Source organism: Pyrus communis, chromosome 1 (assembly GCF_963583255.1).
Source record: "Pyrus communis chromosome 1, drPyrComm1.1, whole genome shotgun sequence".
NCBI lineage: Eukaryota > Viridiplantae > Streptophyta > Magnoliopsida > Rosales > Rosaceae > Pyrus > Pyrus communis.
In genome coordinates this window covers 25,672,404-25,744,492 of record NC_084803.1, presented here as the reverse complement: position 1 = coordinate 25,744,492, position 72,089 = coordinate 25,672,404, and the positions used below count along the sequence as shown (strand labels likewise).

Genomic DNA, 72,089 nt, shown 5'->3' with positions numbered 1-72,089 from the left:
TAGAAATGGAAAAATACCGAGGAGAATGAGAGAAGGAGATGCCGTCCAGCGGAGGAGGGAGGAGGATGCTGTGAGCTGTCTTAATTCCTTCTTTTGTCCGGTTTATTTTACAGATAGAAATAAAATCATGGAATTTTCTGAAAGGCGAATCAGCACGTAGTGCGACTGTGCGAACCCACTTTTGACCTTTCGATTAGCTAAATTTTAATCCAATGGCCGTTGATGAATGTGAAAAGCAAAACCAAGTATGCAAACAAAAATAATCGGATAAAGTACAAAAAACAATCTTAACAACTGGTCTCACGACATTTTCATAGCTCATCCTTTTAAAATAATAATGTCATACCTAATCTTACTTGTACCAATGTCATACTTCTGTCAATTTTTCTGCTAATTTCTCAGTTAAATAATAATATGGCTTGATTCCGGACTCATTTTCTATTAAAAAATTATTAAAAACTAAAAAAAATCATTTAATATTTTTAAAATATTAAAATAATAAAGAAAAGTTTAAAAAAAAAAAAAAAAACCAAACAAAACTTCCCCTCCCCCTTTCTTCTCCCCCATCTTCATCTCCCTCCCTCTTCTTCTTACATTGCTGCAACCTAGAAGAAGGAAAAAAAACAAAAAACTTTGTCCCTTCCCCCCTGGCCCTCTCTCTTCTCCCCCATCTTCATCTCCCTTCCTCTTCTTCTTACATGCTGCAACCCATAAAAAAAAATAAAAAAAATAAAATATTTGTCCCTTCACCCCCCTCCCCCGGCGCCCTCTCTCTTCTCCCCCATCTTCATCTCCTTTCCTCCCTACCTGCTGCAACCCAGGAAAAAGAAAGGAAAAAAAAATACACAAAACTTTGTCCCTTCCACACACCCCCCCCCCCCCGGTGCGCCCTCTCTCTTCTCCCTCATCTTCATCTTTTTTCTTCTTCTTCCCCCTATCTGCTGCAACCCAAAAAAAAAACAAAAAAAAGAAAAAAAAAAAAAAAAAAACCAATTGTCTTCCCTCGTACCCACCCTCCACACCCAACCTCGTACCCACCCTTTTCCCTCCTCTACACAACCCATTCCTTAAATCCACACCCATTCCCCCCATTTTCTCCGCGCCCCGGTTCTCCACCTGCCGAATTGGCCTGGCAAACGGGATCTGGGTTTTTGTTTTTGTTTTTTTTTTTTTTCTTCTTCTTCTTCTTCCTCCTCCTTCTCCTTCTTTCTGGGTTGCAGGGGGTTGGATTTTTTTTTTTGTGTTGGGGGGGGGGGGGGGGGGGGGGGGGGCGGTGGGGTGGGGACGAACTAGGTTAGGGTGTTTTTTTTTCCTTCTTCTTCTTCGGTGGGGTTGGGGGTTGATGGGTTTTCAAATTTTTTTTTTTTTTTTTTTTTTTTGTTCTTTTTGTTCTTCTTCTTCTTCGGTGGGGTGGGGGTTAATGAGTTTTCAAATATTTTTTTTTTGTTTGGTTGAAGATTAAGCAGGGAAGAAGATGAAGATGGGGAGAAAGAGAAGGGGGGGGGAGCCCTGGTGGAAGGGACAAAAGGTTTTGTTTTTTTTTGTATTTTAACTTTTCTTTATTATTTTAATATTTAAAAATATTAAATGATTTTTTTTTAGTTTTTTTAATATTTTATTAATTTTTTAATAGAAAGTAGGGTTTGGATCAAGCCACGTCAACATTTAACTGACAAATTAACGGCAGGCTAACAGAAGGTATAACATTGGCACAAATTCGTAAGATAAGGTATGACATTATCAATTTTTCGGTGGGGTCTTCTTCTTCTTCTTCTTCTTCTTCTTCGGTGGGGTTGGGGGTTGATGGGTTTTCAAATTTATTTATTTATTTTTTTTTTTTGGGTTGAAGATTAAGCAGGGAAGAAGATGAAGATGTGGAGAGAGAGAAGGGGGGAGCCCTGGTGGAAGAGACGAAAAGTTTTGTTTTTTTGTTTTTTAACTTTTCTTTATTATTTTAATATTTAAAAATATTAAATGATTTTTTTTTTTTTAATATTGTATTAATTTTTTAATAGAAAGTGGGGTCTAGATCAAGTCACGTCAGCATTTAACTAACAAATTAACGGCAGGCTAACAGAAGGTATAATATTGGCACAAATTCGTAAGATGAGGTATGACATTGTCAATTTTAAAAGATGAGGTATGAAAGTATTGTGACACCAATAGTTGAGGTGGTTTTTTGTACTTCACCCAAAATAATTAGGCAATTCAATTGGGTTTTCTATTTCACTGCTCAATTCAATTAAAAATACGTGGTTAGTGGCTCTTTATTACGGTGGTAGAGATGCATGGAATCTTTTAATGACAGTGTAGATTTAAATTTCATCAATGTCTATTCTAACATCTAATCTAACAAAATTTGTCATTTGACAAAAAAAATAAAAATACTTGAATTTTTGGATAAGTAGCCAAGTGAAAGAGTATATTCAAACTTCCAAAACAAAATTGTGTTGGGTCGAGTTGAATAATTCGTTTATTTATTTGAGATTGTATTTTTTTTTTTTTTTTTTTTGTGTTCTTTTTTTTTTTTTGTTTTATGTCTTGAATTGGTTGGTTTTGGTGAGGTTTAGGAGATTTGGGACTTCTGGGGTTTGGTCATATGACTTGAACCCGGATCTTCTTTGGATCCTCAAAAATTGAGCTTAAAGATTAAATAATCTGGACCGTTAAAATTTGATCCAACGGCTACAATTACTATAACTTTTAGAGAGATCCTCTGCTTGAAGCCATTGGATCAAATTGGTCTGGATCATTTGATCCCTAAGCTCAATTTTTAGGAATCTAGAGAGGATCCGGGTTGATATGACTCAATGACTCATGGGTGTGCAGCCCCGTACGCAGGTTTTTATCGAAGACAGATTCTCTACCCTCCCACTTCTGGTGCCCTCCTGTTTTGTGTGATCACTGTTAAGCCACGTTAACATTTTATATTATTTTTTTTATAGAGCTAATAAGACAAAAATAAATAGTAATATAAAATGTTGATATAACTTAACCGTGACCACACAAATAAAAAAACACAGAAGGACACCAAAAGTGAGAAGATAGAGAATCTGCCTCCTTTTGTTTGTTTGCTGTGGTTTGGAAGATGAACGGACAGAGCGAGAGAACGCATTGACCAATTATGACACTATCTTAGCGCGTGTTGGGGTTGGGCGGCATCATTGGCGCGAATATTGTGTGCGTCTTATGTACTCATCGTGTGTATATTCACCTTTGGATTTTGCTTCCGTCACCATCAATTAGACTATCAATCACATTTACAGAATTTTCCCATTATTTACGCATCTTAATGATTCGTTATTTATTTTTTTATTTTTTTTAATTTCAACATGCAATACAGATAGCTACATACTTTTGTGGTTAAAACATATTATTGTCACACATTTTTTAACAAAATATATAAAATTCACGTATTATACTTTTTGTAACCTACTATTGAATAAATAAAAATAAATAAATATTAGAATTTTAAAAAAAATGACCAAATTTTTAAAAATATTATTTTAGCAAAGTTGTTAAATAATACACGTACTTAATTTTCACCTATTATATTTGTTCCATATTTTATTAACTATATTAGTAATGTAATCATCTAGAGAAAAACCAAAAGAAAAGTTTTTGGCGCTGATTGCTACCTTTGACTCTGAGGCGGCGCAATCTTCTTGAAAATCATTCTTTGCTTCTTCCCTCTCACTTTCTGTTTACTTTATTTGGTGTTGAATTGTGGCCTTGAAACGTTGTAGTTATCGTGATAGTCATTGTCTTTTGGCACACGCACATAGTTATCATAAGGTTTTTTGGATCCAGTTATCACCTTCGATGTAGGGTTGAAGCAAGAAGCCATGGAAGATGTTGAATTGCGTCGAGTCAAGTTTAGTCAATACAATATCTTGAATTTAGCCAGTGCAGTGATATGACAAGCGGATGTTTAGAGGATGTGGAGTAGCGACATGATTTTATCCTTTTATTTTGTTTCAGTTTAATAATTTCCAGGAATTGTCCTGGAATTTTGTTTGATATCTTCCTGTAGGAGAGTTTGCTAGTTTGATTGCTGTCTATAGGACAGTGCATGGTTTAATTTTCGTTTTGGTCTGCTACCTCTTTTGGATCTATATGTGAAGGGTGGAGCTGTTTAATTTGCTGGATCTACTCCATCTGGTGTTCTAGGACCGTGGTAGTAATTAGGTGATGTGATCGACCCATGGGCATTATACTCCATGTCCTAATTTATGGTTTGAGATTTTGTTCTCACCTGATCTCCCTGTAACACGAAGTTAAATAATTTTATTGATCTGTGCAATCGTGAGGTTCCCGATGAGTTCAGACGTGTGCTTGAAATCTACTTATTGCTTTGCGATAATGGTGCTTTGTTGTAATATTTTTAGATCTAGTTTGCAAGCACCCTTTTGAGACCGAGTTCTTAATGACATATATTTGTAATGCCATTTTATCAATGAACGAAAAATCGTAATCTTCTTTAAAACTATGTTATCAATTAATTTGAATTGCAAATGCAATAAGCTTCGATTTTTTTTCTATACATTATGGCATTTTACCTACATTTGGAAGGGGTCAAATTGGAAGGAAGAGAAGTGGAAATAGAATGAAATGGCATTTTAATATGGATCCAAATTTTAACCACAGTTTTAAATTGAATCCGCTAGTATTACATCTCATAAGTGGGGTCTAGTTAGTCGACACACTTCCACGTCCCATATTTACTTGTCCTTAATTTTAACACAAATTACAGCATGTGCCACCGAATTGTTTTTTAAATTTGTTAGATTGCAGAAATTTGGGGGAGTTTATACAAACCCTATCCACTATTCTAAAAATCTTGCCTAGAGCTGCCTAAGTTGAAAACCACCACCCTAATTAATTCCTAGGCATTTGAAAATTAAGAAAGGGTGTCTGGACTTGTTTAGGTGTTCACTCAGCCCACCTAGACCTGCCTAGGCACCCGCCTAGGTAACGACTCTCACCTAGATACAAAATAGATAAATTTCATTTTTCATGTTATTTTTTTCAATAAATTGTAATAGACTTGTAAATACTCATATGAGCACACATTATATGTTCGTTCCCCATGTTTTCATTATGTTCTAATACTTTATAATCTATATATCATTTTATTTTGCAATTTATGTATCCCATTTAAATTATGTATTTTTTAAGTATAAGCATAACTTATTTATGTGATACTTAATAGATTTACTTAACTCTCTCTAGTCCGCCTAGACTCCCGCCTAAGCTCCACCTAGTCACCTAGGGCCCTAATCCGCACGCATGTCTAGTGCCTAACATCTTTTGAAACCATGACCTTATCCCGTCGATTCAGATGATCTAAAAACAAAAATACAAAATATCTTCCTGATTCTAATGTTTTAGAGATTATAGTTCGAATTATGATACCATGTTGGTTTCTGCAAACAATAAAACCACGTTGCAGCTGATTTGGGTTTTGAATTGGTTTTGTTCATGGTGTACAAGTTGGTTAGTTGATTTTATGTACTTGGTGTTTGGGCTAGATTTGTCCCTCACATAACTCCCCTTATCTTGCCTGTCGGGCAAGGTTTGTTGCTACGTCTTCTACGATATACGTGTATTGTTAGTTTGAATGGTGCCTTTGTAGGGCCTTTATTAGGCCTTGAGGTTCACAATCAAAACTAACATGAATCTCAGCGTGCCACTGTTCCTTTTGCCTAATAGATTGTTTACTTGTTCAGTTAATCGATTTCTTGCGCCACATGTCACTTTAACTTCTTGGATTATTAGGATTGTTCACAGATGGGTTAAGTCTGTATTAAGTTCTTTTCTTGCCTTTTGATCAAGGACTTTCATTTATAGCGTCATTCATTCGTTCACAAAGTTGTTCAAGGTCATTCAAGTTAATTCCTTAATTATTAGCTTAGGCGGATGGCAAGGAAACAAGAGTAATTAGTTTAACAGGGTTTATTATAACTAACACTTGAACGGAATTAGTTAAAAGTGACATAAGCTTTAATTCAAGATATAGAAATAACAGATTTATTCTACGTACATACAAATAAAGAAGATTTGGGCAAGATTACAACCTTGTCGGCCAAGGTTCATCTTCTTGGGCTAGTCTCAATGGTTTTCATCGTCCTTGGGCTAGTCTCAACCTTTTTATTTTCTTTTTTGAAGATAAAACCCACTTATTAGGACCTGCCTAGACTACCAGAGTCCATGCTGCTGTGGAAAGTAACATGCCTGCCAATGAATGGTTCACCCCTTGCCCTTATGAAGCTGAGGAGGGCATTTCTACTGCTAAATGGTCGGGTTTAAAGAAAGGTTTTCCTTTCATGACCGATGTTGCTTGATCAAAATGGGTGGACGAGATGGAACCCATCTGAAAGGAGAAATGGATGGCAAATGGTATGTACGAGCTAATCATGATGTCTAAGGTCACCATTGCCATTAAGCATAAGCTTCTATCAACTGCTCTTCTCTTCTGGAACAATGGGACCAACACTTTTCACTTCAAAATGGGCCAGTGACCTTAACTGTTCTTGACATGGCTTAGATGTTCGAGCTCAGGCCGTTTAACAGGTGCGTGGACATTACTCATGACTGGTCCTTTCCCTCTCAGCCAACTGCTAGAGGCTCTGAAGCCTTGCAGAACATTGTGAGCTTAGAGTATGATTCCACCACTTTCAAAAGTTATGGGACTTCTTTTGCGGGCTTCATCCATTTTGCTAAGAAGAATTTTTGCCCACCATCTCCTTATGCTGACACAGCCCAAGAACACATGTACTTTTTCCTTTATTAGTTGAATAAACATATATTCCCCAACAAAGCCAAGGGAGTAAAGCCGGAGTGGATCCATTTAGTGAAAACCCTGCACTTTTATGACGATGTGGCCACAGGGCTCTTTATCCAAGCCTACCTTTATCATCTGCTTCACGAGATGAAAAAGGGACTGCCCTTCTAGACTAATCTCAATGGAGCAACCTGGATGGTTCAGATTTGGCTCTAGTAGTACTTCCCGAATTTCGGGTTCCAAACCTGGAATTTCCTAAGAAAATAGTTCCTGCCCCAATTTTGGCAAAGGGTTCTGCTACTAGCCACTCAACTTTCTCTTGCCTCTACTTCTTTAAGATCTATAGAACCAGAATCGACTTGGAATGGGGTACCTTCGTACTTATAAGGTATCCTTGGTTCTCACACAATCTTTTCTAAGATTTATTCAGGGCAAATGCCAACAGATTCTGTAAGGAAAAGTTCATTAGCTGCATTTAGCAAAGAGATTTAGCTTAGGCAATGAGGAATGACTGAGCTAGCTATAAACGTGGCCTAGAGGTCTACCACCCTAACTATTGTGGTAGACAATTGGGATTCAAGCAGACTATCTTAGTTCTTTTCTTTGATTCAGTCTAGTGTGGAACCTCTTATCGTCTTCAATCTCTTTCTGAGGCCACGTTTTGGGCAAGCAGGCGTAGCATGGAAGTGATGAGTAAAATTGCCCACAAGCCCACCACCCTCGATTTTGAGTGTATTGCTTTATTTACCACTTGGTAGGAAGCGAAGTGGTCCAACAAATATGGTGGGGACATCAGAGAAGCTCATGACAGGCTTTTCAGGCAAGTTTTCTTCAAGTCTCTCCCAAAAAATGAAGAACTTAAGAGCTGGAAGGAGGTTATCAATGAGAAAAACCAACTCCTGTTAATAGGTAAATTATTTTTCTACTCCCTTCCTTCAATTATATGATCTTTATCAATGCAGATCTTGTTTTCCTCATCCTAGAGCCCAAGGCAACCCTGACGAAATAGTCATCAAGCAAGAGAAAGAAGAGGTTGTTGATGGCCTAGTCTTACAAGAAGCCACCGCTAAAGTTACTAGGTAAGGGGTAGGCCCAAGCCAAGCTTTTAGAGAAGCTAAAACCATCTCTGAGATTTTCAGTGAATCTAAGACAAAGGCTGGACCTAAGGCAGAACCCAGGACATCTCGTCAGGCTAATCCCAAGATGGTTGAGTTATCTGATTCAGAGCCCGATGAAAGGTCCAAGGCTAAGCATGATGCCTCTTCCCTAAGAGCTACTCCAACCAGGAAAAGAACCATGTCCCAGACATCTCAAACCTTTCGATCTTTTACTGCTCTTCTAGTTGAAGCGGGCAAAAAAAATAGCAGTATACCGGTAAACACTTCATCCTTAATTTTCCTATCTACTCACTTCTTATAGATATCAAACTCATTGTTTTTTTCTTATGATTAGGACCTGCTGCTAGTAAGAAACTTGACTCTTCTCCTAAGGATGTGAAGGCTAGCAAGGAAGGGCAACAAAGTGACAAGGAAGTTCTGTCCAAGATTTAGGAGGAACTGAAGGTAAGCTCTTTTGAACGCTCAATATCTATTCTCTTTTCAAATTTTAACCCTTCCACATTAACTCCAATTGGTTCTTGCAAAGCAAGCTTCCAAGGTAGAAAGGATCTCTCAGGAAAAACCCTCTTCACCTCCAGCGAGACCTATGCATGCTTCTCCTTCTAGGGCCGAGCCTTTAGAGGTACATTTTCTTTTTCTCAAAGCTTGTTACTTTTCAAATTCTCAAGATCCAATTTTTGACCTAATTTTTGCTATTTTTAGGCAACGAAAAACATTTTGGCACTTGTAACTCAATAAACACCTACTCTATCCTCTTAAGTTCCTCCAGCCATAGCAGTGACTCCTACCTCTCAATTTAACATTGCAACCGAAGAGTGATTTCATTTTGTAGAAGATGATAGCACCTTTGTAAATTTTCTTCTTTTAGGTACTTTTTCACTTTAAGATATTTTTCTTGATTTGGAACCGATGCTTCAAGCTTTGTCTCTGCTAGTCTTCACCTCTTCCAGAAGCTGCCAAGTCTCCCACACCAGTTGCTAAGGAACAAATAGTGCCTGAGATACCAATTGTCTCAAAGGTGACTAGTTTTAGGGCATCCCTACTCTATCTTCAGCAAACCAGCCATTTCCTCCCAAAGCAGTTGCATCAGAAATCCTTCCTACCATGGCTCAAGGCTCACCTAAGGTATACTTAACTCGACAACTCATCTGTTTCCCATTTCAGCTTAAGGTTAGCCCTCTAACTTATTCATTTTACATCTGATAGGCTTCTGGCGAGGGTTTGAGCAAGCCTTCTCAGCTCGCTATGCGCAAAATGGCCTTTCCTCGACCTCTTTACACAGCTGAAGCTTAAGGGATTCCAATCCCTAGGCCTAGGAAGGAGGCTGCTAGTGGATCCTCTTCTTCTTTTGCTGCTGCTTCTGATGATATTGCCACTAATTCTGGTACTTCAGGTGGTGTTGGCGTTATGCCTCATTTGTTGTCTTATCTTCTAGCCACAGCCTCATTGCTTGAACTAGTTAGGGAGTTCGGGCAAATTAGGACTAAGTTGAAGTCCCCAAGATGCCCTTCTAAGCCTCAGCACATTCAAGATCAGCGTAGGATTTTTAGAGAGTAAATACAGAGGGACTTTTCTGCCTCCTTCAATCTTAAGGCACTTCAAGATGCTAAGAAAGCTCTAACTGAGCTGTATCGGTCCAAGTAAATGACCAAGGTGCAATATGAATCCTTCTTCTCTTTCTTTGAGAATTTGAGGGCCTTGAGGGATCAACACCTTAAGGCTGAGAAGCAGGCCAACCGGGTGAAGTGCTACAAAGACAAGCATGCTCGGACTTCCACTAACCTTCAGCAGCTTGCCATGGAGGATATGATCATGGTGGTGGCTACAGAGATTTAGAAACTGTAGGAACAACTTTCTCCTTTGAAGGCTAAGCAAATGACCCTCTCCAACAAACTTTACAAGAAGATAAAGGAGGTGAAGTAAGTGAACTAGGAGGTGGAAGAATCAGAAGCTCAGCTAGCTAATAACAACATAGTTTTAGAAGAGCCAAGTCGTGTTTTCACCATAATACAAACTTATTACTTTAAGATAGCTGCTCTAGCAAAGGATGTAAATCTGTGAAACATTTTTTAGCTTTTAGCTTCTGTACTTTCACAATTATTAAATAAAAAGATTTTTCATTGTTCTGCTACTTTATTTGCTTATTTACAATTCCTTGTCATTTTACCAAAAAACAACTTCTTTAAATATACAAGGAATTTCCAGATAACCACTCTAAGTATCAAACTTCATCAATATAACAATCTCTAGCATCCCAAAGAGTTTAGTGATACTTCTTTAGGAACTTAGCATTGATTGGATGTTTCTATGAATCTCCTTCTAGATTTGCCAAGTAATATGCCCCTTTATCTGATACTTTGAGGACTGTAAAAAGGTCTTCCTATGTAGGACTCCACTTTCCAAGCCCTCTAACTTGGGCTCCCAAAGGTAGAACTGCATTCCATACTAGCTCTCATTCTTCAAAAAACTTCAATTTTACCTTTTTATTGTAAGCTCGGGCAACAACTATTTTCCCTTCTTAGATTTTACTCAGAGCCTCAATGCGGGTGACATCTAAATCTTCTATCCCTTGACACATGGCCTGCATAAACTCATCAATGTGTAGACCGAATTGGTTCTGTATTCTTAAAGAATTTACATTAATCTCCATAGGAAGCACTGCATCTTCCCCCGAATGTTAATGCATAAAGAGTAGTTCCAGTTCCTACCTTTTTTGAAGTTTTGTAAGCCCAAAAAGTATCTCCTAACTTCTCATGCCATTTTTCTGGGCTGTTTACTACCATTCGCTTGATGATACTGATCAAAATTTTTTTGCTAGCCTCTGCATGACCATTGGACTAGAGGTAAAAGGGACTGGACTGGATCATCCTTATCTTGAAATTTTTTGCAAACTCTTCTACATCTTTTAAAACAAATGATGGCTTTACAATCAGATTTAGAGGTATTAATGGAATGTGTTGCAAAGGATCATGCCTCTGGCATTTTTCACATCCTGTAGCATAAGCCTTATAGTCTTTCTCCATATTAGGCCATAAGTAACCATATATTCTTAGAACCATCTCAATTTTGTTTCTGCTTGGTAAGCTCCATAAATTCCCTCACGCACACCAACCATTACTCTCATTGACTCTTCCAAACCTAAGCATTTCAACAGAAGCCCATCTGGGGTTTTCCTCAACAAGATTTTTTCCCATAGAACAAACTTAGTTGCCTGTTGTCTGGTCATTTTGCAAGTACAGAGAGAAGAATCTTTAAGGTACTGAAGGATATAAGACCTCCAATATTCTATCTCGGGCTCTTCTCTCATTACGTCCAAGTTGAATTCTCTCTCAAAGATAGAATGAAGACTATTTGTCCGTATTTTCACTTTTATCTCATGTGTCTCTCACTAGTCATGTGCTCCAGAAGCTAATTGTGCCATCTCAATTCCCTGAGAATATGATTAATGGTAACCCCACTTCCCCAATATGCTAACAATTGAGTGACAGTCATAAAATATCCCACCATTGTGATATGTCTGCACTTGCATTCTCCATTCAATTGATTAATCACTAACTCTGAATCTCCAAAGATCTCTAATTCTTCTACCTTTAATTCTATCACAATCTCTAAGCCAATGATTAGTGCCTCATATTCCCCTTGGTTGTTGGTGATATTATCGTAATCCAAGAGGAATGAGTAACAATGGTGAATACGCTGTGGGCTATCAATGACTACCCCTGCACCTGCAGCCTGATGTATGTATGATTCATTAAAATATAGCTTCCATAAAGTGATCCATAGATTGGATATCCTTTTTACCTCTTGTTGGATCCACGCTTCCTTACCCGAACTGCCTTTTCTTGGTGGGAAATAGATACTTGCAACTTCCATAGTACCATGAATATTGATCAACTCTTCTTCAGGTTCTTGGTGTTCTGTTAAAAAGACTGCAATTGTTTGCCCATTCATAACACTTTAAGGCACATATTGGAAATTGAACTCTGATAATGCTAGAATCCATTCCCAATTCTTCCAGTCAACGTGGGCTTGGACAACATGTGTTTGATCACATCAGTTTTAGGAATTATGTGTGTATGGCAAGGTAGCATGTAATGCCTCAACTTACTAGCAGTAAAATACAAGGTTAAACATAGCTTCTCAACGAGGGTGTATCTTGTTTCTACCTCAGTAAGGGTTTTACTGAGATAGTACTCGCTTGTTCTTTTCCTTCCTCATTATTTTGAGCTAATAAAATCCCTATGGACTTTTCAGATGCTGAGATGTAGAGCTTTAAATGCTTCCCCCTCTAGGGAGGCATGAATACTAAAGGGGAAGCTAAGTAGGATTTTACTTTATCAAAATCTTCTTGGTGCTGCGGGCCTCACTCAAACTTGTCTTGATTCTTTAACCTCAGCAAAGGAGATAAGGGCTGAATCTTGGTCACCAGGTTGGCAATGAATCTCCTCAAGAGATTGATCTTTCCCAATAATCTTTGCAATTATACTTTGTTGGTTGGTGCAAGTGACTCTGTTATGGCTTTAGATTACTTTTGTCCACCCCCACACCTCTTTGATGGACTAAGAACCCCAAAAAGTTGCCCGATTTAACTCCAAAGGCACATTTTCTAGGATTCATTTTCAATTTGTAGGTTCTCATCCTTAGTAAAGCTTGTCTGACATCTTCTAAGTGTTGTTCCTTAGTTTTCAACTTCATCACAATGTCATCAATGTATACCTTCATTATATGCCCGATAAGGTCATGAAAGATAGCATTCATTTCCCTTTGATATGTAGCACCAGCATTTTTCAATCCAAGGGGCATAATAACATAGTCATAAGCCCTTACTATGACACCTGAATGTTGTCTTATTTATGTCATTTTTAGCCATTTTTATCTGATTATATCCAGCATTTCCATCTATGAAAGGCAACACTTTTTGTTTCGACTGCATTAATGGATAGGTCAACCATGGGCATAGGATATTCGTTTTTAGGCATTGCTTCATTAATGTTTCCATAATTCACACAACATCGAATGACATTGGTTAATACTTTTAATACAGGTACAATGTTTGCCAACCATTCTACATACTTTTCAGGTCTAATAAAGCCTGCTTTCACAAGTTTCTCAGTTTCTTCTTTAACCTTCTCTTCTATCTCTTTTAACATCATTCTTGGGGCTTGTTTCACCAGCTTGTATCCTTTTTTTATAGGCATTCTATATAATGCCATGCAAAATAATCTTTGAACTCATGCAAAAGATCAACTATTTTTGGCTCAATCTGCAGGTTCTAGCAGGCCACTAAGTTGTATTGGCCTTGGATCCTCCTCAGTCCCCAAATTAATGGTTTATAAAAGGTCTTGAACTTCGATGCTGGTTTGTCGGGCTCTGTAGACAAAAACTCCATAATTTTAGGGCTTCGAGCACTTCGTCAGGCCAATCCAGGTCATATATACATTCTGCCATGTGTATAGCAGTTCCTACACCCTCTTCAAAAAACTTTCTTTCTTGACTATCTTTTGTGCCAGATTTTCCTTCTATCCACCCTGCCATTTCTTTGGCTAAGCATTGCTTAATTTCTCTTCTTTCCTTTTCCATACTCTAACAGTCTTTTGATTAAAGACCTGACGGCTACTACTTGGTCTTTCTTTTTTTGGTGTGTCATCATTGGTGGTGGTGGGCTGGGATCAGGGCCGGGCGGCCTAGGGCCCCAAAAAATTTTTATATCCTATAATTAACATATAAATAAAAAAAAGTAAGAAATATCATAATTCATTTGTTAGTGCAGTGGAAATGTTGGCTTCATTTTTCTTTGGGGTGTTGAGTTCAAAACACGAAGGTGCCTTTCAGTCACTAGATTTTTCTTGTTTTTCAAATTTGTTGCCAATCTATCTGTTCAAATGCATATAAAGTTTATAAAACTCAAGTCTTTGCAATCTTTTTTCTTTCAACTTCTCATTCTCTCCATTTCTATCGAATGTTTAAACCAACTTCCCATTCTCTCCATTTCTATTAAATGTTTAAACCAACTATCATATGGTCTTAAAGATTGTACTTTAAGGTAATCAAAACTTTGAATTTCTATTTTTCTTTTCAGTAACTTTTTATTCAATGGATTATTTTAATATTCAATTTGTTAGTGTGATGTTGATTTTAGAATTAAAAAAAAAACACAAGAGAAACAATTGGCGTTGAATTTATTATACTCGTCAATCAAGTTTTATTGTTATTTACTCTCTTGATCATCAAGTTTTATTGTTCTTCACTCCCAATCTTAGACTCTTGACTGCAAACATTTAGTATATTTGTGTCTAAAAACATGAATCGTGTAATGTTTAAGTAATGTTTTTATATTTATCTTCTTTTGATATTAATTTTTAATGATATTTGATGTGAAAATAGAACTTTTTATGCATTTAGCGAATTCTTTTTTATACAAATAAATAGACAAAGAACTAGAGATCATAGAATTTTAGGGCCCTATTTCGAAGGCTCACCTAGGGCCCCCAAATTCTCAGGGCTGGCCCTGGCTGGGATGATGTGAGGTCTGTCATATTCCTTCTTTGTGAGCAACAATCCTAGTTCCAAGAGCTTCTGTACCGTCACCTTGGTAGGGCAGTCGTTCTGATCGGCTCCTGAACATTGTACAATCCCAACTTTGGGGTTGTAGAAGTTGGCCTCGGCAACATTGGCTGTGGGGAAAAATGGTTGTGATTCAGCCTCCATTATCTCCCAGAACCTTGCTCAATAGTAGTTGGCTCATGGTAGACAACAACTTATTGATGCAGGGTTAATGGTATAGAAAAAATTTGGTGTATCCAATCTCTTCCCAGTAAAGCCCTATAAGTGGAATTGCTATCCATTACAAAGAATGCCATCATGATCTTCTTTGACCCCATATCCACCTCCAAAGGCAATATACCATGTGTTTTAGTAATAGCCCCATAACAATTGAACACTGTGAGGTCTGTTGGAATAAGATCTTCTCCACTCCTAGCAAGTCTCTTCATCTACTCAAGTGGTAGCACATTAACTGCTGCCCTTCCATATATCAATATTCTTTTAAAATGAACTCCTTCCAAATGAGTTGTCACATAGATAGGTTTCAAATGGTTTTCCAAGGTCATACTTGGCTTTCTGAACACCATATCATCCATGTAAACCTTCTCATGCATTTTCCCATTGGATCAGGCAAAACTATCACTCTTGATTCTTCTTTGTTATTTTCTTCAAGGATCACAAGGGCCATAATTGGTTCTTGCGATAAATAATCTCCTTGCATCACAATTGGTTGATCGGGCTTAGCACAGAACATGAAGGACAAAACATAGGTCATATTAACATGAAAGTTGCGAGGCCTAGGTCCCTTTTTCTTTTTCTCCCCAATCTAGCACATAAACTGATCCATCCTAGCTTGTCATTCTTCATTTAACATCAACTCTGGTGCCTCATCTCTTTTTCCTACTAGATTTCTATTAAAATAAAGTAGTTGCTCTGGGGTCCCAAAATGAATGCACTCTTGTGGGGGTAGGGGTGCAACCCTTTCAGGAGACATAGTCCCAAAATGAATAGGCACTGGGTTCCACCTTGGTGCGGGTACCATCATCATGCTTTCCTGCATTCTTCTCAATACCTTGTATTTCCCAGGGTGAGGTGTCTAAGAAATATTTTATCCCTCTTCTTCTGCCTTACTATTAGCCCTTTTTATCTCTTTCTTAATTCTCCAGCTTGGCTGCCTCTTACTTCCTTAAACAAACTCTTCCATTTTAATGTTCTCAAAGGCTTCTGATAGTGTAGGAATTTTTAGTGAATTTATATGAACTTTGTGTTGTCTCTGGACCCCTTTTGTCATGGATGCCTCCATCTCTCTCACAAGCCTCCCATCATTCCCTATCACATACCATTTTTGACCCATTCAGGTTGAATTCAGCTTGTTAACTGGTGGTATTGGGCTTATGTTTCTTTCTATTCTTCCTAGTCTAGAGCTACCGTGACCAGTGGACTGAGGCACTCGAACATCCCTCCAATGTGGTAACTTCCCATCCTGATCTTTTACTTTTTCTGAGGCTTCAAAATCCCTGAATACTTTAGACAGATTCTTAGGTTTCGAATCTCCTCCAAGCCTATGAAACACATTCTTAGAGGTATTTTTCTTCAACTTAGATGCTTGGAAAATAACCCTGTGGGCTTCTTATTTCTCCCTTTTTTTTCTTTTAACTAACTCTTGATCAATAATGGCACCTGGTACTGGCACTCCTAACTCACATTCACATTGGTATTTGCTACACACGACAACTGTTTTAACCACAGCAGCTTGAGGCCTATTGGGCAACCTTCTACTTCCTTTAATCAGCCTAGCTGCACCTCTTTTACCTTCTCCTATATTTACAGTAGCCTTTCCCTTCCTCTTCTCAACCCAGTTAAGGTTTATCATATTTATTAGAGCTTCGGGAAAAGGATATGCACCAACCATCATGTTGGTTTAGGGCTTTTCTAGCAACAACTTCCCTTTGACTATCAAGTCTTAGATCCAGTCTCCAAACTGCACATAATTGGTGATAGAGTGATTGAAAGTGTAGTGGATCTTGCAATACTTCTTTGCCATTAATTCTTCATGCTTAAGCATCTTCTTTGTATTGTCGGGCAAGGTTACTCGGGCTCTTACTAGCTCTTCATAAATACCAGCAGCCTTAGTCAAGTCAAAAGTATAAGATTGATACTTTGGTGGCTTGATAGGAACAAATCCCTTATCATTCATTACAATCTTCTGATCCTTCATTGGTTGAACCAAACCTTTCACTGTCATAGGCTTAAAAGGAGTGTTCATCTCTGCAGCACATAATTTTAATCCTTCTCCCAAGCCATCATTACTTTCTCCTTTTTCCAGACCATCAAACTCCAACTGATTTATTTTGGTAAATGGAGGGGTTTTAGATGAATGCTTTGCTTGCTGCTTTTCTGTTAATAACTTCTCATACTTGGTAGCACTACTATGTTTAACTATTAGCGCGACAAACACAAGTTGGTCGCGCAATTGTATTTCTGTCTCACAAATGTCTACACGACGAAAACTTCATCGCGTAGAATTTGTGAAGAAAGACTTTGCGCAATAAACAATAGCATTGGTTGCAAGAAAACAGCGCGATGATTTGGCCTTCGTCACGCAAAATTTTTAGGAACAAATGTATTTGTCGCACAAAATGTCAGGATACATACATGAAACGACTAATATTCGTCTCTACAAACTTTGTGGGATGATAGGTTGTTCTTGCGTGATGAAATCTTGTTAGTCGCAAAAAGAAAAATATTTTTTTTTGTTCTATTTTTAATTTTGTAATAAAATAATAAAATAAAATTGCAATTAAAAATGTAATGAAGAGAAAAATAATTTATTTAAATAAATAAAAAATGTATGTACAAGCAAAATGTTTAAAAAGTAAGGAAGTAATAAACAAAGAAAATAATGAGGAGTAATCTACGGGTTCGTCATTCGCAGGCGGCTGGAAATCTTGGGGCAAAAAGGTCTCAGGGTTGGGGATGGGCTTAGAGGTCGAAAGGGCAGAGTTCTAGGCATGCTCGAGTTGGAGAGGCTCGGACGTCGATAGAGGATGAATATCTAGGAGATGAATGTTGGATTGACTGAGGGCATGTACGATCAGTGACATTTGGCTCTTATAAGAGGTGAGCTCAGTTATAAGGCCAATCACCACTGCTGTCAAAGTTGCCACCTCACCCTTCGACTGCGATGAGGAAGAGGCTCTATGTTCCCGCCGCCAGGCATTCCCCATCCCCTTACAATACGTTCCCGGCCTCCGCCCAAGAGTTTGATCCAAGGTCTTTTTAAGAATCTGAAACCCTGCATCCTTGTGGGGATCCACAGACTTGAGCGGAGGCTCGGGTGGAAGTTGGGAGGCGACTTCTTGAAGAATCAACTACCTCTTCTCCATCATCATCGCCTGTGTAATATAACATGAAATATTAATAATAACAATCAAATAATAGCCATTATACTTGAATGCGTAAGATAGTAATTATAATTGAAGAATACTTACTTGAAGGGACTCGGCCAACTCATCACCGGGTCAAACATAAACGTCTCCAAAGACGTCGATCTCTGGGAATTTTGAACCCCCTGAATAGAACAAGATTAGAAAAATGTTAGTACGAAAAAAAAATTAATATTACTGACATATTAAAAACTGAATATGAAAAGCTTTATTATTACCTGTCGTCGCGCCTCCATCCTATATGAGAAGGGCCTCGAACCGGAATGGTGGGGAAGAGTCTTCTTCCCCCGATTGATCTTGTTAGCTTTCACCTTCTTCTATTATACAAAAAGTAAATGTATTAGTTCTAATTTAAATGAAATATAAAAACACCAATAAACATTAGTAAGAAACATATAATACTTTTAGACTTAATATTAAAAACATACTATATAACCAGGCTCCTAAAAATAACTGCAGAGCCACACCCAATTTTCTTCCCGGTCCTCGAACTCCTTCGGGCAACCCTCTTCAAGAGTGACTTGTAGATCATCAAATGTCTCAAAATATTGGTACAGGTCGCTCTTCCATTGCTTGTACCGTTCAGCGAAAAGCCTGTTGACGTACGCCAACATATCATCATTGATGTCATCGAAATTATAGTTCGTCTACAATGTAACAAATTAATTACATACTTTAAGTAATATAAATATATATAATTTAAAGGAAAAGCAATAAAAAGGCAGGACACTTACGGACAAATATGACCGCATCTTCATCCTTACCTTGTCTGGCATCACCTTCCAAGACTTCCATTGCATAGGGCAATAGGTCTGAACAACTTGACCATTGTCATGGGCCAATGCGCTATGTTGCTCCGCCGTTGGCGCAGCCTGATGCCTGTCATCGTATCCAATCGTGATATGTCCGTTGGTCACCCAAGTGACCTTCACCATCTTCAACTGATGACAAGGTCCTTGGGTATTTTTCTTTGTTGCAAAAAATAAAAAATAGTCAAACAAACACAACAAAGTAAATCAAAATTTCGGCAGAACCTCCCTAAAGTTATAACAATTCCCAAACTCTGACATTGTAATGAATAATATATGATATCCAACAATAATCACAACAATTGAATGCTTCAGTAGTGGATGTCAAGTGAAATATGACATAGTGTATATCTAGTTTGTAACCTATCCAGAATCAAAAGGCAACTAAAAATTTTAATCTCATGAGGAACATTTAACTTCCACATTCTATTTAGCAACTTAGTTTTTAAGTTGTTTGTTGTTACATTATGTTGAATTCAAGTTGCAGGTTTGATAGTAAATCGACCATTGTCATTCAAGCTCTAACAAATAGAATCATTTATATGAAACACTGATAACAGAATACGGAAAATTTTATTAACAATATAAATATTGACAAAATTTAGCATAAGAGATTTATTCGAGCAGTTATTAGAAATAAAATGACAAGCTTTCAGGTTCCAAAGCTTAATTGATCTTCCTGTATGAGATGGAACAATTTATATGGAGAAATCACCAAGGTACTATAGAAAAATTCAGTTCTCAACGTTTATCACATGTTTACCTTGTTGGGACCCCGAGGCATCAATAGTGGATGCCGATGTGTCAAGCGAGGGGGCGGCAGTGACGACGCCTGGCGCTAACATGTAGTGCCACTGAACAGGCTAATGATGTCGGCGCTTGGGAGAGCCTGGGACCAACTGGATAACGTTGGATAAAGTTGGATAAAGTTGATATAAATGTGATGGATGTTCTGATTACAATTCTAGTTCTGAAGCCTCAAGATGAAATTCGTATATAATTGGGAGAGTTCCACCTAACTAGACATACATAATAAACACAAGTGAGAAAGAAGAAAGCTCACTTTATACTTTTTATCTCTTTTTTTTCAAGGCAAAATGTGCATAACACCGTTGGGTGTGACCATATAACAATGCACAGATATAACAAATGATGAGGAATAAAGAAACACAAAACTTTATTAAAGAAAGCAACACAAATATGAACATGTATTTCATCCTTGTGTTCAATCAATTAGTTTTCTTTACCCAGTGTTCAATCAGTTAAACTGAAAATATAACAATGCCCGGATATAACATCTTGTAAAACATGCATTTCATCCTTCTTGATAGGATAGCAAACCTTATTAAGGAAAGCAATTGCAATAAGAATTAGTTCGGAATCATATCAACACAATACAAACACAACATCCTTATCTTTACCCAAATATACCTAAACACTAAAGCAGCCCTCTCTAATTATAGTGCATAATGTAGTGGGACTCCACACATGTTTGTACAATTCATACACAAATGAACAGAATGATTCAATCACTAGTGAAAAAATCATAACCATGGAAGAGCTTTGACCATGCTTAATAGTAGTAGCATCTACTATATTGATTTCACAATTAGTGACAGACTCAAACTTTAACTCTTCCAATCAACATTTACATTCCCAACAACCGGCATCAAGAATTTTAACACAACTTATGCTTATGTACAAGTTCAAAATCAAGCTATAAGTTAGATAGTGCTTGAACCATAAAAGATCATTGAACTGTACAACAAACATCACCCAATGTCCACCTCAAAACAGGCAAGTTGAGCTGTAGCTCAAATATAACAATGTTACCAATGTTATCTTCACCCAATCTCCACTATACTTGATAGACACAAAAATGATTTTATCCCAAAGTACTATTGAGAAGACAAAATTTAAAAGAAAACTGAAATAAACCCATTGAATGCACAGAATTCAAGATGAACCAAGGTGGAAAATAAAAGTGCAGTTAAATAGATTCAATTGTTTTGCAAAAAAACAACTCAACAACAGATTACAGTCAAAGAAAAAATAGTACCCTTCTTAGACCAATTGCTAATGTTGACATGACCAGATTGCAATTAAATAGTTTGTTGAATTGAACTCAAACAACTCAAAAAAAAAAACCTTCTCAGACCAACTTTTAATGTTGACATTTTTGACATGACTAGAAAAGCAATTAAGTATTTCATCATGTTGCTTTCCAATTAATATTTACATGATAAGAGCTTTTGTCACCCTTCTATACAATCATCTCACTATAACTCAATATTGAACCAGATTCCAGAGATGTTCCCTAATTTTCCCTCGACTGTGTGTTCATATATATATGTGGTTTCCTAGGCCATACTAAAGCATGCCATTGATAACTAATTAAATTGTTGCAAGTATTCAATCCATAAACTTGTCACACCCTCTTTTGATAGTAACAGAGCATAGCTCTTCAACAAGCACAACCCATTAATTTAAATTTACAAACAACACAGTGTAGCTCTTTAACAAGCACAACCCATCAATGGCACTGACTTTGTAATACTACCCTCACCCACCTACCACGAATTTGCAGTCGGCAGATTATGTGTATAAACATCAATTATAAAAAAATCAAAGCAATTATCAAAGAAGATTAGAAGCCATATTCAAAGCATTAGATTTCAAGCAACCAGAAATCAATTAATTATAAAAATCAAAGGACATTAGAACCCTAATTCATAAATTTACTAGAGTTAAGTAAATTGAAAATTACCTCAGAGAGAGAGGACTGTCATCGAAGGAAGAGATAAGGTTGTTGGAGGAGGAAGAGAGAGTGCGAGGGAGAGCTAAGGGAGATAGCTGTCAGAGGGAGAGTTTACAGAGAGGAAGAGGTGAGGGGAAAGTGTTTGCGATTTCAGTTTAATCCCGAGGTTCTTGCACGACAAATCGAAGATTTTCGTTGTGCAAAAAATTCAAATTTTCACGAAATTATTTTCGTGCTCTCTAAAAAGTCTAACTTTTCAACTCTTTGCGTGACAAAAGGGAAATTAATTTACCCGGGTCAAATTTTGTTTGAATTTATATTTATTCAAATAACAACAATTTATTTATAACATAAGATAAATAAATTACAAACAAAAATCATTTAATATGTTTTACATAGCAAGTCACAAATAAATTGCATTATTCATCATCCGAACTATAATAACTTTCGTTATTGTCGCTATCGTCACTTTTGGTCTCCCAATCCTCTTCCTCAATAGGTACGTCACCGTCGTCATTCTGGCCCACTACACCATTGTATCGTCGAAGATTACCGAGGTCAATTGTAATTGACTGAATTGGTATTTCTATTGAAGCCACTCCTTGTATCTAAAATGGTTCTTGGATAAGATTTGTATCTCAAAGTGTTTCTGCATCATTTCCATTGCAGATTCTAAACGTTGGTCAGCGACATTGCCAACGTCGTCGTTAGTAGGGTCCTGTTCTGTTATAGCATGCATGTTCCTTTGATCCATCTTCTGAACAACTTTCTACCTCTCCCAGCTTTAGGGTCATCTAGATACACAATTTGTTTTGCCATGTTTGCCAAAATGTAAGGGTCGTCATCGTACCAAGTTCTATTAGTGTTCACAGATAGTAAGCCATGGTCGATTTTAGCATTTCCTTGCTAATTTGGGTTTGTATCAAACCATTGACATTTAAACATGATCACTTGGCATATGTCTTTGTAAAACAATTGCACGACAATTGTTAGTTTGCCATAGAAATCAATGTTCGTACTTTCGCCTCCACCGAAGACATGGACACCACTGTTTTGCTCACACATCTTGTCATCTCATGCACTTTCAATTTATTCACATAAAATTATACAAAAACATACACCTGTTAGTTTGAGAAAATTAAATACTACAATATATATGTCAAATACAAAACACTTATAACTTACATATTCAAGAAACCACCGTGGAAACAATTCTCGGTGTTTCTTGCCATACAAATGTGATGGATGTTCTCGCTTCATCATCTCTTCATGCTCATCTAGGTATGCCATTATCTTGTCCCAATTGTTCAATACGAACCAATGCGATACCTCCATGTCATTTTTGGAAAATGACTCGCCTTGTACAGGACCTCCAAAGGGTTGTGTGCATTAGGCAAAAATAGAAAGTTTCTACTTTCTCACACCCCTGTCATTATTGCGTTGAGGATGATTGAAAGTTATCTCCACATCTTTTAAATACATTCCACAAAATGTAAGTGACTCACATTGAACCCAAGCCTCTATAATTGATCATTTGGGCTTCGCCTTGTTATGTACACTTGTTTTCAATTCCCCGAGAAGCCTGCCAAAATAAAATGATACGATACAAATTAGTAAGCGTGGGTTAATGATGCATAAACCAATGATGAGGATTATATACCTTTCTATTGGATACATCCAACAATAGTTGACAGGACCAGCAAGTAATGCCTCTTTCGGGCAAGTAAACCATCACCTAGAAACCATTGCATATGCAAGAAAATCGTTCATAGTCCACATAACTGCTACCTGCAAAGTGAACATCTTCCCAGTGCACTTATCATACGTGCGCACACAGTTTGTCCATAAATCCTTTAGCTCATCAACCAACGGCCTTAAGTAAACATCGATTGACCTACCAGGATCCTCAGTTATCAAAAGAGTCATCCTCATGTATTCTTTTTTCATGCATTTCCAAGGGGGCAAATTATATGGGAATACAAAAATTGGCCAAGTGTTGTAGTGTTGGTTTAAAACCCTAAACGGATTGAATCCATCAGTGGCAAGCCCCAATCTAACTTTCCAGGGATCAGCAGCAAACTCGGGGAACCTATGATCAAACTCTTTCCATGCCTCCCCATCTGCAAGATGCCTCATCACATCGTCGTCTACCAGTTTTTCCTTATGTCATCTTATGTCGGTGGTAGTATATGTCGACATATACAATCACTGTAACCTAGGTTTCAAAGGCAAATAACGCATGACTTTTTGTGGGATCTTAGTCATTCTATTATGAGTTGTCATTTTGAACCTCGACTTATTGCATACAGGGCATTTATCCAATGCTTTATTCTCTTTGTAGACTAAAATACAATTGTTTTTGCAAGTGTGAATTTTTTCATAACCCAATCCAAAACCATTCAACACCTTTTGGGCATGTCTATGGTCTTTCGACAAACAATTGTCCTTTGGAAGCATTCTCTTGAAAACCCCCAAAAAGTAATCGAAACACTGGTTCGACATATGATACTTTATTTTTTTGTGCATTAGTTCCACAATGGCCGTGAGAATTGAAAAGCTCTCACACCCCAGGTATAACCCTTGGTTGGCATTTTTTAATAGTTTTACATATTGTTCGAACTCTGCACTGTCCATTGGTGTAGGCACGTCATCTTCCCCTTCCTAATTAGTGTTGGTCGATGCAAATGGAAAAGCATCATTTATAATATCCATGACTTGTTCATTAAGATCCATAATAGTTTCAACATTGTCCACTCTTGTGCCTTTTGAAGATGAAGAGTATCTAATTGTTCCTCATGATGGTTCCAAGTATTATAGGTCTCAACCATTCCATTCCTTACTAAATGACATCGAGCATTTTCAATTGTCTCCCTTAACGTGTTGTTACACCTCCTACAAGGACACCGAATTCTAGTTGCACCTGGGTTGTGTGTACGTGCAAAGTCAATAAAATCCTCGATTCCATCGAAGTATTTGTCTGTGCATCTATTTGGGTTATGTATCCACGTCCTGTCCATAATTCCTGCAACCACAATAATATTACAACAATCACAACAACTTCATTCAAATGATAATGTCACCTTATGCCTTCAGTAAGGGTCCTATCCCATTCGGGAATGCATAGTTATGTCACGTAATTTCTGGCTACATCAGATTAGATTTCGACGTGGATGAATTTTGGCAGCATCTCTGTACAGTTCTTTAGATGGACAACGTAGATATGAAATACCTATGTACCACCCCGAAGAATGTACAGAGATGACATCGAAATCTCCACAACCGAAACCTAATCCTTCAACCATAAACTACGTGCCATAACTGTGCATTCCCAAACTGTCTAAATAATGGGACAATTGAAGAATTAATTAGACCGCAATCATACTTTCACATCCATGCACGAAATCCAACTAATCCTCAAACGGGAAACTAAGTTTTACTAAAAAAAAACAAACAAGTACGAAGTTAATTACAATTAACTCCGTACATCACAACACATATTTGTACGTCACGTACAAATTTAACAACATAATATAAACATAATTTCACAACACAATATAAACTTAACAACATAAGTTCAACATAATTTAATTAATTTGATATTTTAAAAAATAAAACAAAGAAAATACCTTCTCAATCGTTCTCCACCAATTGCTAATCACACACAATATCCCTATAGACAACGAAATTCATGGCGTTAGTATGAATTTAGATTAATACTTTTACCCTAACAAAAAAAAAATTGCTAACCAAACACACCGAGATAGCTCGATCAACCTAGAGAAGAAGATGGAGGGAGTATTAGATGATGAAATTGAGAGAAAATGGAAATAACGGATGCCGGATTGAAGAAAAATGAAGGGGAAGAGTGCAGAGGCTAAATCTGCAGTTTTACTGCAATTTGCCTTTGCACAGCTAAATACCCTATACGAAGCAAATACCCTTTGCGTGACTAACAATGATTTCGTCGCGCAAGTTTACATTTTAAAAAAAAAAAAATTTCCTTTACTTTATAATTTATTATTTACACAAATTGTGCGACAAAAACATTTTTCGTCTCGCAAAATGCATATTTTATAAAATTTTTTATGTGTTTCCATTTTCTTTTTACGTAATTAAAATTTTTATTTTAATATAAATTAAAAAATTAAATATAATTAAACATTAAATTAATTAACCAAACTAATTTATTATCCTAAATACAAATACAAACTAATGTAAATATTAATACTCATCCACATAACATAAATTTATTAATTAAAATAAATATAAAGTCCTAAAAATCTTATTATATATATAAAAAAAAATACAATTCAACTTCAATCCTCCTCCTTCAAGGCAACATCACCTCGCTCTGTATCCCGCAGCACATCAAACTTCCACTGCCAGAAACGCTTCCTGAAAGTTCATCTAGATACTTCCAATGCTTCTCATTGGTTTTGTCAACATCCCAATGAACCTAAATTAATACCAATAATAATAAGTTAGTAATTTAAAAAATACTACATTTTAACAAAAATAATTATAAATTATTTAATACAAACTTACCAATATCACTCCCAGCATGGACTTCTTCAACTCTTCAGGCAACTTTTTCCAAGACTCAAACTCGACAGAACATTCCCTCTACACCAAACCACCAATATCAAAAATAAGTTCGGCGTACGCCTTAGCCATACTTTTGCCTTCAAAGTACAACATTTTCTTCCATGGATACCTCTCTGATCGCACTACAACTTTCATTTTGCCAAAACCTTCTCCAGAATCGGCCATTGCTTTTGAAACAAAAGATTTTTGAAAATTAGGGTTCTGAAACTGTGTTTATATAGCACTAGGAACCCTTTGCGCCACGAACCAATTCATCGCGCAAAGACCTCTATTTATCATGCGAACGCGTCATAACAACACAATAAATGGGAGCGTTTGAATGCAATCTGACCATATTCATGCGTGACGATAGTTTCCATTCGTCTCGCATAGTAGTCTTGCATGACGAAACTATTGTCACATAATCTATTTAGTGACAAACGTGATTGATTGTAATTATAAAATTTACGTAAACTTTATAATTACAAACAAATATTCAGTTAAATATTTATTCTAAAAATAATTAATACCTTAATCCATTCAATTATTTTAAAAACCAAACAGGAATTAAAGCCTAATTAAGTCCAAATACATAACTTATACAAAACCTTAAATTTAAATATTGCCCTTAAAAGCATAAATTTGAAGCTACTATTTCGATGGTCCTCCATTTTGCTCGACGTCCTCACACCATCGCTTGTAACCTCCCTTCAACGCCGCCTTCATCAACTTCATCAACTCTTCATTTGTATCATCATCAAGAGTATACTTACACTGTTACACATATATGCAAATAATTAATTCCAACATATAACAAAAAAAAATGTCACAAAATTAATTATGCATCCATCAGCATTATACTTACTAATAATTCATCCATCGCCGCCTTCTTCACATCTACAGGCACATATTTCCAAGAACACCACTCTGTAGTAGGACAATTATTATGCATGGCCACACCTATTGCATGTGCGAACTCCATATATTGCCCCAAATCATACAGGTTGGCAGGCACACTTTGATCCCGAATTTTATCATCCATCTTAGCAAATGCAAAAGAATTGTGAAGAATAAGGAGAGCAGAAGTGCATATTTATAGAGTTGCACAACGAATTCTTTGTCGCGTAAACCTTGCACGACGAAGGTCTTTGTCGCGCAAATATCTGCCATAAATATAGTATTGATTCCTCAGATTCATATGCTCTTAATGGTTTGACTGAAAACTAATAGTAACTTACGCAACGAGCTCTTTGTCGCACAAAGGTCCCCTGCTTCGTCGTTCATGTTTTTCGCACCAAAACAATTATCCCATATTTTTCTTACTGACTTTGTGCGACGACAATAGTTTTTCATCACGCAATTTTTTTTTTCTTTCCTACCTTTTTTGCGCGACGATAGTGTTTTTTCATCATGCAAGTACCTCTTTTGCGACGAAATATGTTTCGTCGAGCAAGCTGTTTTTCCTACTAGTGTAGCCGTAATCACCAACTCTTGGAGTTCATTAAATTGTACATCATAAAACTTCTTTATCAGAGGCAACCTTAAAGCCTTCTATGCAATGGCTATAAGTTGAGTATGATTGATAAGAAACTAGCACCTTATACTAGTTTTCCTGAATCTCATCATAAAGTCCTATGTAGACTCATGTTCATATTGCTTTACCTCTACCAAGTCATTGATGGTCATCTCTGACTTTACTCTATAAAACTACTTGTGAAAAGCCGTTTCTATCTACCCCAAATTAGCAATGGAATTAAGGGGCAACAAAGAATACCACTGGGAAGCCAGCCCTAGCAAGGAGTTTCCAAACATCCTTGACTTGTAGTTGGGGTTTCTTCAAAAGCCACAAAATAGTTTGAAAATTTGAAAAGAGGACACACTACAATGTTCCCCACTAAAAGTTGGAAAAGCGAGCATCTTGAAATTAAGAGGGAAAAGATTATGTTCATCAACATATGCTACGTAAGGCTTCCGGTAGATGATTATGAACATCGGACGGGCTTGAGGGTGAGCATTTTGCATCACCATCGTTCTTAGTTCTGCTAGTTCATTCCTGAACCCTTTTTTTTGTCTTAGAGCCTCCTATTTATAGATTCTTCAAGCTTTGCCTACTAAAGAACCAGGACTTGATTTGTGTCTCAGTTCATGATTTGCGACTTTACTTCATCAATTAATATTTAATTTAAATAAATATAAAAAAAAAATAAATCAATTCATTTAAATTAATTAATTTGTTTAAATTAAAATCAAATAGTCCTTTTTTGCCATATGTTGACACATGTCCCTTTGATGACTCTTCCCATTTTTTGATGAATCACATGCCATGTGTACAATTGTTGAGACACATGGTACGTGCCACGTAAGCCCTTGCATGTCACGCAAGCCCTCACATGCCAAAATTTAATGCGTTCATGAACATTCATTTTCACCGAAATTTGCATGTCTACAAAAATCAATTATGAAAATGTGCCTTGTAATTTTCGTAATTGGTTGATTTTCAAATATCATTTCATCATAAAATCAAACATCATTTCATCATACATACATTCTGCATGATTGTGTTAATATCCTGCAAAGTTCAAGAAAAAGGTGACTGACGATTGCGTTTTTGTCATGCCACTTTTACTTAGATTGAAGAGAGATCAAGTAGCAAAGCATGGAGACAAAACTGCCTACTAGTATGTGTGTCTAGTTGATGAGTTTTATATCTCTTTATGTACTCATTTCTCTTAGTGTTTGTCCTAACTCGGGAGCCCGAGGATTTTCCCAGTGGTCGGCTTTACCTCGTTAAATACTACATCCTGTGTGCACATTTTAATTATCTTTTTTATTGCATATGTGTAGGATAATTTGATATTTGTTGTGGATATGAAAATTAAACTGAACACTAAATTTGAATTAAAATTTTAAGTTGAAACCTATTCACCATTTTCCTGGTTAAATCCATCCTAGGACTTTCATGACTATAAAAGAATCCATTAGTGCAAAAACATGTTTGCGCGACACATTTGCGCAACTCTAAACACAAAATGTCGTGCAAACTGCCTTTGTGCGACGACACTTTGCACGGCGGCACATATGTCGCGCAAAACAGCATTGCGTGACGCAAGCCTTCGTCGCACAAAGGCAATTTGAGCGACGTTTTGTGCGTCGTTCAAGATTTTGACGCCAAACCAAGAATGTTTTACCATTTTTTTCCTAACTTTGCACAACGTAGGTGGCGTCACGCAAAGTCAACGACTTTTTTTTCTAAAATAACCACACAAGGCCTTTTTCTTCACACTCAACCTCTCTCTTTCACTCTTTTTCAGACTCTCCATCTCTCTCAACCCTCACCATCTTCATCTTCAGGTATTGTATTTATTTGATTAATTAATTAACTATTTATTGATTACATTTATGTTTGGATTTTTTTTATTTTTGTGTATTTATGTTTTTCCTTAATTATTTTCTGGAATTTGGACTTCTGAGTTTTGCATTCAAGCAACTTAATGTTGTATCTTTGTCAAACATACAGCTCCGATGGAGACCTTGTAGACCTGACCCCATACACAAAAAGCACCATACTTTTAAGGCTTTTTGTTTGATTTTCTCACAAATCCAGAAAATAAAAATGGTAAAAACAATCATATATATATATATGTATATGTATATGTATATGTATGTATGTGTATATGTATATGTATGTATGTGTGTACCTCTCTTTCATTGAACATGGGGATTTGGATGTGAACAATAGGGAAATTGGAACTTCCCACTTCAAGGTCGTCCTGAATGGGCTCGTATTTGTAGCGTTCTTCTGGCTTCTTCCAAAAGAGCTTTGACCTGAACGATGACCACTCCTATATAAACCCTCTCAAAGAAGAGCATGAGAGACATGGCCAATCAGACAAATCTATTTAGGGATTGCGATTGTGGGCCGTGGAAATGGGGAGATCGGAACGAAGTATCGGGATAGTGATGATAATGGAGATGAGGGAGACAATTTAACTTTAACGGGAGGAGATGACGTCGTACGACACAACCAACAACAACACAGGGGAGAGAGAGGGAGGGAGAGGGAGCGCAAAAGGCAAAAAAAAAAAAAAAAAAAAAAAAAAACCTTTGTGTGACGTAGGTACACATGCGTCACACAAAATAGCTTTGCGTGATGTAGGTACATATGCGTTGCGCAAAACAGCTTTGTGCAATGAATACCTATGTCGCACAAAGTTTTTTTTTTTTTTTTTTTTATTCTTTTGCTTTTCTTTTGGGATTCTTGCATTGCCTTTTTATTTTGTCGTATCCACTTATGTAAATGTTTTAAATTGACGATCCAATTAGTTCCTTGTATTCATAGAGGATCCAAGAGTGTAGTTGTAAAAAATCATCAAAATCGGAGTTAAAATAACCGTTAACTCTTGATTTTTTCGTTTATAACCGTCGAAAAGTTTTGTCTCGTTACTTAATCTCTGAACGTTTCTTTTTTACTATTTTTGGCGTATGAGATCTTGAAGCATATACAAACAAGTTTGATGGTTGGATTGTTAAAACTAGTTTCATAGAAGGTGTGTCTTATTAAAACGATAGATTCCAAAACACTTGGATTTTATTTATACTTTCATCAAGTATAACATAAGATTTTGTGGTATCCACTTGTGTAAATATTTTAAATTGACGATCGAATAAGTTCCTTGTATTCATATAGGATCCAAGAGTGTAGCTGTAAAAAATCATCGAAATCAACGTTAAAAATAACTATTAAATCGTGATTTTTTTCGTTTATAACCATCCAAAAGTTTTTTTCGTTTTTAGTGTATGCGATCTCGAAGCCTATACAAACAAGATTGACGGTTAGATCATTGAAACTAGTTTCATAGAATGCGTATCCCATTAAAATGATAGATTCCCTAACACTTAGATTTTATTTATACTTTCATCAAGTATAACATAAGATTCTGTGGTATCCACTAGTGTAAATGTTTTAAATTGACGATCGAATTAGTTCCTTGTATTCATATAGGATTCAGAAGTGTAGTTTTTAAAAATCATCAAAATTGGAGTTAAAATAACCATTAACTCGTGATTTTTTCGTTTATAATCGTCAAAAAGTTTTGTCTCGTTACTTGATCTCTGAAGGTTTGTTTTCTGTCATTTTTGGCGTACGCAATCTCCACGCATATACAAACAAGTTTGACAGTTGGATTGTTGAAACTAGTTTCGTACAATGCGTATCTCATTAAAGCGATAGATTCTCTAACACTTAGATTTTATTTATACTTTCATCAAGTATAACATAAGATTTTGTGGTATCCACTTGTGTAAATATTTTTAATTGACAATCGAATCAGTTCCTTGTATTCATATAGGATCCAGGAGTGTAGTTGTAAAAAATCAGCAAAATCGGAGTTAAAATAACCGTTAAATCGTGATTTTTTAGTTTATAACCGTCGAAAAGTTTTGTCTCGTTACTTGATCTCTGAAGGTTTTTTTTCTGCCATTTTTGGCGTATACGATCTCGACGCATATACAAACAAGTTTGACGGTTTGATCGTTGAAACTAGTTTCGTACTATGTGTATCTCATTAAAGCGATAGATTCCCTAACACTTAGATTTTATTTACACTTTCATCAAGTATAACATAAGATTTGGTGGTATCCACTTGTGTAAATATTTTAAATTGATAATCGAATAAGTTCCTTGTATTCATATAGGATCCAGGAGTGTAACTGCAAAAAAGCAACGTTAAAATAACCGTTAAATCGTGATTTTTTCGTTTATAATCATCGAAAAGTATTGTCCCGTTACTTGATCTTTGAATGTTTGTTTTTTACCATTTTTGGCGTATGCGATCTTGAAGCATATACAAACAAGTTTCACGGCTGGATCGTTGAAACTAGTTTTGTAGAATGTGTATCCTATTAAAATGATAGATTCTCTAACACTTATATTTTATTTATACTTTCATGAAGTATAACGTAAGATTTGTGGTATCCACTTGTGTAAATATTTTAAATTGACGATCGAATAAGTTCCTTGTATTCATATAGGATCCAGGACAGTAGCTGTAAAAAAATATCAAAATCGGAGTTAAAATAACTGTTAAATCGTGATTTTTTCGCTTATAACCATCGAAAAGTTTTGTCCCGTTACTTGATCTCTGAAGGTTTGTTTTTTGCCACTTTTGGCGTATGCGATCTCGAGGCATATACAAATAAGTTTGATGTTGGATCATTAAAACTAGTTTCGTAGAATGCATATCCCATTAAAATGATAGATTTCCTAACACTTAAATTTTATTTATACTGTCATCTAGTACAACATAAGATTTTGTGGTATCCACTTGTGTAAGATGTTTTAAATTGACGATCGAATTAGTTCCTTGTATTCATATAGGATCCAAGAGGGTAGCTGTAAAAAATCATCAAAATCGGAGATAAAATAATTGTTAAATCGTGATTTTTTCGTTTATAATCGTCGAAAAGTTTTGCCCCGTTACTTGATCTCTCAAGGTTTGTTTTCTGCCATTTTTGGCGTGTGTGATCTCGACGCATATACAAACAAGTTTGAACGTTGGATTGTTGAAACTAGTTTCGTACAATGCGTATCTCATTAATGTGATAGATTCCCTAACACTTGGATTTTATTTATACTTTCATTAAGTATAACATAAGATTTTGTAGTATCCACTTATGTAAATATTTTAAATTGACGATCGAACCAGTTCCTTGTATTCATAAGGATCCAGGAGTGTAGCTGTAAAAAATCATCAAAATCGGAGTTAAACTAACTATTAAATCGTGATTTTTTCGTTTATAACCGTCAAAAAGTTTTGTTCTGTTACTTGATCTTTGAAGGTTTTTCTTTTTGCCATTTTTAGTGTATGCAATCTTGAAGCCTATACAAACAAGATTGACGGTTAGATCATTGAAACTAGTTTCGTAGAATGCGTATCCTATTAAAATGATAGATTCCCTAACACTTGGATTTTATTTATACTTTCATCAAGTATAATATAAGATTTTGTGGTATCCACCAGTGTAAATGTTTTAAATTAACGATCGAATTAGTTCCTTGTATTCATATAGGATCCAGGAGTGTAGCTTTTAAAAATCATCAAAATTGGAGTTAAAATAACCGTTAACTCGTGATTTTTTCGTTTATAACCGTCGAAAAGTTTTGTCCTGTTACTTGATCTCTGAAGGCTTGTTTTTTGCCATTTTTGGCACATGCAATCTTGAAGCATATACAAACAAATTTGACGGTTGGATCGTTGAAACTAGTTTCGTAGAAGGCATGTCCTATTAAAACGATAGATTCCCTAACACTTAGATTTTATTTATACTTTCATCAAGTATAACATAAGATTTTGTGGTATCCACTTGTGTAAATATTTTAAATTGATGATCAAATAAGTTGCTTGTATTTATATAGGATCCAGGAGTGTAGCTGTAAAAATCATCAAAATCGGAGTTAAAATAACTATTAAATCATGATTTTTTCGTATATAACCGTCGAAAAGTTTTGTCCCGTTACTTGATCTCTAAAGGTTTTTTTTTTTGCCATTTTTAGCGTATGCGATCTCCATGCCTATACAAACAAGATTGACGGTTGGATCATTAAAACTAGTTTCGTAGAATGCGTATCCCATTAAAATGATAGATTCCCTAACACTTATATTTTATTTATACTTTCATCAAGTATAACATAGGATTTTGTGGTATCCACTTATGTAAATATTTTAAATTGACAATCAAATAATTTCCTTGTATTCATGTAGGATCCATGAGTGTAGCTGTAAAAAAATCATCAAAATCAGAGTTAAAATAACTGTTAAATTGTGATTTTTTGGTTTATAACCGTCGAAAAGTTTTGTCTCATTACTTGATCTTTGGTGGTCTGTTTTTTGCCATTTGTGGCGTATGCGATCTTGATGCATATACAAACAAGTTTGATGGTTGGATTGTTGAAACTAGTTTCGTACAATGCGTATCCCATTAAAACGATAGATTTCCTAACACATAGATTTTATTTATACTTTCATCAAGTATAACATAAGATTTTTTGGTATCCACTTGTGTAAATATTTTAAATTGACGATCGAATCAGTTCCTTGTACTCATGTAGGATCCAGGTGTGTAATTGTAAAAAATCATCAAAATCGGCGATAAAATAACCGTTAAATCGTGATTTTTTCGTTTATAACCGTCAAAAAGTTTTGTCCCGTTACTTGATCTTTGAACTTTTTTTTTTCCATTTTCTGCGTATGCGATCTCGAAGCGTATACAAACAAGTTTGATGGTTGGATCGTTGAAATTAGTTTCGTACAATGTGTATCACATCAAGTTCAATGGTATATATATTTATTAAGTAGATTTAAATTTATTTATTTTTACGTATAATACTTAAGAAATTGAATGATATGTATATTTATTAAGGAGCTACCAATTTATTAGTCAGATTTTTGTTAGAAAAATATATTATTGTGGGTTTTATGTAATAAAATTGAATTAGAAATGAGTAAAGTCACATTTTCAGTAATTTTTATAATAATTTTTTAAAAGAAAAATACCTTGCGCAACGCCTTTATGTGGTCGTCGCGCAAAAACACTCTGCGCGATTTTGAATTGTATACCTAGGTCGCACCAGTTTTGATAATTTTGGCGCAATACTAAAAAATAAGCGCCAGTATTGAAAATTTTGGACAAAATCTTCCCAGACCCCTTCGCTCATCACGCCCTCCTCCTCTTCCAAGACCTCGTCTCTCTCTCTCTCTCTCTCTCTCTCTCTCTTTCACTCGGTCTCTCTCTTCCGTAGCCTTCCTCCTCTTCGCTCATCACGCCCTCTCTCTCCCATAGGCTTCCTCCTCTTTGCTCATCACACTCGAACCCTAAATCACCCTAATCTCGAACCCCACTGTTGGTTGTCCCTCTCCCTCTCCTTCTAAACGACGGGCAGCCACCACTCCCTTCGTTGTGCTTGTCTCTCTCCTTGAAAGTAAGTCTAATTACAAATTGTGGAATTGTGAAATTAAGGATTTTGATTGTGAATTGAGATGAATTTTAGAATTTAGTGTTTTAATTTGGGATAAAATCTAGGGCATGGGATGGATTTCAGGGTTTAAAAAATTGTGAATGGGAATTAGGGTTTTAATTTTGAAATGGGGATTGAATCATGGTTTTTATTTGGGATAAATTATTAGGAAATAGGCTGAATTTCAGGGTTTAAAAATTTCTCTCTATGTATGCTAATAGTTGTCGTTACAGTATAAGAGACTGGAATCATTGTAGCCGTTCAAGGCCAAAAGTTGGGGTTAGTTTGTGCTTACTATGGATTGAAGAAACCTCCTTATAAACTTGTAAGTAAACTAGTTTCTCCTTAAACCAATTTTAAGGACATGAAATCGGGTTGGCCAAGTCAGCTTCTAGTATCACTATTGATTTTCAAGGATTGAATTATATTTCCCTTGTATGTTCTTTTACAATTGTACAGCAATATATAAGAGGATTAACCTCTTGCTTTACACCACAACAGCTGGTTTAGGGAAAAATAAAATAACATCTTTTTGAATTAAGGGAGATGATTAATCCCTTGAATTAAGGAAGAAAGTGCCGAAAGCACTCTTGAATTATGGAAGTTGTTTGGCTTAGGGAATAATAAAATAACATCCCCTTGAATTAAGGGAGATGATTAATCCCTTGAATTAAGGAAGAAATTGCCGAAAGTGCCTTCCATGATTAATCCCTTGAATTAAGGAAGAAAATGCCGAAAGTGCCTTCCAATACTCCCCCTCAAGCTGGATCCAGAAGGTTTATGGATCCAAGCTTGGACAGAAGCCATTGAAACCGATGAGAAGCCAAGGGCTTGGTGAAAATGTCGGCCAATTGGTCGAAGCTTCGTGTATACCGTGTCTGAATTACCTGCGACTGCACCTGTGCCCGAACGAAATGACAATCAACCTCAATGTGTTTCGTTCTCTCGTGAAACACGGGATTAGATGTTATATGCATTGCTGCCTGATTGTCACAGAATAAGGACATAGGAAGAGTTGCAGGAAACCCTAAATCACACAGAAGACCCTTGAACCATATCAACTCACACGCAGTGGAAGCCATTGCACGGTACTCAGCTTCGGCACTGGATCTGGCGATAACAGTTTGCTTTTTACTTTTCTAGGTGACCAAGTTTCCACCGACAAATGTACAGTAGCCTGAGGTGGACTTACGATCGATTGCGTTGCCTGCCCAATCAGCATCACAATACCCTACGACTTGAGTGTTGTCATTCTTCCGCATGATGATACCACGACCCACTGAACCTTTTAAGTAGCGTAAGATTCGTTTAACCAGAGTCAAATGTTCAATAGTCGGGGAGTGCATGAATTGGCTCACAAGACTTACAGAATAGGTGATGTCGGGTCTAGTGATTGTGAGGTAAATCAATTTTCCAACCAATCGCTGATAATGGGTGATATCCATGAGTGGCGTGCCCTTCAAGCTAGGTTTTTGCTTACTGTCAAGAGGAGTGGTGGCTGGTTTAGCATCGCTCATGTTGGCATCATTGAGCAAATCCAAGACATACTTTCTTTGGTTAAGAAACAGTCCCTTGTGTGAGGTTGCCACTTCTATACCACGAAAGTACTTCAATATCCCAAGGTCTTGAATTGCAAATCTTTGTCTGAGAGACTGTTTGAGAGTGGAGATCTCGTCAGTATTATCACCCGTAATTATCAGATCATCAACATAAATAAGCACAACTAATGTGCCCACAGCTCCTGTGCGAACAAATAATGAGGAATCGGCGTTGCTGCTTTTGAAACCAACACTAGTGAGAACTGAGCTCAGTTTGGCATACCAAGCTCGTGGGGACTGCTTTAGGCCATAAATGGCTTTGTGCAATCTGCACACCACATTCGGTTCATTGCTTTGTGGATGCCCTGGTGGCAATTTCATATAGACTTCTTCTTTGAGATCACCGTGCAAGAATGCGTTCTTTACGTCCATTTGGTACATGGACCGTCCTTTGTTTACAGCTACAGACAATAACACTCTTACTGTGTTCATTTTGGCCACAGGTGCAAACGTTTCTTTGTAATCCACCTCAAATGTTTGAGTGAATCCCCGAGCCACCAGTCTTGCTTTATGTCTCTCAATTGAACCATCTGACTTGAATTTGAGTTTATAAATCCATTTGCAACCTACTGCTTTCTTGCCTGTTGGAAGTTTGGTGATGCTCCAGGTATTGTGTTAATCTAGAGCTTTAAGTTCTTCTTGCATTGCCTCTTTCCACACCTCTTGGCTGTTGGCCTCGTGGAAATTCTGAGGCTCCTGGTAACTGGATATAGTGCTTAGGAATGCAGCATGATTCAGTGTCACTCTCTTGTATGACACACAATTGAAGATGGGATGTGTGGGTTTGTACATAACAAAATCCTGAAGTTTTGTGGGAGTTTTTCTAACTCGCATTGGATTGCGTCGAGGAGCTGGAAGCGTTGTTTCACACTCATTTGCATCATCTTCATTGTCACAATTGTCATGCAGTGTATCCTCAGAATGAGACCCTTCATTGCTATCTTCATTGGGAGAAGCATCAACGTTGACATAACTGAGCTCGTGTTGATGTGGTTCATCCAGTTCAATTCTTGGTAGTGGGAACACATCCAAGATGCCATCCCCTTGGGCTGTGAGTTCACTTGACTTGCTAAAAAAAGGGTTAGTTTCATGAAATCGCACATCTTTGGACACAATCAATCTCCTTAATTGGGGATTATAACACTTTTATCCCTTTTGTGTAGAGGAATAACCAAGAAAAATACATTTGGCAGCTCTAGGATCTAATTTATCTCTGTGAAGAGATTGAATATGCACAAAACAGATGCAGCTAAACACTCTAAGATGTGAGAGGTCAATTTTCCTTCCTTTCATAACCTTGAGTGGAGACTTGAATTCCAAGACTCGGGTGGGTAATCTATTGATGATATATGCAGCTGCCATAACACCTTGAGACCAAAATCTCTTTGGTACATTCATTTGTAGCATTAGTGCTCTTGTTTTTTCAAGTAGGTCACGGTTTTTGCGTTCGGATACACCATTTTGTTGAGGTGTTCCAACACAACTTGTTTGATGCATGATGCCATGAGTGCTCAAATATTGTTTCATGATATGGGACATATATTCGGTGCCATTGTCAGACCTTAAGGTTTGAATTTGGGAGGAGAAATGGTTTTTAACAAGGTTATGAAAGTCCTTAAAAACTTTCATAACTTCATTCTTAGACTTTAAGAGATATAACCATGTGACTCGAGAAAAGTCATCCACAAAAATCACAAAATACTTATAGCCATCAAATGATTCACTAGTTGGTCCCCATACATCTGAATGAACTAGTTCAAAACACTTACTAGTTCTAGACAAGGAAGATTTAAAAGGTAGTCAAGTGGATTTAGACAAGTGACATGTTTCACATGAAATATCATCATTTCCTAAGTTTGGAAATAGAGTTGACAAAATGGGTGAAGAAGGATGAGCTAAATGTTGATGCCACAATTGATTATCTTGAATGTGGTTGAGCTTGGCTTGAAACCCTCTTGGATTGCTCTTTGATATGTAATAGAGACCATCTAAATAAAACCCTTCACCAATCGTCTTCTTGGTGGCACAATCCTGAAAGATAACATTGTGAGGAGAAAAAATGGCTAAGCAATTCAAGGTATTTGTGATCTTTCCCACAGATAGAAGTTGAAATGGGAAGGAAGGAACATATAAAGCCATTGATTCAATTTTGTCTGACATTAATTTTATTTTTTCCTTCCCTAAGACCTTTACATTCTCACCATTTGCAATTGAAACTTGAGAAGGGTTTGCAAATTTTTCAAATTTTTGAGACTTAGACATAGACACATGGTTGGTCATATGATCTGTGGCACCCGAATCTACAACCCAAAAATCATGCAACATATTTATTTTAAGAGCAGTTTTAAAGGCTTTCATGATACCTTGCATGTCCTCTTGGGGTATGGATCTCGTGTCTGCCAAGAACCCTGCAAACTTGCCGAGCAATGCCGTCGAGTTCCCTTCTTCTATGCTATCAGCACGATCACTTCCAGCAACTCCTTTCTTGATTTGAAGATACGACATAAACTCGTTCATTAGTTCAGCAGGATTCGCTGTGAAGTTCTTGAGTGGATCTGGCCCATTGGAGGTGGAGGTAGACACATGATTCGCTCGATGTGGAGCACGGTTCATCCTTTGCACACCCTTGTTGTCCTTCATGAACTCAGGCTTTAACTCTGGGTGTAAGATCCAGCATGTGTCTTTGACGTGACCTATATTATTGCAGTGTTGACACTTCAAGTTCGGATGTTTTCCTTTGTACCTCTTTTCGTTGGTTATATATGCCCTAGCCTCAGGTACACTGGTCGTTGTACCTATGTTCATGACTTTCCTTCTTACTTCTTCCCGTTGAATCGTTGCACACACACTGGTGAAAGAAGGAAGCTCAGTGTTCATGAGTATGTGACATCGAAGATCTTCATACGTTGAATCAAGACTAGACAAGAGTTGAAATATCTTGTCTTCTTCTGCTCTCTTTCGTAGCAGTGCTGCGTCGGTTGTGTGAGGGCGATAGATTTCCAACTCATTCCACATGCTTTTCATGCTTCCTAGGAGTTGCACAAACAGTTTGCCATCTTGCTGCAGATCGGAGATGTCCTTCTTTAATTGGAAGACCCGTGCAGCATTGTTTTGGCTGCCATACATTTCCTTAACCGCTTCCCATAGCTGGTACGAGGATTCTGAATAGCTGAATATTTCAGCTAATTTACGATCCATGGAATTCAAAAGCCATGACATAACCAGCTGATCCTTGCTAAGCCAGGATTCATAGTTTGGTGAGGAAGCATCAGGTATTTTGAAGCTTCCATTTATGAACCCCAGCTTGGACCTTCCACCTAGCGCCAAAGACACAGCTCTTGACCAAGGCAAGTAATTAAACTCATTCAACACGACTGAGCTTAATCTTTGATTTGGGTTGACGTCCACCTCATGCACGTTCATGGAGGAAGGCTCCTGTGAGCTTTCAGCTTCGGATATCAGCGGATTGTCTTCAAACATTTTGAGGATTGAACACGCTCGGATAGCAGTATAGCAGACGCAGGTTAATTTTCCTGCTCTGATACCATATTGATTTTCAAGGATTGAATTATATTTCCCTTGTATGTTCTTTTACAATTGTACAGCAATATATAAGAGGATTAACCTCTTGCTTTACACCACAACAGCTGGTTTAGGGAAAAATAAAATAACATCCCCTTGAATTAAGGGAGATGATTAATCCCTTGAATTAAGGAAGAAAGTGCCGAAAGCACTCTTGAATTATGGAAGTTGTCTGGCTTAGGGAATAATAAAATAACATCCCCTTGAATTAAGGGAGATGATTAATCCCTTGAATTAAGGAAGAAAGTGCCGAAAGTGCCTTCCATGATTAATCCCTTGAATTAAGGAAGAAAGTGCCGAAAGTGCCTTCCAATAATCACATTAGAAGTTTTGCGGATTCTTATAACCTGATTGGATTTGCAAGATACTTTAGTAATTTGATTGTTTGGTTTCTGAAGTTCGTGTGGTGTAGCATTTGATTCTATGAAAGCCCTCAGTTGTGGCAGTTATCCATCTCGTGTTGTAAATCTTATTGTGTAGAGATTACTATTCTATTTTGAGCTGCTTATTCTTGTCACGTGATGATACATACATGTAATTATATTATGCTTGCAACATGTATATGATCTTCCTTGACTGAAATGTAATGTATTTGTTTTCAGGATGCTTTAGAGCCGTATATGAGTCAGAGAACATTGGAAGTTCACTGGGGAGGCCATCATCGAAACTATGTGGAAGGTCTGAACAAACAGCTGGAGAAAGAGTGACGTACTATATGGCTACACTTTTGATGAACTTGTCAAAGCAACATATAATAATGGGAATCCTTTACCTGAATTTAACAACGCTACTCAGGTATCTACAAAATCGTTAGCTAATTTGTATACGTTTCTTGACTGGATTATTTTTAAATGCTATCAATGAGCTTGTTGCATAGGGGTCACTGATCAAAGATATGTAACGTTTAGCTACATGCTGTTATTTGCTTAGTTGACTTTCTTAAATGTACTACCACCGGACAATATGTGATATAATCGTGTACCCTGAAGCAGAACTGATTCTAAAGCTTGTTCAAATTTTTAGTTTTCCTGATAGGTTGTTCCTAAAGGTTTAGTGCAGTTTCGGACTGGTTTAAGACTCGCTAACTTGAAGTCCAGTCTTGGTCATAGCATGAAAAAAAGACATTGCAAACGGGTGACATGTTGCGTAAAGTGATTTGCAACAAGGAAAGTTTTCATTTTCCTTGTTTTCATTTTCATTTTCACCTAATGTGCTTACTATTAACAAAACTTGCAGATATCAAAGTATTGAAAACTGCTTAGAGTTGTTATAGCATCATCATCTGGCCTGAGACACTGATATTTCTCACAAGTAGAGTAATATCTGGTTTTCATTTTCTTGAGATCCAAAAGCTAACTGAAATAGCTGTCATGATGGATACAGAGGATTTGGTTTGTATTTATAATTTCTTTCCTGGATTATGTTAGGTTAATTATGTGTGGGTTATCATTGCTTCAAGAAGATTGTGTTAATAGTCGTAAAATCATGAGCATAGTACAATGATATCTGTACTGTATGGATAGGAAAATTTATAGAAGGAATGAGGGTTCTAGATATCATTAAAAGGCCATTACAGATTCTTTGTGACAATACTGCTGCAGTTTTCTATTCTAAGAACAAGAGGTCTTCAGGAAACAAGCACATGCATATCAAGTACAGATTGGTCAGGGAAAGGGTCAAGACATTAACATTGGTTCATTATTTATGGAATTAATTTCGAGCATTGATATGCTGAGTTAGTGGGAGTATGAAGTGGTTATAGTTCGAGTTAAATAAGTAAGCTAGTTTTCTCATAGAACCTTGAGTTGTAGTTTGTTTCTAAATGGTTTGAATTCATGCATTTGTCTTCATTGTTAGTTGTTTTCGTCTAGTTTTAATTACATGTCTTGTTTGGTGAATATATCTATATCTGCACTTGATGAAATTACAGTTAAGAATCATAGTAAAAGGTTCCTTTTTTAAATTGCATTTGTAATTACCATACCAAAATCTTACAGTGGAATCTCGACATAAAAAACTGAGAGAAGTTGATTATCCCTAAGCCCCAAACGTCCTCCCCACCCCTGCTTTTGCGCTCCTTTGGCTCTTTTTTGGTCGTTTTGTCTCTTCATACTTTGGTCATGTATTCATATATTTCTGGTACACTGTTGTAGGTGAATACACACCTCACGCTCCGCCTAATATTACTTACTAGGCATGGAGAGAGTAAGGATAATGTTAGAGGCAGAATTGGAGGAGACAATCCTTTGAGGTTTGCCTTTGCTGTTGATTATCTTGATTAACAATACTGGTTTATTCATGTTAAAATATGCAAAGCATATTAACCGCTCAAACTTATCTGATCCTCAATTCTTTTCTTGTTTTTTTTACACTTAAGTATGCTGCTATTCATGTTTCTATTTGCTAACATACAATGGTGTTGCTCCCGCCATAGTTTCATTTCAGTCTATTATACAATTTGGTTTTGCCTCATTATAAGACCTGTTCCTTTGATTTTTGTTTTTTCTACTTTCGTCATAATGCATTTTAAACTCCACGTAATTTTTTTTTATGGTAGTCAGTAGTTACCAAATGATATTCCTAATTGTTTCAACAGCGATACCAGAGAAATTTATGCAAAGAAACTTGCTAACTTTGTTGAAAAGCGACTGAAATCAGAATGGGCTACTTCTGTAAGCTTCAGGAATATCTAATGTTCAGTTTTAGTTTTGTTGCTTTCCATATGAAGTAAATGCTTGCTGTGGGTTGTTCCTTGTTTCTCATGTAGTCTACATATATCTGTTGATCCCAAAAAAACAAGTCTACATCTCTCTTTTACTAAAACGTGCTCTGACTGTGGGTGGTGTGATAGATAAAGCTAAATGTTACTTAGAAGATATATAATATCAGCTGTTTAACATTGGAGAACTATATAATATGCTTTTGAATGTACAGTTGCTAACTATTGTTTTAAGAATCTAGAAAGAAAATTTTCAGTTCTTTTCATTTATTATGTGCAGGAAATAGCTCTAATTTTGCAGTTGGTCCAGTTATAGGTTTAAGTTAGACCGAAACTAGTTTGGTTTTAACCAATATTTGGAGTTCTATATATTTAAAGTTGCTTCTCTTACCTTCCTACCTGTTTACTAGTTAGTCTCTATGGTCATGTGTCTGGTTTATTGGCTTGTACGAAGTAAACTGTTTTTCTATGGTACTTTGATAATATCAATTAGTCTAATGAAGTTTTGGTACCCTTGATTGATTACAATGTTTGCTTACTAGAGTGTTTACTGGCCATCCTGAAACATGTTTTAGTTGTTATAAATATTGATTCAGATAATCTTTACAATTTATCACAGATTCCCAGTGTCGGGTTACCCATTCTTTTTTGTTTCACTTGATGCACTTTTTTTTGTTGGCTATGAAAATGGATAGGTAGTTCCTCTTGTTTTGAAATGGTCGTCGTCATGGCAAGGTTGTTCAATGCATGGGGAAAACGCAAGTTAGTCCTCTTCTTCCAGATCAAACATAGTAGTGGTTGATGCATTGAAGGAGGAAGTGACAACCCTAAGGGGTTAGCTTGCGGTCCAGGGCGAGCAGATAAGGGCCCAGGGCGAGGAGATGAAGGCCTATGCCGGGCATGTGAGAGACCTTGTATGAGCCATACAGATGTCCGACCTCCAAATCTTGCTACCAGTACCTGATCTTGCTACACCTTCGACCTTCGAGCCATTTCACCCTGCCGATACCCAGTAGCCACTTCACTTAGAAAACTACTTGTAGTTTTTTCTTTTTTTTTTGTTTGGACATCTTGTATGTACATTTTCATATATTTTATAATTAAATACTTTTCTTTGGTTAATTAATTATTGTTTAGAATTTAATTACAATATTATTAAAAATTAAAAAAAAAAATATTTTTGACCAAAACCAAAAAAGGGGTTTACCTAATGCACTTTGCGCGACGCATGTCCCTCCGTCGCACAGAGTGGCTTTGCGCGACACATGTTTCTTCTTCGTCACGCAAACCCTTTTGTCACTGCCTTGGTACGACGGTTAGCGTGCGACAAATGTTCGTTGGGCTAAGTTTTGCGCAAAGTTTTTGACTTTGTGCGACGAAGGACCTGCGTCGTGCAAAGTGTTTTTTGTACTAGTGATCAGACATTAAAACTAAATCTGAACTTTGTAACTTGTGTTTGATTGCTTGAAATTGGATAGTTATGATGAAGTCATTGCCCTAATGTCAAAAAACTAGTTTAAAAAATCTCGTGACTAGTTCGGTCTAGTGGTCATTTTTACTTGTAAATAAGAGGTCTTATGTTTGATTTTTGCGAACTGAGAATTTGAATCACATTATTATGGCTAACCTAGTGTAGAACTTAGCCCACTCCCCATCCCTCAGTGTAGATAATATCTTTTGTTAAAAAAAAAAAAAAAAAAAATCTCATATTCTGCCCTCATCGCATTGTGATTTTACTTTGCTCATTATTTTTAATTTCTTTCTTCAATTCAACTTTCAAATCTTGTTTTCAGTTTGTCGGTTGTTTGTTTTTGTTGTATTTTGAGTTTGGTAAACTAAAGAACGTAATACATAAAATAAAAAAAGAAGAGATCATTTTGTTCCTTATGTTATCATTTAGATATGAAGATGAAGCCCCTTTTCGAGTAAAAATTAACAAAGAGAAAGCTCTGCTGCTCCTGTTTGCACAAATAATTACAAATGATACTACGAAAATATTAGTAAAACATTGCATTACAAATATAATAAAATATTAATTCTGCATGGACCGCCTTTCCCTTCTGGTTTGTGATCTTTTATGCAATCCACGAAGTTGTTCTTCCCACACTTCCCTTTGAAATATGGATCTCTTAACCTCCATACAAAATCCCTCCACCCCTAACCCTAACGAAGAGTCAGCCAAACTCAACTGATAATCATACATTTGACGCAAAACCGGGTCGGAAAGTGTTTCATATGCTTTTTGAAGCTCAATGAATTTTCTGGTAGACTCCTCTTTTGCCGACGGAGCACAAACATCAGGATGAAATTGACGAGCCATGCTTCTGTAGGCTTTCTTTATGTCATGCAAGTCTATGTTATTTTCAGAACCAAGAGAAAGTACCTCATAAAAGTTAGCCTTCTTTGCATGGCTCTCTAACCCATCACCTCTGCATGAAATAGTTTGAATCATATAACTACTATGAGAATTTTTCTTTGGCCTTGCCTTTTGCAGCATTGGATTGTTGCTTTGCAATTGGAAGGAGATTTCCATGCTTGTCTTTGAGAGAGAGAGAGAGAGAGAGAGAAAGAGATTGTATGAAGAGTTCACAGCTTAGGTAGTGGCTATAGGAGTATAAATATAAGCGTTAGGTTGCCTCCCTTTAATTCCAAGTGTAGACACGAAATGGAGTAATATTATTTCTTAATTAAGACCGTTGAACGAGAGATTTGTCACTATATGTCTTGTCTTTGAGTGTGGTGTTTCCTCCCAATTGTAGCTAGCTGTATTGATTGACCGCATCCTAACGATAATGCTTACAATAATAAATTTGTCTTTCTTAACAAATTCAATTCATGGACCATCACCTTAGTTTTTAAATTACGATTAGAAGCAGTAATCGAGTCTGTGTTATCATGTTAATGTCGAGTTATTTGAGATTAATATCGAACAAAAAGTTGAATATATTTTGATTTCACACTCTTCTAAGTTTCTTGATCTTCTTCATTTTTGCTTGTTAGATTAAATGAAAATAATGAACATGATTACACATAGGTGGGTGAGAGCTAAAAAATGATGTGCGTTTATCATTTTACTTGATTTTAACTAGGCATGCATATAATTAATTAATGGCGTCAAACCGGACTTTGAGAACAGCAAACTTAATCGCTTTTTTTTATTGTGGGTTAAGTAGGTCGTGCTCTGATGAGTTTCTCTCATGTAATGACCAATATTGTTGGAGTTATACCATATTATTATGTGACATGATACATAATGTATATAACAAATATTCAATGAGATAGTTCTAAGGGTTTTTTAGATATAAATTCTTGCAACTCTTATTTTCTAGATAAAAACCCACCTAATTCTAAATATCTAAATAAAACCCAAATTTGAAAAAGACTGCCAAATAGAAAAGTAATTGACCTATTATTACAAAATATTTACAACTTGTACCACAATCAAATCAATAAATATTATTACTTACTTTAATTATAATGAACACATAATTATTGCACATACTATTATCACCCCTAACATATATACATATATACATATATACATATATACATACATATATATATATATACATATATACATACATATATATATACATACATATATATATATATATAAAGAATACAGTGCTACTATAAATATACATACGTTCAAAAGTATATCGTACTGCTTTTTATAAATACATTGAGAAGTATACAATCCTACAATAAATATACATACGTTCAATAGTATATCGTACTACTAAAAGTTTAATATATATATATATATATATATATATATGTGTGTGTGTGTGTGTGTGTGTGTGTGTGTGTGTGTGTGTGACAGCCCGTCCCGAATGTGTATATTATTTTATCCTTGATAGCGTGAAATGACTTTTATACCCTTGGACGTTAGATGGTGTTGTGTGACATGCATTTTGGTTGTGTTCCAATTCATGTTTTCCTTAGTTTTTGGAACCAATTGGAACTTAGATTTTATTTTATTTTTCTTTTGTTTTGGTTGGTGACCCATCTGGACCACACACACACACCACTCCCGTTGACTCTCTTTCCTCCCACTCGGATTTCTTTCCATTTCCATACAATTGTACAGACAAATTCTCAAACCACTTGATCATTCACGGATCAAGCTTGTGGATGTTGTTTTTGGACTCCTTGCAAGCTCAAGAGTCGATCTATACTCGTAGTTGGACGTGAAGACTTCATTTACTCGAGAACCAGAAAACCCCGATGAGGTGCACTGTTCATCCATCGTGATCGATGAGGTTTTGTCGAGTTTGGAAGTGTTAGAGAGCCTTAGAACTTCTTCACAAAGCTTAGGGAAGAATTTTGGAAGGTTTTGGATGTTAGGAAGCTCGGGTTTGACAAGTTGCAGAGGTGGCCGAATTATCGTGATTTTTCTGGCAAGATCTCGTGAGTTTTAGGACCTAAAAGTTGTAAGGTTTTGTTCCTCTCATCCTAAGCTTCATTTTGGTTTAAATTTCATGAAGTGTGGTTGAAAAGTGAAGAAGATATGATGATTAGAAGTTTTTCCAGTTTTCGACGACATAGACGGCGGATTCAGCGAGGATCACCGGAGAAGACGAAGAATATTCCGTCAACTTTGACAGAATATACTAATGGCATTACTAATGGCGTTAGGTATATTTAACGGTATATTCCATTTTTGGACAGAATATTCCCTAACGCCGTTAGGGTTTCCGTACGTGTGCTAGGTAAGTGCCTGCGCATGGTCAGCACGTGAGGGTGCGTGGGTGATCAGAAATTTTTTCTAAAAACATGAGGATGTTCGTGGAGCCGAGTAGATCACGTTGGTATATTCAAACATCCCATTTGAGCAACATGTGAGAAGTTATTACCTAGTTTTGTTTATGTGCTTTAAAATAACGTTTATATAGTTGTTTCACATATAGGTGAGACCTATCCAGAGGATGAGTGTAGTCAAGCGAGACTTGGGGGCTACGACCCTTCCACATATCAGTGAGTGGGCTTTTGGTTTTCAGTATGTGTGTGTATATATATATATATATATATGCTTAGTATTTTTCCCAGAAAAATTAATTTAAATGATTCCTATGTTTTGAAATGCCATGCCAAATGTCTTATACTTAGAATATGTATATAGTAGTTGCATATATTGACATTTACGCTGCGGGCGCTCAAGTAAGTACCAAGTAAGTTTATTGATTGTGGATGTGAGTTGCATGATTATGTTGAGATGTATTTTGAGCTCATAACCTGCACCCCGGTGTTAGTGCTCCCACCCGTGGTTAGGGCACAGTCCTTCACGTGATGTTCACCTCCTTCACCATACGCTCACCTTGGATCCAAGTTAGGTGCACAGTCCTGTCGTACAGACCGCTATAGGTAGTTCCGACTCATAGGTGACTCGTGATTATTCGCACAGTCTTCACGTGATCATAGCACTTGAGCGTATTTATTTACACCTAGTCTTGTGGTACAGACCACTTTAGGTGGTTCCGACTCGTGTGCAGGTATATTTGTTGAGATGTGGATTTGAGCTATACAGGTCACGTTAGGTGACTCCGGCTAGATAGATGAGCTCTAGATTCAATCGTACAGGTCACGTTAGGTGACTTCGGCAGACATATCATTTTGCATTGATTTATATCACTTGGCTTAAATATTTTTATGTTGAGATATTGGACATGGCATATATGTGAGGATTTTGCTATTCTGAGCATTGTTGTGGTATAGATATGTATTCTATTTTATGGGAAATTATACAGGTTTTATAGCAAGGGGTTATTGAAATGGTTTTGGAAAGCTTTGTTTTTGCCCACTCACACTTTCTGTTTTGTACCCCTCCAGGTTCTAGTTAGGAGTGCTTATTGGTGGCCTGCGAGGAATCCATGGTAGCTCTGACATATTATCACCATTATAGGATTACCTGTGGTGTTGTATAATTAGTATTCGTCCTACTAGACTGCATTTAGGCTACTTATAATCTGGTTGTGAACTCACACTTAATTTCATCTTGCACTCGTTCTTATCTAGTGCCCTATTTGGTTTGGTTTTTATTTATTCGCATTTCTTATCTTAATATCGCTTTCGCATTGTGCACATGGCTACGTCACCCTCACGTGACGGTCAACACGCCTCGATCTAGGTCGGGGTGTGTCATATATATATATATATAGGCCCTTTAACAAGAGGGATCCCCATTTTTTTTTTAAATGGGGACACCTTCTTGACCGTCGGATTGACTTTAATGAAATTCTGTGGTTGATATTAAATCACAAACCACAAAATCTTAACCACATAATTTCATTAAAGTCAAATCCAATGATCCAGAGGGTGTCCCCATTTTTTTTAGAAAAAAGGGGATCCTTCTTGTTAAAGGATTCCTATATATATAATTTACCTATATATAAATAGTACTACTATACGTTCAAATATATATATATATATATATATATATATATATATATATATATATATATATATGCACAGTACTAACATATATGTTAAACAATTACTATATGTAATTAATTTACCTATATGACACACCCTGACCGAAATTAAGGCATGCTGGTCATCACGTGAGGGTGACGTAGCCATGTGCACAGTGCGGAAGCAAAAGATAATAATAAAAGTGCAAATAAATAAAATAGTTAAAGTAACTCACTAGTGCGAGACTAAGTGTGATAAACATAATCAGAGCACAGAAAACCTAAGTGCAGTCCAGAAGAAGAATACTAATTACACAACACCCAAAGGTGATCCTACATTTGTGATATTTTGTCAGAACCACTGTCAAGTCCTCGTGAACCACCAAAGCTGCTTCTAACTAGAACCTGGAGGGGTGCAAAACAGAAAGTGTGAGTGGGCAAAAACAAAGCTTTTCAAAATCATTTCATTATCAAAAGTTCTAACCCCTCGCCGTAAAACCTATATAGCTTCCCAGAAAATAGAATATACATATATATCGAAAACATGTTCAAAAGTATGCCATGTTGAATGCCTCCACATAAACTGTAAGTAATCTAGGTAATGTCAATCAATGCAAGTAACATGTCAACCGGAGTCACCTAACATGACCTGTACGGCAGAATCTAGAGCTCAAATCCCCAACTCACTAACTATACCTACACACGAGTCGAAACCACCTAAAGTGGTATGTACGACAGGATTAGGTGTAAATAAATATGCTTAAGTGCTACGATCACGTGAAGACTGGGCGAATAATCGCGGGTTACCTACGAGTCGGAACCACCTATAGTGGTCTGTACGACAGGACTGTGCATCCAAGATAAGCATGTGGTGCAGGAGGTGAACATCACGTGAAGGACTATGCCCTACTCTGAGCAGGAGCACTAACACTAGGGGTGCAGGTTATGAGCTCTCTATGCATCTTACATAACCACTAGTTCACAACCATAAACTATAAACTTACCTGACACTTACCTGTGTGTCTGCAGCACTAAACATACATATATGCAACTATTAATGCATAAATAAATAGGCAAACGCTATGCATGGCATTTAAAACATATAAACATTCCATATCATTTTCTGGGAAAAACCACAAGTATATAAGTATATACGGAAAACCAAAAGCCCACTCACTGATATGTGGAAGTCATAACCCCCTTGCCTTAAGTGACTGTGCTTGTCCTCAGGATGGGTCTCACCTATATGCGAAACAACTATAAAAAAGTCAATTTAAAGCACATAACCAAAACTAGGTAATAACTTCTCATGCAAAGCTTAAATGAGGTGTTTGGATATACCAACGTGATCTACTCAACCTCATGAACAACCCCACACTTTTAAAATAATTTTCCGACCACCCACGCGTCGGCCAAGGCATGGCCAGACGCTTCGGCCACACGCGGGCACGTGCCTGGCACACATGTGGTAACCCTAACGGCGTTAGGGAATATTCTGTCCAAAAATGGAATATACCGTTATATATACTTGACGCCGTTAGTAATGCCGTTAGTATATTCCTTGTCTTCTCCGGTGAGTCTCGCTGGCCGACGCTGTCAGCCTTGTCGTCTGCAACTCGAATTCTAGCCGGAAACTGGAAAATTTTCAAAACTTTATATCTTCTTCATTTCTCAACCAAATTCCATGAAATTGGTACCAAAATGACACTTACAACAAGTAGAACAAAACCTTACCATTTTCAAGCCCTGAAATTCATGGAATCTCGCCGGAGAAACCTCGCAAAATCTGACCAACCTTAGAACTTGCTATCCCGATGTCCAAAATCCTTCAAACTTGTTACCCGAGCTTCGTGAGAGTATTCTAAAGCTCCTTAAGACCTTAAAATCCACTGAAACCTTTGCAATGATTAGTGCATCAAAATTGGGTTTTCGGGTTCTAGGGTTTTCAAGGGTTTCAAGTTCTAAAAATGGTATGGATGAACTCAGGAGCTTGCAAGGAGTTTGAATCTTACCTTCTAGATGTCGATCCGTGCATGAAAGGTTGGTTTTGAAGTTCGTCTGTACACTTGCAAAGGAAATGGAAGAAAGTCCGAGAGAAAGAAGAGAGAGGGAGTCACGGGAGTGTGTGGTATGGGTGTGTGTGTGTGTTCAGTAGAGTAAACCATCAAAAACAACAAAACAACACACCAAAATGGCAAATATCCACCAAGGGCATTATCGCCATTTCACACCTACGGTACAAATAATTCAGGACGGGATGTCACAACCTACCCTCCTTAAAAAAAATTTCATCCCGAAATTCATAACAACTCAAACAAACCACTAGTAATCATAGAACAATCGAGGATACAAATCTCTCATCCAATCTTCAGTCTCCCAATTAGCCTCCTCCGTTGAGTGATTCCTCCAAAAAACTTTCACTAACTCACAGTCTTGTTCCTCAGAACCTTTTCCTTCCAATCTAGAATCGTTACTGGTTCCTCGTCATATGTCAAATCCGGATTTATTTCCAATGGTTGAGGAGGTATCGTATGTGACGGATTCGCAACGTAATGACGAAGCATGGACACGTGAAAAACATTATGCACTTTAGCCAGCTCAGAAGGTAACTCAAGCCTGTAAGCCACTTCACCAACTCGCTTGGTGATCAAATATGGTCCAATATACCTGGGACTTAACTTACCTTTCTTTCCGAACCATACTACACCTCTCCACGGTGAAAGCTTCAAAAAGACCCAATCACCAACTTTATACACCCTGTCAGTGGCATGCTTGTCCGCTGAGCTCTTTTGTCGATCCTGGGCCATTTTTAGGTTAGACTTAATTACCTGAACATTCTGAGTAGTCTCATCTACAATCTCGGGGCCCACCAAAACTCTTTCTCCGACCTCTGACCAACATAGGGGTGTACGACAAGATTTACCATACAGTGCCTCAAATGGTGACATGCCTAAACTCGAATGAAAGCTGTTGTTGTAGGCAAATTCCAATAAATCCAACCGCTTGTGCCAAGCATCGCCAAACTGCAACACCGAAGATCTCAACATATCCTCTAACGTCTGAATGGTCCTCTCTGATTGTCCGTCTGTCTAAGGATGATATGCCGTACTGTAGAGTAATCTCGTACCCAAAGCTTCCTGAAAAGCCACCCAAAATTTAGAAGTAAATCTTGGGTCACGATCCGAGACAATACTCACTGGAACACCATGGTACTTCACAATCTTCAATATGAATAATTCAGCTAATCGGCCCAAAGATATTTTTTCCCTTACTAGAACAAAATGCGCTAATTTAGTAAGGTGATCGACTATCACCCAAATGCTGTCAAAACGATTATGTGTACGCAGAAGCTTGTACACAAAATCCCTCGTAATATTTTCCCATTTCCACTCTGGAACGGGAAATGGCTGCAACAACCCAAACGGTTTCTTCTTTCAGCTTTAACCTGTTGACAAATGGCACACCTACTCACATACTCAGCTATCTTTCTTTTCATACCCAGCCAATAATAAAATGGTCGAATGGTATGATACATTTTAGTACCTCCTGGATGCATCGCATTAGCTGAGATATGCGCTTCATAAAGAATTACTTTCTTTAATTCCAAATTATTCAGCACAAACATTCTGCTCTCCTGCATAAGCATGCCATCCGATTCTCAAACTCTGAAGTCTTTCTTTTTCCCTTGATGCCTTGCTTGAATTATTTGCTGGGTCTCTTCATCAACCATCTGGGCTTTGAGTACACGATCAATTAAAATCGGCCTAACTTGAAAATTAGCAAGTAAGGCTACCTCCTAATCTTCTACCTCTAACCGCACTCCAGTTGATCTTAAATTTTCCAGAAGAGGAACACGACTAGCGTACAATGCATTAATACAGCCTTGAGATTTCTTGCTAAGTGCATCAGCTACCACATTCGTGCGACTAGGGTGATAATCAATCGTGCAATCATAATCACTAAGCAGTTCCAACCACCTTCGTTGACGAAGATTAAGATCTCTCTGAGTGAAAAGATATTGAAGACTCTTATGATCCATAAAGATCTTATATTTTTCCCCATAAAGATAATGTCTCCAAATCTTCAAAGCAAAGATAATGGCCGCTAAGTCTAAATCATGCGTAGGGCAATTCAACTCGTGAGGCTTTAATTGTCGTGAAGCATAAGCAATCACCCCACCATGTTGCATCAGCACACATCGCAGACCATTTAAGGAAGCATCACTGTAGACTTTGAAATTACCACTATCATTCGGGAGTGCCAAAACAGGTACATGAGTGAGACAATACTTCAATTGCTGGAAACTCTGCTCACAATTATCATCCCACTCAAATTTAACATCCTTTCTAGTTAGCCTTGTTAGTGGTAAAGCAATCACGAAAAAATTCTTTACAAACTGTCGATAATATCCTGCTAAGCCAAGAAAACTCCTCACCTCAATGACGGTTCGTGGTTGCTCCCATTTCTTCACTGCTACTACCTTTTGACGATCCATCAAAATACCTTGAGCAGATATGACGTGTCCCAAAAATGCCACTTGATCTAACCAAAATTGGCACTTGCTAAACTTAACATATAGTTGGTGTTTCCTCAACCTTTTCAACACCAAAGTAAGATGTCGAACATGCTCAGATTTAGACTTAGAGTATACTAGGATATCGTCAATAAAGACAATGACAAACCTATCTAATTATGGCTGGAATACTCGGTTCATCAAATCCATAAAAGCTGTTGTGCATTCGTCAATCCAAATGGCATTACCAGAAACTCGTAATGACCATAACGAGTCCTGAAAGCTGTCTTAGGGACATCCTCACTACTGATCTTCAACTGATAATAACTAGATCTCAAATCAATATTGGAAAATACACAAGCACCTCGAAGCTGATCAAACCAATCATTTATTTGCAGCAATGGATAACGGTTTTTTAATTGTTACACGATTCAATTGCTGGTAATCAATGCATAGCCTCAAAGTCCCGTCTTTTTTCTTCGCAAACAACACTGGAGCTCCTCAGGGTGAAGTACTAGGCTGAATAAAACCTTTATCCACTAATTCATGCAACTGAATTTTCAATTCCCTCAACTCAGCAGGAGCCATTCGATAAGGAGTTAAGGATTTATGATTAGTATATGGAAGTAAATCAATGGTAAACTCCACATCTCGGTCTGGTGACAATCCAGGTAAATCGTCAGGGAAAACATCAGGAAAATGCATGACTACCCTTATGTCCTCCACACTACTAGGAGTAACATCGTTCAACAATACATAAGCTAAGTATTCCTGGCAACCTTTTGATAACAACCTTTTTGCTCGCACAGCAGAATAATGCCATGTCTCACCCCACTCTGCTCACCCATAAAAGTAACCACTGGTAATCCAGGATGATGGAAGGTAACAGTTTTCCCCTAGCAATCAATATTGGCATGATTAAAATGCAACCAATATGTGCCCAAAATCACATCAAAATCAACAATATCTAACGGGATAAGGTTAGCTGGCATAACAACATCCTCCACCATCACTGGACATCCTGGATACACACAATCAACATAACATCTCTCCCCTCTAGGCATAGCAAACTCTAAATCATACCCTAAAGGTGTAGGGTGAGGTTGCGTCACTTGAGCAAATGTATGAGAAATAACATAATGTGTCGCACCATAATCAATCAATACTCTAGCAAAATAACCAAGGATATTTAACATACCCATAATCAAGTCAGGATTATTCTGAGCATCTTGTAGAGAAATATTGTGGATGCACCCCTGGGTTTGCTGTCGTCCACCACGACCTCTACTAGTCTGACCACCTTGACTCTGCACATTACGCCCTTGACTAGGCTAACTAGACTGCCTTGAAGATCTCGCACTACTAGTAGCAATCTCTCCCTGCTGAGGCTGTCCTCCTTGGTACCACTGAGATCTACTCACTGGAATGGGAGGATACGACATATAACTTCTAGAGTATTGAGGATACCCACTCTGAGAATAAGGATCTTGGAGATATGGATACTGCCTTGGAGCATAAGGAACGGCATCACCCTAATAATAGTAGGCACCACCACGACCCATCTGACCATAACTACCAGGCTCTGGAACCTGTTGGATTGGCGCATGTGGTGTAAGAAAGACTGCTGAGGCATTTGCTGATTCTGGGGACAATTTGTAGCTCTATGTCCCATCTGCCAACAAGTGAAACAACCACTGCTGCCTCTCCTGCACTATCCAAAATGCCGATTGTTACATCTACGGCACAACAGAGCTCTTCCTCTACCAGTATCACCCTGTCTCTGGCCTCTAGGACCCCTAGAAAATCTACCACCTCTTCCCTGACCAGTGGCACTAAAACCTCCGCTGGAAGAACTGGAACTAGCTCCACTCCGCTTAAAACTCTGGGTCTTGCGAGGTCCTTGAGATGCTTGACCTTTGCCTTTATCGTCTTTCCTTTGATTGCCATCTTTTTCTTCTTCCTCACTCTCGCTAGGCATATTTTCAGAATCCTCAATCCTCAACAAAATCTTATAGAACTCCTGATAAGAGTTGCAAGGAGTAGTAGTCGCCATAGAACGCCACTTCTTCTTAGTACCCAATCGAAAACGACGAAGCATCTCACCCGGATTGGCAGCAACCTCCAGATAATAACGAGATAAATCAGTGAACTTCCTATAATATTCATTCGTTGTCAACTTCTCTTGCCTCAACACGGTAAATTCTTGCTTTTTACGATCAATGTACTCAGGAGGCACAAGCCTTTTCCTAAAAAACTGCTTAAACAGTTCCCAGTCAGCCCTTTCCTTTGGAGTCAAATGACGGACCTCTTGCTCCCACCAAGATGACGATTCCTTACCCAAGAACCATGAAGTCGTCTCTATCCACTTTTCAACAAGAAGATTCTCCTGATTATGCAACACTCGAAAAATCTTTTTAATATGCTCAAGCCACCGCTCAGCTCCCTCAAAACCCTCATGGCCCTCAAACTTATCCAGCTTCAAATTATACATGGTCTCCAGAGGAGTCCTCTAGGGAGGTGGAGTGCTGATTGAATAACAGTAGCAATAGCTTCCCCCAATTGAACTACATCGGGGAAACTAGGCTCAGCAGAGCGACGTGGTTCCATACGAGGCGGCATAGTTTTGACAGAAGACACCAAAACAACTAGAACACTCACAAAATATGCAGGACTGCCAAACCTATGCTCTGATACCAAACTAACACACCCTGACCGAAATTAAGGCGTGCTGGCAGTCACTTGAGGGTGATGTAGCCATGTGCACAGTGCAAAAGCAAAAGATAATAATAAAAGTGCGAATAAATAAACTAGTTAAAGTAACACACTAGTGCGAGACTAAGTGTGATAAACATAATCAGAGCACAAAAAACCTAAGTCCAGTCCAGAAGAAGAATACTAATTACACAACACCCAAAGGTGATCCTACATTTGTGATGTTCTGTCAGAACCATCGTCAAGTCCTCGTGAACCACCAAAGCTACTTCTAACTAGAACCTGGAGGGGCGCAAAATAGAAAGTGTAAGTAGGCAAAAACAAAGCTTTTCAAAATCATTTCATTATCAAAAGTTCTAACCCCTCGTCGTAAAACCTGTATAGTTTCCCAAAAAATAGAATATACATATATATTGAAAACATGTTCAAAAGTATGCCATGTCGAATGCCTCCACATAAACTGTAAGTAACCCAGGTAATATCAATCAATGCAAGTAACATGTCAGCCGGAGTCACCTAACATGACCAGTACGGTTGAATCTAGAGCTAAAATCCCCAACTCACTAATTATACTTGCACACGAGTCGGAACCACCTAAAATGGTCTGTACGACAGGACTGGGTGTAAATAAATACACTCAAGTGCTACGATCACATGAAGACTGGGCGAATAATCACAGGTTACCTACGAGTGGGAACCACCTATAGTGGTCTGTACGACAGGACTGTGCACCTAACTTGGATTCAAGATGAGCGTGTGGTGCAGGAGGTGAACATCACGTGAAGGACTGTGCCCTGCTTTGGGCTGGAGCACTAACACCGGGGGTGTAGTTTATGAGCTCTCTATGCATCTCACATAACCACTAGTTCACAACCATAAACTATAAACTTAACTGGCACTTACCTGTGCGTCTGCAGCACTAAACATACATATATGCAACTACTAATGCATACATAAATAGGCAAACGCTATGCATGGCATTTAAAACATATAAACATTCCATGTCATTTTATGGGAAAAACCACAAGTATATAGGTATATACGAAAAAACAAAAGCTCACTCACTGATATGTGGAAGAGTCGTAACCCCTTTGCCTCGAGTGACTGTGCTCGTCCTTAGGATGGGTCTCACCTATATGCGAAACAACTATAAAAACATCAATTTAAAGCACATAACAGAAAGTAGGTAATAACTTCTCATACAATGCTCAAATGGGGTGTTTGGATATACCAACGTGATCTACTCAACCTCACGAACAACTCCATATTTTAAAAATAATTTCCGATCACCCACGTGTTGCCACGCAGGCATGGCCAAACGCGTTGGCCACGCGCTGGCACGTGCCTAGCACACGTGTGGTAACCCTAACGGCGTTAGGGAATATTCCATCCAAAAATGAATATGTACCTGACGCCGTTAGTAACGTCGTTAGTATATTTCGTCAAAATTGACGAAATATTCCTTGTCTTCTCCGGTGAGTCTCACCAGCTGCCGCCGTCAGCCTCGCCGTCTGCAACTTGAATTCTCGCCAAAAATTGGAAAATTTTCAAAACTTCATATCTTCCTCATGAAATTGGTACCAAAATGACACTTACAACAAGTAGAACAAAACCTTACCACTTTCAAGCCCTGAAATTCACGGAATCTCGCCGGAGAAACCTCGCAAAATCCGGCCAACCTTAGAACTTGCTATCCCGATGTCCAAAATCCTTCAAACTTGTTCCTCGAGCTTCGTGAGAGTATTCTAAAGCTCCCTAAGACCTTAAAATCCACTGAAACCTTTGCAATGATTAGTGCATGAAAATTGGGTTTTCAGGTTCTAGGGTTTTCGAGGGTTTCAAGTTCTAAAAATGGTATGGATGAACTCAGGAGCTTGCAAGGAGTTTGAATCTTACCTTCTAGACGTCGATCCAGGCATGAAAGGTTGATTTTGAAGTTCGTCCGTACACTTGCAAAGGAAATGGAAGAGAATCTGAGAGAAAGAAAAGAGAGGGAGTCACGGAAGTGTGTGGTATGGGTGTGTGTGTGTGTTCTGTAGAGTCAACCACCAAAAACAACAAAACAACACACCAAAATGGCAAATATCCACCAAGGGCATTATCGCCATTTCACACCTACGGTACAGATAATTTAGGACGGGCTATCACATATATGTAAATTTATGATTAGCAAATAATATATTTTGTAGGTAAATTAATAATATTTTGTAGGTAAATTAGTATTAAATAAAATAATATTGCTTTATTATATATGTAGGTAAATTATTTTGCATGTATTTTGCATATATTAGGCTTGTTTATTAAGTAGGTAAACTATTTTACATAGATAAGGTAATTTGAGCAATCCAACATTTTAAAATTTGAATAGTAGTTGCACCACTTGAATCAAATAACATTATTTTTTTAGGTAAATTATTTTGCATGAATTTTTACATATATTAGGCATTATATATATGTGTGTGTGTGAAATAATTTACCTACATTAATATGAAAAATAAAATTTTAGTGACTTAATTAAGTGCATCTATGTATATTAGATATGTTCTATATTGTTATTATATATTAGGCAATGAATTTATAACATTAATGTTTTTTAGTAAAATCATTAATTCTCCCTTATAATACGCATGAGATTAATTGTGTACCTCAAACATTCAAATAGGGGTATTTTAGGCATCCAAACAAATTTAAATCTGTTAAGTCAAACATAATTAATGAATTTGTTGATGTGGAATCTAATAAATAAAATTTATTCGAGTAAAAAACTTATGTTGGGTTTTATGTGGAGAAAATTAAGTTTTAGGAGTTAAGGTTATGTTTATACTTATAGTAATAATTGACGTGATTTGTACACATCAATTTTTACATCAAATAATACCCAAACTTAATGCAACAATGTCACCCTAGTACTTCCCATATTGTCATCAAAATGTTCGCCGTGTTCTAGAAACGGGATTAGCTTTCCCGCGTACGTACGGTGACTAATTGCTTCATAGGTACAAGACAATGCTAAAACCAAAACTACCAAGATTTAGATATTAATTTGAAAACAAGCGGGCGAAGACCATAGATAATTTCATGTTGTAGTATTTTAATTTTTTTCGGTCCAATCCTTCAGCTTGTTTATATTCTTTTATTTTTCTCCTCTTGTTTCCTTGTTAATAAATAATGAAATATAAAACTTTCGTCTAACAAAAATTACCAACGTCCTTTATTTTCAAGTTAATTATCCATCGAATTCTTTATAGGTTTTTTTTTTTTTTTTTTTTTTTTTCTCTTTCTAAAGCTAGATATAATATAGAATTGCACGTGTTTTATGTGCCGGCGGCATATTTTATGTCTAAGCTATATGTTATTAGTAAACCTTTCATTAACTTAAGATGCAGTCATTTTCTATGAAACTTCATTAACATTCAAAGAAGAACATGAAAATACACTAGAAAACTGACTTTTATATACTTATTGTAACTTTTCACACATTTTTTTTTAATTTAAGCCCAGCAAATAAAATAAACTAAACAAAAACGACACATAAGATTTAATAGAGGTTTATTAGGAGTAAACATGTGACCAAACTACCACTTAGTACTGGAGTCTAGTGGTATTCCTTTTTACTTATAAGTGAGAGGTCTTAAGTTCTATTCTTGCCAAAAACGAATTTAAACCAAATTATTGCTAGCCTATTGTGAGGCTAAACTCACATACTCCAAGCAAATATGAGTTTTAACCCCAAGCTCATTTATGGGGCAAATTTAGGCCAGGATTTCCCTTTGGTTAGTGGGCTGGCACATTATATATGTCACATCCTGACCCGGGTGGATCACTTCCAAGGCCCGCTCCACTACCGTAGCACAATATTGTCCGCTTTAGGCTTACCATTCCCTCACGGTTTTGTTTTTGGGAACTCACGAGCAACTTCCCAGTGGGTCACCCATCATGGGATTGCTCTAACCCCCTTCTTGCTTAACTTCGGAGTTCCTACAGAACCCAAAGCCAGTGAGCTCCCGAAAGGCCTCGTGCTAGGTAGGGATGGGAATATACATATAAGGATCACTCCCCTGGGCGATATGGGATGTCACAATCCACCCCCCTTAGGGGCCCGACGTCCTCATCGGCACACACGCGACTAGGGTTAGGCTCTGATACCAAATTGACACATTCCGGCCCAAGGGGACCACTTCCCAGGCCCGCTCCACCACTGTAACACGATATTGTCCGCTTTGGGCCCTGACAACGCCCTCACGGTTTTGTTTCTGGGAACTCACACGAGAACTTCCCGATGGGTGCATCATAGGAATGTTCTCGCGCGCTACTCGCTTAACTTCGGAGTTCCCATGGGACCCGAAGCCAGTGAGCTCCCAAAAGGCCTTGTGCTAGGTAAGGATGAGAATATACATTTAAGGATCACTCCCCTGGGCGACGAGGGATGTCACAATATGTGTACTTTTTTTTAGTTTTATATTTATAAATTCATAGAATCCAACGGTAAAAAAAAAAAAAAAAAAAAAAAAAAAAAAGAGATTTAACGGCCCTAGTTTAAATCTAACGGCTAAAATAATCATATGTTTCGAATTCTTTCATAGTGTTCCATGAGTTTCATGGTGGCGGTTTAGTGATTTTTTAATATTTACCGGAATCTAAATATTTTTAGGTTAAAATGTTCATAAAATTAAATTATGATTAGTCTACATAATTTTGTTTTTAAAAAAAGTTACTTTAAGAAAAAAATTGTTTTGAATTCATTTTTTAATATTCTCGGGCTCAAAATTTAACGCAATAGAGTTGAAGTAGAAAAACTGTTTTTCCGTTAAAACCTAAATTTTCTGAGTTACAAATTTTAGGTTTTAACCCAAGAGTTGAAGATGATCTTAGTGTAGATAATATCGTTTGTTTAAAAAAAAAAAAAAAATTGTGACCAAACTAAAACCATGACATGGACCTCTAGCTATTGGACCGCAACCTAAAACAAATATAAGACTAAGTACTAGATTCTTTCAACATTTAACAGATTTTTTTTTATTATTGATTATAACAAGTAGCCTATTAAAACAACGAAACTCTGTTTTTTAGGCATGAACCCATAACACTGCTCCAGAAGAAATTCCAATCACAAGAACGAGATATTTTTTAGGGTACGAAAATACAGCATAACATATCAAATATCATAATTGTGACATCCCACATTGTCCAGGGGAGTAATTCTTATATGTATATTCCTATCCTTACCTAGCACGAGACCTTTTGGGAGCTTATTGGCTTCGGGTTCCATGGGAACTCCAAAGTTAAGCGAGTAGCGCGCGAGAGCATTCCCAGGATGGATGATCCATCGGGAAGTTCTCGTGTGAGTTCCCAGAAACAAAACCGTGAGGGCGTGGTTGGGGCCCAAAGCGGACAATATCGTGTTACGGTGGTGGAACGGACCTGGGAAGTGGTTCCTCCCGGGTGAGGATGTGACAATAATACGAGTAATTGAATACTTAAAAAAAAATTCAGTTATTTGTATTATGTTACTTAGTGTATTGAACTGTGTTCTTAGCACACTGAAAAATTTCTCCATCACATAGTTGCTGATGTGGCGGTATATAGATTATCAAACTAAGGCGTCTGTATATCCCCATTAATTATCCACCATTATTTGGTGGATTCAAATTAATTGGTAATAATAACGTGAATTTGGTCGTTTGCCGTCAAGGTATTTAGTTATTTATAATTTAGTAGTAAAAACAATCAACACTATATCTCTAACATTAGAAAGCAAAAGTCCATTTGGTGTCTTAAGGCTTCACTAAAAAGTTTTGAACATAAAAGCCCTCAAAAGTTTTGATCATTAATATTTCAAAGGGTATGTTTGTCACAAAACAGATGATAAAAATCAATAAAACAGATGACAGAAAAGCAATAAAAAAAGAAAAAGAAAAAAAGAGAATAATTTCCAAAGAAATGAAAACGTGTATTGTAGGGGTGGGCACTTGGAACCAAAAATCGAAACCGAAACACGAATCAAACTGGATTACACCGAATGATTCAGTTTTATAGTTTTGAAACAGTTTGATTTCAATTTTGACCTTCTAGAACAGAATCGAAATCGAACTGCACCGCAACAATTAAAAAACTAGAGTGATACTAGACCCACCCCATTGTCCTATTTTCCCACTTCATTATAATCTCACCCACCTTATAAAAAAAAAAAAATAATAAAAAAATAATAATAAAAAAATAAAATCCTATTCCCCCCCCCCCCCACAACTATTATTCCTAAAATAACCTTTATCACACCACCACCCTATCATTATCCTGCTTCCACCCTTAGTCTCTCTGAAATTTCCTTTAGCAACAAAATGCGTTACTTTGGCAACCCAAAACACCAGAATCCACTACCTTAATTAAACTTGTGAAAATCATGAATTTTAATAGACTAAGATTACCTTCAACTCAACAACGCCCATAGAGAAATCAGTATCAGCATACGTAAAACATTCCATGATTCTTTAACAATTGACAGATACACACTTGCATAGAGAAAATCGGTCGACAGAGGTCCAAGTAGAAAAGAAGACAAGTAACCTTGCAGTTCTTCTTCTTGATAACTAAACATAGCTAAAAGAAATTTAAGAAAGCTAAGAGAAGTAAAGCTAGAGGGAGAAAAAAGCAAAGCAATGGAAGAGAAATGTCTAACTGTATTGAATGAATCGTAATCGTTTCTCAATAGCCTTTATAGCACTACATTTTTAACTAATTTGCATAGGTGGCAATCCTCTACAGCTGTCCTTATTACATTCTAACTAATCAACAACCACCACTTATACATCAACTTCCTTTCAGTTATTACCCCCTTCAATCGTAGCTGGGGAGACCAAGGCTAAGATTGATGTAGTGATTAATAAAGATAGGATTGTGCAATCCTTTAGTGAGAACATCAACAACCTGATTATCTGTGGAAACATAATGAACCACAACATCCTTCTTTTGCACCCGTTCTCGAATGAAGTGATAATCAGTATCAAGGTGTTTGATTCTGGAATGAAACATCGGATTGGTGCTGAGTGCCAATGCTGAGAGATTATCATAGTACAAGTCAGGAGTAGTAGGTAAGTACTGATTGAGATCTTTCATTAACGACCTTATCCAACGCACATCAGCTGCACAATTAGCTAGAGCTTTGTATTCAGCTTCTGTTGAGCTTCGAGACACAAAAGATTGCTTTATATCTGGTGATTGACCATCTTGTGTTGATATCAGAGGCCCAATCAACATCTGAATATGCTGAAATAGAATATCAGCATCTGAATGATATGTAATTTCACAATGCAGTGTCCCTTAAAGATATCTAAGTATCCTTTTTACTAAGAACATATGTGCACAGTTGGATTTGTCATATATTGACAGATAACGTTTACAGAGTGAGCAATATTAGGCCTGGTAAAGGTCAAATATTGAAGAGCTTTAACAATGCTTCTGTAAAGGCTTAGATCAGTTAAAGGTTGATCCTCAGACATGAGTAATTGAGTATGAGGCTTTGAAGGTGTTGGTGCAGGCCTACAATCCTCTATTCCTGCCCTTTTTATAAGTTCTTTGGCATATTTAGACTGACTAATAAACACATCCCCATTGCTTTTGTACTGAATGTGCAATCCCAAGAAGTAAGTCAGCTTTCCCATGTTTTTTAAATCAAATATCTCACTAAGTGCAGTAATCACATCGTGGACTTTAGAGACATTGAAGACTGTCAGAATAATATCATCTACATATAAAAGTAGAATGATAATATCCTTGTCATCTGCCTTAACAAAAAGACTTGTATCCGGCTAAGATACAGTGAATCCCAGAGATGGTAGCACACCTGTGAACTTAGAATTCCAGGCTCTTAGAGCTTGTTTAAGGCCATACAGTGATTTGACCAGTTTGCAGACATGATTTGGAGTATTAGGATCCACAATGTATATTTCTTCTTGCAACTCACCATGCAAAAAGGCATTCTTTATGTCTAGTTGTCTAAGTTCCCACTTGTAACTTGTAGCAAGGGCAAGGATTAACCTTACTGTAGTATGACGGACCACGGGACTAAATGTCTCTGAATAATCCAAACCATGCTCTTGTGTGTATCTTTGAGCTACCAGATAAGCCTTATATCTAACTATACTCCCATCAGGATTTTGCTTCAATTTGTACACCCATTTTCTCCCAATTATAGTTTTGTCATGAGGAGGAAGTATAAGGACCCAAGTTCATTGTCCTTTAAGAGCATCAAATTCATCTTGCATGGCATTTTGCCACTTCAGATTTGTAGCTGTTACTTTAAAACTTTTAGGTTCTTCAGGATCAACAATTTCAGCCACAAAAGAAAACCCATTATAGCACAGAGAATCATCATCATGTGTTAAAGATTGTAATTTAGGTAAACTACCATAAAAGCTGCAGTTTGAAGTCATGTTTGCATAGAATGAGTCCGAGAAGCATTAATAGGATCAGAGTTGGGAGATTGATTCCCATCATTCACAAAGATAGGAAGTAGTACATGAAGTTGTGCTGGATCTAGGACAGGTAACAAAGGTTGATTGAGATCTTGTACAAGAGTAGATTGTGATACCAATGACTCAGATTCTTGTGTTTCAGATCCCTGTGTTTGTGATGCAGATTATGATGAAGCCTCTGTATGTTAGTGGAAGCAGTCTCATCAATATCTTGCTGCAATGAAGTATTCTTAGAAATGGATTGAACATGCTCATTAAATCTTTTGTCTTGTTTCAGTTGAACTATGATTGGAGAAGAAGGACTTGAGTGCTGCACTAAATCACTACTTGATATTACTGCAGGTCTACATTTTGTAGGAAACACAGACTCATCATGCAAAACATGTCTAGACAAAATCAATTTCTTTGTCTGTAAGTTATAACATATAACACCTTTATAACCTACATCATAACCCAAGAATATGCACATTGAAGTCCTTGCTTGAAATTTACTATCATTATAATCTCTCAAATATGGAAACACAGCTGAACCATATACTTTCAGATCCTGCAATGATGGATGTTTATCATATAAACAAAAGTAAGGTGAATTCATCTGTAATGACTTAGAAGCCATCCTGTTGATCCAATATACAACATGTGCACATGACAAAAACCAGAATTCTTATGACAACCTAGCAGTATTTATCAAAGTTATTGCTGTTTCAACTATATGCCTGTGTCTTCTTTCAACTAACCCATTTTGTTGTGGAGTGTAAGGACATGAAATCCGATGAACCATTCCTTTTGACTGCATAAACTCCTTGAATGTATTACTGACAAATTCTCCACCCCCATCTAATTGTAAACTTTTAACTTGTACTCCAAATTGAACTTCAACAAACTTGTAAAACTTGACAAATATTGAAAATACTTTTGGTTTATTATAAAGTGGGAAAATCCACATGTATCGTGTACAATCATCAACAAATACAACATAGAATCGATACCTTTCAATATACTGATAGGAGCATATTTATGCGCCTTAGTTTGCTTGTTTTCTTGCATTTATGTTACTAGTACTTAGTAATTTTAGTACTTTAAGCTATTTTCGTGTGTTTGTAGGTCCAAAGGGCTAAAGGAGCAAGAAAGTGCATTTTGGTGCATTTTGGAGTAGTTTGGGGCATTAAATGGATTGCATATGCTTAAAGCCAAGTAGATGGACGAAATTGAAGACCAAACCATAGTCACCACATATCATACACTTATCATAACCATACACTTATCACTTATCATAACCATAACCATACCTTCCCCCTTGCATTCCAGCCACTCCACATTCATCACCAACACAATCATCAACAAAAGAACTCTCTAATCCGTGCATTCCCCTTGCATTTCCAACCTAATCCACATGCATTCATCATCATAACCTAGCTGTCATTCCATATGCACCCATAATCATCCACACCTTGCAGCCACATTCATCACCAAAGAACCCATCATTGCCGTGCACACTCCCTTGCATTTCCAGCTTTCCCCCTTCAATAAACAACCAACCTAGCTGTCATTGCACATGCATTCATCATCATTCACCCTAGCTTGCAGCCACATGCACCCAAACAAGCCTTTGCCGTGCATTCCCCTTGCATTTCCAGGTTGTCCACTTCATCATTGCAGCCACCATGACATTATTGCTTCATCATTGCACCACATTCAACCATTCACACCAACACAAACCTTTGCCGTGCATTACTCCTTCATTTCCAGCCACTCCACATGCATTTCCAACCTAGCAGCCCCTTTAATCATTCATCCTAGCTGTCATTCACATGCTCTCCCATCCATTCTCTCCCTATAAAACCATGCAATGCATTCATACACACCATTCCCATTCACCACAGAAATTCATCCATTTCACTCCAACAAAGCTTTGTGTGCCGTGCCACTTCACCATTCCAGAAATTCAGCCATTCACACCATCCCTTTCAGTCGTGCCTTCCCCATCAATCCATTCAGCCATTCCACCACTCCCCATCCATTCATACACACACCCTACCATTACACAACCATTCCTCCATACAAATACCACCCCAAAACCTATCCTTAGACCTTGTGCCACAACAAAGAGGAAGAGAAGAGGGCCTAAACGTTCATACAATTCAAGTTTGAGTTGTTGAAATGTTTAGGTGTTTCTTTTCCTTTGATTTCAATGTTTAATTTCAATTCTCTTTGTCTTGTACATATGAGGAACTAAACCCCCCCCTTGGCTAGGGGGGGATTCGAAATACATGTTTATGCTTGCGATATGATTTGATTACTTCTAATTACGTTTCATAAGTTGTGAATTCAATTTACTTATCTATGTGAATTACAATTATTTATGTATGTTTATTGAGAGTGCACGCTTAATTTTCATGCATGAATATGACGCTAGAATATAAGTGAGTTTCACCTAATAGTTATGAACTTATATTCACAAGTAGTAAAGGTTGATGATCTCAATTGCGTTAAGTAAATTCTTGGCATAAGTTTCATGCAGTTCATAGTAACGAGTGCTTCGTCAATGCTTATGGTTTTCAAAGAACTTAATGATTCTTGCTTGTATCTCTATTATGCAATTCACGTAGGGAACTTGTGGGGAATGCTTTGGGTTATCATATGCAATCATCCAATTCAATAACGTTAGGAAAATCTGAGGGTTAATTAGTGCAATTCACGGTTAATCTGGGGCGTTGAGAATTCATGGTTTATTGAAAAGCAATTGGAAATCGTTTTATATGCAAGTATAACATGTGTGGAGATGAACCCCTTAACTAGCTTTCCATCCATTCATTAAATCCAAATTCGTTTTAAAATCTGTTCGTTTACAAAGTTTTAAGTTTTGTTTACAAATTCGTCAAAATCAAAATCCCCCTTTACTTGGAGTGTCAATTTAGTTAGAAATCAATTTAGTTTGTGTTTTTAAAGTATTTTGAGTCTTTTGGTTTGTCTTAGTGTTTTAAAGTTTAGTTTTGCATTCTTTGAGTCTAGTTTGGTGTTTTATATTGTGTTTTTACGTTTTTAAGTCAAATCCAAGTGATTAACAATCCCTCCTAATCCCCGGTTAAGAACGATCCCTACTTACATACTTACTACAATTGATAAAAAAAAGGGTTTAATTTGTGTGCGTATAATTCCCGCATCATATACTTGACTGAGGAAGGTCCCCACACATCCGAGTGAATTCTATCAAAAGGTAAGATACATGGAGAAGACTCATTAGAGAAAGGTTTTCTAGTAATTTTCCTATGAATACAATCAGTACACATTGCATGTTTATTTTCTATGTTTACTGGAATATGAGACTTAGCTAGCATAACTGCCAACACTTCATTTGTAGGATGCCCTAGCCTTTGGTGCCACAGAGAAGACTTTATCAACTGCCTAATGAAAGCACTCGGAACTGTCCAAGATGACATAGGAATTTGAAACAACTCTTGTGGTCTACTCCCTTTGCACAAGATCTCCCTTGTTACCTTGTCCTGCACAAAGAAATTTAGGTCATCACAAATAAACAAACATCTATTATCTTTACACAATTGCTTCACAGACATTAAATTCACAGCAAGAGATGGAACATGTAACACATTTGTCAAAACAATATAGTGAGAAGGTGTTTTAACAATTGCAGATCCAGTATTCTTAATCGGCAAACCTTGACCATTGCCAATCTTTATTTGCTCAGAACCTATAAAAGGAGAAACTTGATTCAAACTAGTAAGATCAGATGTCATATGATGTGATGCTCCTGTATCCATAATCCAAGTAGCAACATTAGAGTATGATGGTGAACCTTGAGCAACTATTCCTTGCATCGTAGGGTGAACTTGATAGGATAAATCAGGTATAGGCATATGCTGTTGAAGCATAGGAGATGCAGATAGATTCAGTTGATAAGAGTAATGAGCAGCAAAGTTTTGAGGTTGTTGAATAAAACCCTGTGGCTGAGGAACCACTTGAGATTGACCAAGAAACTGTGGCTAAGGAACCACTTAAGATTGACTAGGAAATGAAGCAAGAGAAGTAGGAGGTCCAGAGGGTTGATAAGAGTAATCCCCCCTATGATAACATTCAAGCGCACTATGCCCCTTCTTACCACAGATTTGACATTCAGTGGTAAAGTGTGGTGAAGTACTTTGAGCATTTCTATAAAAGCATGTGGGAGCAGTGTGTCCCCTTCTTTGACAAATTTGACACTCCGGATACAAAGTTGTTCTTGACTCTGTATTTCCAGTCCAACTACTGTTATTTCTGTAATTAGAGTCTTTTCTTTTGAACCCTGGCTTGTAATTATCGTTTCCCCTTGACTGTCCACCATTGTAGAACCTTTGTTGAGCCCAATTATACTGCAATGAAGGTTGATGTTGCCTTGAATTATCATGTGAATGATCCATATTACCAACAAAACCAACACTTGAACCAAGAGAATTATGGTCTCGAAAATAACTAGGTTGACCCATTTGAGGCTGTGGAAGAAATGACATTTGTTGTGGTAATGGAGTAGAGGTGATAACACCTCTTGTACTTGATGGCTCACTCGTAGAAGAGTTTGAACTCGATGGCCTATTGTTGTACAGAGAAGAACTCGCACCACCACCATTTCCCTGCATATACAAGGCAACCATATTTTGAGCTAATGAATTCATCACCACATCATTTTCCCTTTCAGCCCCAATTAATAGTGCTCTAAATTCTTTCATAGTAACATTAGAATCTTTTGCAAGTATAACTGTCCTAATAGTGGCATATTCTTTTGGTAACCCAGCAAGGGCTGCAATCATCACATCATTATATGAAATATACTCCCTTGCAGCCATCAACTAATCCTTTATGGACTTGATTCTCAATAGATATTTATCCATTGAATCACCACCTTTCTGCACTGTATGCAATTCAGTTTTCAAATGATTAATCTCTGTGCGATGAACCGATGCATATCTTTCTTTAAGATTTGTCTAAGCTTCTACAACAGTCTTACACCCAATAACATGCTCAATAGTATCATCAGTCAATGTTGCTCTTAACAAACTCAATAATGACAAATCTATTGTTTCGCTGCCTTGAAAAGCAGCAGTTAATTCTTTTGTAAAAGCATCAGTTAATTATTTTGTAACTCCAGTTTCTGCATTCACTACAAATTTCGATGGACAAACTGTAGACCCATCAAAATGATTAAACAGTTTATACCCTTTTAACACTGACTTGAATTGAAAACATCACTTGGTATAATTGTGCTCACCAAGTTTGATGTCAACATACCCATAAAACTCTCAATTTTCACAGATGAAGAAGATATATCTAATAACCTTCAAGAATCAATCTTTAGACAATATCTTGAAAAAGAACGAAAATTCTGTCAAATTCTACAAGCAGCAGATTTCTTGAATCAATGGCATTGGCCTTCAGATTCTTACTTAACACCGAGTAATGGCATTGGCCTTCTCAAAATACGCAGTGCAAAAACAACTATCTAATAATGGCTTTGGCCTTCACAACTTCATATACAATATACTATCTTTGCAAATCAAACAATACTATTGAACATAAATCGCCCAAAAGAATTTCAAGAAAAAGCAATCTACTGAGATACTGTAAACATAGAACCTGAAATTTCTGCAAAGCTCCTCAAATCGCCAAGAGAAATCCCTAAATCGCCAGGAAAAACTCCTAATACTTCAAGCAAACTTGCCAAAATTGCAACTCGAAATCTCCCAATTCGCCTGAAACTGAAGAGGAGAATCAAACTTCGATGGGCAAGGACACTACCCACACACGATCATTGGCTCTCGATACCATGATAACTAAACTAAATAGCTAAAAGAAATATGAGAAAGATGAAATTCAAGAAAGCTAAGAGAATCAAAGGTAGAGAGAGAAAGAAGCAAAGCAATGGAAGAGAAATGTCTAACTGTATTGAATGAATCGCAGTCGTTTCTTAACAGTTATTATATCACTACATTTCTAACTAATTTGCATAGGTGGCAATCCTCTAGATCTCTCCTTATTTCATTCTAATTAATCAACAACCGCCACCTGTACATCAACTACCCTTCAGTTATTACTTCTCAAATTCCATTTTCTCAATCTTGTTCCACAAGCTATGAATATCTAGATTCTGTATTACTGCAACAAATCATTTGCACTTGTAGCAACTATCAACCAATGAAGTTCGAGGTCAAAACAAAGAAATTAAAAAGTTGATTACCACTGTGATGACGGTCTCAATCTCCATGATACCATTCAAAATCAATGTAAATTGAAATTTAAGCTCCAAACGAGAGACGTGACGTGGCTGAGAGGAGAGGACCAGTCCTCTTGCCCTTCCTCCATCACAACAACTCTGTTGTGCTCCGCCTGATACTCCATGCTTCCAGCTGTGGAGGTCGGTGCAGAAGCCGAAAAGAGAAATGAAACAGAAGATAGAGAAGAATGGGGAAGCGAGAAACGGGGACGCAGAGAGAGGGATTATCAATTTAATTAAGTACCTATAATAGGTGATGTGTTCTAATTAGTTGTTTTTTAGAGTACATACATTTAGTATGGACTCAACCATGCCATTTGTTTGTTGTTTATAATCTTGTATGTTTAGAACCTGAATTATGTTCTTTTATTCCTTGACATGAACCGGAATTAATGCCATCTAATGTTTAGATCCTCAAAATGCTGTAACATTTGATGTAATTGAAATTGTACAATTCAGGTTACTTGTACAGTGTGTGGTTTGTTGTATTTTTTTTTTTTTTTTTTTTTTTGTACAGTATGTGGTACTGTAAGCAATGATGCTTTAACTCTGTACCAATATCTTCATCAGCAATGCTCCACTTCTCCTTTCTTTTTGTGTTTTTGCTATCGACCTTACCTCTCAATCTTCACAGTTACACAACTTACACTACTACTACTACATACAGATAAGCTCACAATTTTATGGTGGGTCTCGGCCACCCTCCTCCCTGTATAAATTTGGTTTAATACAATTTGGAAGGCCAATCTCAAATTTTTCATGGTTTG

At 37.1% G+C, this 72,089-nt stretch overlaps 4 protein-coding genes across 5 annotated transcripts in view; all 4 read right to left on the bottom strand.

Annotated features, from left to right (window-relative positions):
* LOC137741197 (probable mediator of RNA polymerase II transcription subunit 26c) overlaps window positions 1-195 on the bottom strand; it is a 3,636-nt gene extending 3,441 nt beyond the window's left edge. For both annotated transcript variants that reach the window (XM_068481002.1, XM_068481003.1), the window contains exon 1: window positions 18-195. The gene's annotated coding sequence lies outside the window, so the exon portion shown is untranslated. The remainder of the gene's footprint in view (window positions 1-17) is intronic.
* Window positions 196-37,268: 37,073 nt separating this feature from the next.
* LOC137725232 (uncharacterized) lies at window positions 37,269-40,133 on the bottom strand. Its single transcript, XM_068463857.1, has 3 exons — window positions 39,017-40,133; window positions 38,855-38,953; window positions 37,269-37,756 (listed from the first exon to the last, which is right to left on the bottom strand). Exons 1-3 carry the CDS (start codon window positions 40,131-40,133, stop codon window positions 37,269-37,271), a joined length of 1,704 nt encoding a protein of 567 aa, XP_068319958.1.
* Window positions 40,134-44,986: 4,853 nt separating this feature from the next.
* On the bottom strand, window positions 44,987-45,487 carry LOC137736149 (chaperone protein dnaJ 20, chloroplastic-like). The gene has a single exon (XM_068475478.1). It carries the CDS (start codon window positions 45,485-45,487, stop codon window positions 44,987-44,989), a length of 501 nt encoding a protein of 166 aa, XP_068331579.1.
* Window positions 45,488-51,784: 6,297 nt separating this feature from the next.
* On the bottom strand, window positions 51,785-56,368 carry LOC137725223 (uncharacterized). The gene is made up of 7 exons (XM_068463845.1): window positions 55,642-56,368; window positions 54,408-54,713; window positions 53,173-54,014; window positions 52,908-52,998; window positions 52,365-52,501; window positions 52,193-52,252; window positions 51,785-52,087 (listed from the first exon to the last, which is right to left on the bottom strand). Exons 1-7 carry the CDS (start codon window positions 56,366-56,368, stop codon window positions 51,785-51,787), a joined length of 2,466 nt encoding a protein of 821 aa, XP_068319946.1.
* Between the last annotated feature and the right edge of the window lie 15,721 nt (window positions 56,369-72,089).

Bases quoted from the DNA above. Each gene is read 5' to 3' on its own strand.
- LOC137725223 (XM_068463845.1), bottom strand. From the start codon at position 56,368: ATGTATAATTTGAAGCTGGATAAGTTTGAGGGCCATGAGGGTTTTGAG. The intron at 54,714-55,641 runs GTAGAGGAAGAG...ATGGGTGAGCAG, and splicing joins CCAGAGACAGGGTGATACTG to AGTGGGGTGAGACATGGCAT. The intron at 52,502-52,907 runs GTACTAAAATGT...GTGGCTTTTCAG, and splicing joins TAATGCGATGCATCCAGGAG to GAAGCTTTGGGTACGAGATT.
- LOC137725232 (XM_068463857.1), bottom strand. From the start codon at position 40,133: ATGTTTGAAGACAATCCGCTGATATCCGAAGCTGAAAGCTCACAGGAG. The intron at 38,954-39,016 runs GTATCATGAAAG...TTTGGGTTGTAG, and splicing joins ACCCCAAGAGGACATGCAAG to ATTCGGGTGCCACAGATCAT. The intron at 37,757-38,854 runs GTGAGAATGTAA...TTGTGTCCAAAG, and splicing joins TCAAGTTTCAATTGCAAATG to ATGTGCGATTTCATGAAACT.
- LOC137736149 (XM_068475478.1), bottom strand. From the start codon at position 45,487: ATGGAAATCTCCTTCCAATTGCAAAGCAACAATCCAATGCTGCAAAAG.